At 42.5% G+C, this 72,089-nt stretch overlaps 1 long non-coding RNA gene across 3 annotated transcripts; it reads right to left on the bottom strand.

The window, feature by feature from the left end:
- On the bottom strand, window positions 36,561-70,946 carry LOC106509954. Of its 3 annotated transcripts, none has more exons than XR_001308004.2 (5): window positions 70,398-70,946; window positions 46,417-46,579; window positions 44,394-45,816; window positions 41,549-41,733; window positions 36,561-39,182 (listed from the first exon to the last, which is right to left on the bottom strand). It is a non-coding gene; the product is annotated as an uncharacterized LOC106509954 (long non-coding RNA). The 3 variants fall into 3 exon arrangements; XR_002343106.1 differs by having other exon boundaries at window positions 45,695-45,816; window positions 70,398-70,938; XR_002343105.1 differs by lacking the exon at window positions 70,398-70,946 and adding an exon at window positions 47,507-52,084.

Genomic DNA, 72,089 nt, shown 5'->3' with positions numbered 1-72,089 from the left:
ATCATGCTACCAGACCGCTCCCCCACCCCCCGCCTGCTGGAGCACTGAGTTGACTCCTTTCTGCCCAGATGCTCACCTCACTTCTTCCTCATATGAAAACACTCTAAGAAGAGAGGGTTGTGGGGGTCCCCAGTGAAAGAGAACTGGGTATGGCTTTCTTAACGTAAGGGAAGCCATTTTGGCCTAAGCCGTTTTTGTGATCTAAGCCTGGCCACAGTGCTTGTCCTTGAATAGATCTCAATAAGAATGCTCATAAGAGAACAAAAGGCAAACTTATCAGGCAAGAAAGGTAGCAATAGCAAAGATAACCAATCAGTTATGAAGACTCCCAGTTCCATTTCAATGGTAAAGACTAGTCTAAACACTGTCTTGAGCTGCTTTGCAGAATTTAAATCCCCAGGCTTTCAACCACCAGATCAGCTGGAATCTAAAGGATGATGTTGATTTTTTGTGATTGTCAAGACTTAATTAAATCTTGAGCTTTGCCTGCTACCCAAGCCCCTTCATGAATATGCATGTAGCCATAGCCTAAGACCTCCCCAACTTTGTTGTTGGGGAGACACTGCTCTGGGAAAGATCCCTTTGTTACCCTTACTTGCTGCAAGTAATAGTAAACCCTTCCTTCTCCCCATCTTTGGCTTGGTTGTGTCTTTTGGCTTGACACTAGCCAAGAGGTAAACCCAGTTTTCAGGTAACATGATGAGTCATGCCATGATCCCCATTACATTTGCATACTTATTCTCCATGGTGCACTGGAGAATAAGTATCTTCCTAAAGCCATCACCTATTTATGTCTCTGCTCTCTGCCACTTTCACACAATATATAGCTCTACAAAGAGCCCCTCTATCTGGCATAAGAAGCTGAAATACCTGAGCCTTCTCTTCTTCTCTCCCTGCCAGCAGTACCAAACAAACCTTGGATGTAGCAAGTGATTTCGCATCCAAGTACAATGGCTCACATGCCTTTCTTTCTCAGGCTTCCTCTCACCTTAACCTGGGCAACCTTTTACATCTCCACAACTAAGTTCAGGAGTGTCACCTCCTCTGGAAGCCTTCCCTCTGTATCCACTAAGGCTGGGTGAGGAGCTCAAGGGCTGAGCTGTTACACACAGTGATATAAAATTCTGTTTATGTATCCATGTTCCTCCTCCAGACTTGGAGCCCCTTGAGAATAGGGTCTGGGGCTTTGCTCTCTCTTATCTACAAGGATCTATGCAGTTCCTGATGTACAGCAGGATCTCAGTTTACTGCATGAGTGAATGTCTTTATGACTTAGCAGGAGAATGCCTGCCACAATGGTGGGGACACAGGCTATCCTGAATCCCTGCTTACTGACCTGGTCTTAGTTAGATTAAATGTGCTGCTTCTGGAATTCCTGGTAGACTTCCTGATGAAAATGACCTGGCCAGAAATGAAACATGTGAGTTCTGCCTGAGGAGTTACGAGGCAGCCTATGAAAAGTCCTCTTCTCTCTGTGAGTGCCACATCCAAAACTTTCTTGCTTCCATCCACAAACTTGAGCTCTCCTATGGCCAGGGGAACAAATGCCTCCAGGGTTGAGAAGAGTAGGGTGTGGGCAAACTTAGGCATAGATTATCACCCAAGTATGGCAGGTGAAGTTGCCACAAGTCAAGGTATTTTGCCAGGAAGTTTCTGTATATTTTCCTGGCTTTCCAGTAAAGTACAAACAAACGCCTGGGGCTTATCACTTCCAGACATCGCCCTTCCCTTCAATCATCCCTTAGAACCTCATCTTCTTGCTCCTCCACTCCCATCCTTCCCTGGTGTTCCCTTCCACCCCTACGGGGAGTTGCCTCTGTGCTGCTCCAATATTCACACCATGCAACCCATCTAACTGGATCTACCCAGCTCCCAGCCAGGCTCTGTAAAGCCTTTGCTGGACTAGAAAGCTCTTTCTCCCAGTTCATATTTGTAAGCTCTAGGCTGTTCTCTGGTGTTGCAGGATGGGGAAAATAACACCTCATTTATTTCCATTTCCATCCCAATCACTGTGGCAGCCATGCTCTGTGACAAGGCTCCGATTATGAGGCTGCTGGCTGGCACAGTCAGCAAATGACTAATTCTAACACAGTTTTCAGGGTTAGTTAAACTGCAGGGGAAGAAAAGGAAAGACGAAAATAGAAGTATCAGCAATTGCAAAGTTGAAACAAATATTATCTGGGACAATAGACTAAATCAGGAGATGTTAATTCAATGTATTCAATACATAGGCAGTTGGGGACATGTAAGAGTGGAGACAGAGTGTCTCCCCTCGCCCAGTGGACAGGGCGAGAGAGAACTCGGATCCACCCAACCCTGAGCTTTGGAGAAGTCACTCACTGTTTTAGGCTCACTTGTAAAAACATGGGGTTGGACTAGACGGCTGGTACCTACGGGTCTTCTTACCACAAGGAATCTCTCTTTTGTTGCTTTTGCCTCATGGATCCAATGTTTTAAAAGGATTCATCCCAAAATAAAAGATGGTAGTTTTCAGTTAGTACTTAATTCATTTCCCAATGTTTTGTTGATTGAAGATGGAAAATTACTAATCAAAATTATTAATCAACAGGGATCAGACTGTAATTCCAACTTGGAGCATGGTTTATTTAATACTTTAATCTGTTTATAAAGGGTTTTTTTTTTTTTTTTTTGCTTGTTTGTCTTTTTAGGACTGCACCTGTGGCATATGGCGGTTCCCAGGCTAGGGGTCCAATCAGAGCTGTAGCTGCCATCCTACACCACAGCCACAGCAATGCAGGATCTGAGCCATTTCTGTGACCTACACCACAACTCACCACAGTGCCGGATCCTTAACCCACTGAGCGAGGCCAGGGATCGAACCTGTGTCCTCTTAGATGCTAATCAGAGTTGTTTCTGCTGAGCCACAACAGGAACTCGCCATTTATAAAGTTTAACACAAATTACTATGGACTATCTTTTAGGCTTTTTAAAATATTGAGAACCGCTCATCCCCTCCCCTTTCCTGCTCATTGTTCCCTTTGCTGGTCCTTTGGTGAATGTCTGGATGAGGAGCATGTATTTGTTAAGAAATTCAAGTTGACTCTTCGGTTCTTGTGTGCAAATAACTTTCAACTCCATAGACCTGAATTTTTGCATTACTTTATTCTCACTGATTATGAGAGTTCTTCAAGGATAAGTAAAATTGGGTTATTTATGAAAATAAATCCTGCGCATTGCCGGAAATTACCGAGGGCTCGAATTCAGTACTTTCCTAAGTGTGTCTTGTCATGCAATACTTAGAAATGTTGCAGGGCTCCTCCTACTGTGAATGGCTCATGCAAACATCAATAGAGAATAATATTTCACATTTTAAAATTCATCTTAATTTAAAAATTAAAAACAATCTAAAGATTAAAGTTATTGTATCATTAAAAAAATCTTTTGAGATGGGTTACACTGTTTGACAGAGGAAATGAAACCTACTTAACTTTAGCAATGGCCGTTATAAAATCCACTCTCACTCGAGGTGTTGGAGAAGAAACCAAGCTCGGAAAGCTTGATTTGGTTCAGAACCAAGTTCTGAACTTGGCCATGTTTGAGTCTAGTATTCCTTTTATAGGCAATTATGAGTGCATTATTTCCTTTTTCTTCCAGACTTTGTTGGCAGTAGGATTCTGTCACTTAATATTTGAAAAACTTACTAATCCCCTTCTTGCAGAGTACCAGTGTAGGACAGACTGCTCATCTACATTTAAGGGTAGTAGATTGAATAAAATGGCATCTGAAATGTACTAACACAAAGTAGGTGCTCAGTAAATTAGGTGATGGACAAATTCTTCTGGAGAGATAATCAGCTCTCACTTTTTCACAAATGTTTTATTTGGTTTAAAAGAATGTCACCATGCATTACATTACATTTCTTGTTCTTGTGGTTTTGTTTTGTTTTGCTTTTTAAGGCCTCACTAGTGGCATGTGGAGGTTCCCAGGCTAGGGGCTGAATCAGAGCGATAGCTGCCCGCCTACACCACAGCCACAGCAGTGCAGGATCCAAGCTGTGTCTTTGACCTACACCACAGCTCACGGCAGTGCCGGATCCTTAACCCACTGAGTGAGGCCAGGGATCGAACCCGAAACCTCATGGTTCCCAGTCAGATTCGTTTCTGCTGAGCCAAGACGGGAACTCCCACCATGCATTGCATTTCTTAATAGCACTTCAGAATTTTCAAGATACTTACATGCTCTTATCATGCTTTGTCTAGAAGCATCTCTCCATCTCTCCCAGCTCTTTCCCAGATTATTGATCATGGAGTCACACTGAGATTTGAGAAGAAGGTGTGTATGTAGGGGAAAGATCATCCCAAAGCCAAAGAGAGGGATTATTTATCCAAAAAATATTCATTGCATCCCTTCTAAGACAGGTCTTAGTGAATAAGAAAGGCAGAGTCATTGGCTTCCTTGATGGTCAAGTACCCAGACCCAGGCAGTCAGGTTCATTCCACGCAGGGCTAGAGAGGCAACTCGCCCTTCATCTTCTTTGCTTACCTGCAAATGAACACATCAGAACCAGGTGGAATTAAGTGGGCATGGATTCGGGGAAAAAACAAACAAACAAACATTAAAACCCTCCACTTAATCTCTAGGACTTGGGTCATATACCTTCCTTATCCTTTATAAGCCTCTAATGGGACCTACCTGACAGGTTGGCTGGAAAAGATTCAGGAAGGTAACGCATATCGCATAACATACCTGGCATGCTGAAGCTGCTGGATGAGGATTAAGGATTAAAAAGTGAGGACAGAAGGGTCCCTCCGGATTTGCTCAATAACATCTGTATCATATTACACAAGTAGTAGTACAGCACTATATAGAAACGTATAAATTTCATTCATAAATTTCACATAAATCTCAACATCCTCTCCAAACCCCTACTTCCATCTGCCGACGTCCTCATTCTCCACTTGATTGATCACAAGCACGCATGACGTCGGAGGAGCTGTGATCAGGGTGGCGTGGCCACTTCTGGATTTATATTCTCTTTGAATATAGCATGGAACATTGCCGTGTTTACAAATGAAATTTGTCATAGCTGGAGAACCTCATTTGGGCATTATTTTTTTAAGCGTGTACATTGCTACCGATATTCCCGGTATAAGTAGCATGGCAGAGCAGAAAATGTGACACAGCTTTCACTATAAATGCTTAAAAGAGGCCCTCAGGAGTACAGACTTAATATGATGAATAGTATTTGAATTCCCACTCAGGTCCTTTGGAGAAGGAATGGAGATTGAGGGGAAAGGGGCTCAGGGTAGCGTGTGACGGGGTTGAAAGGGGAAGGATGGAGTTGGATACGGAGCGGGAGGTGAGTGAGAGGGAGAGAACCAAGGCTCACCCTGCTGTGCGAAGGGCATGGGGTGCAGAAAATAGGACAGAGGCTGGGTGTGGGGTGGGGGTGGGAAACCTGGTGTTAACTGCGGAGGTTTCAGGGACCATGAAGAATTTCCTGTGGAGTGCAGGGGGACACGGGGCTGGTGGCCTTGCACTTGACTGTGAATGGGAAGGCTGGGTGTTTGCTGGAATGGAGGGTTATGGGTTGCTGTTCATGGGGGTGTGAAGTGGTCATAGGGGAGAGGATGAGGGGTCACCCTGGAGGGTGAGGTGGTTGTTGGGGCAGGAGGATTGGGGTTGCTCGTGGCATGGGAACGGGGCTGTCCGCCTAAAAGATGGGTGTTCCTGTGGAGAGTGATTTTTGCCTTAAGACTAATGGAGTGTAGAGTGGTTTAGGGAAGATAGATTGGGGTTTATTGTAGGTTGGGAAGGGACTACGAGGGAGAGTGGGTGGGGTTTACTGGGGAGTTGAACTACTAATTGTAGAAAGGGAGGATTGGAAGTGAATTAAAATGTAAAAATGTCTGGGAAAACAATTGGCTTTTTTTCCCCCACACATTATTTTTAACATTTTTTTCAATTATTAATTTTTTTAATAGTTATTATTTTATGGCAGACCTTAGAGCTGGGGGGTGGATGGCGGACGGGGGCTCACTGGGGATGTGAAGTGGTTGTGTGCACGGAGGCTGAGGCGTGTGCGATGAAGGATGTAGGATGAAGTCAAGGCGCTTTCTGTGGATCCGAGGAACATGAACGTGCTGCGGGGGGAAAAGGACCAGGTTTTATTGCTTCATGTGACCTGATTGTGGGGCGGCAGGGTTGAGGGTTCCTGTAGCCTGGGGAGGTGTTGAGAGTGTGGGTGGGGTATGTTTCTCACGGAGAGGAAGGACTGAGGACGGAGGGCCGAGTTTGGTTTGCCCTATGGAGTGTGGAGTGAGCGTGGTGGGGGAGGCTGGGGGTCCATTCCGCACAGTGAAGGGGCAGAGAGCCAAGACTGGGGACTCCTGTACAATGTCAAAGGGCGGGGGGCAGGGGGTGAGCACGTGCCTCTGAAGGGTTTGTGGTGGAGAGGGTTGCTTTGCACTGTGGAGTGTGACGGGGTTGTTTTGGGTGAGCTCTGGGGTTTCCTAGGTGGGGGGTGAGTCAGGTGTTCATGGGGGGATTGGGGTTCACTGTGGAGTGCGAAGTGGCTGTGGGAAGAGACGATAGGCAGTTTGGGAATGTGAAGGTGCAAAGTGAGACGATCGGGGTTCACAGTTCATTGGGGGGCTGTCGGGGTCCTTCAGGACAGGGTCAGTCGTGCACTAGTTTTCTGGAGAGAGGATTGGGCTTCTTGTGGGAGGAGGTGTGTAGAAGTGTGGGGAAGGAGAAAGCCTTGGCACTTTCCATGGGGTGTGAGGTGGTAGCGGAAGTGGGGCGAGCTTGACTGGGGGCATGACGTTGGTATGGGGTGGGGTGTGGGAACGCTGGGGTGAGAAGGGCTTTGGGGGGGGGGATTCAGGCTCATTGGGGTGGAATGCAGCTGAAGGGGGGAGCGTGCCTGGTGTGCAGTGGGAAGCAGCTGCGGGAGCAGGAGGATTGGTAATTTCTGTGGAGCATTCGGTGGGTTGGTGGAGTGAGAATTGGGTTCTCTGGGGAATGTCAAGGGCTTGTGGGGGCAGGGTGGCCATCATGGAGGGGTGCAGTGGTTCTTGGAAGAAGGACTGGGGCTTTCTTGGAAGAGGAAGTGGTATGGGAAGGGATGATTGGGGATTCCTGGAAAGTGTGAAGTGGCTGTAGGGGCAAGACTTTTACTGTGGGGTGTGACGTGGTTGCAGCAGAGATTAGTGCTTCACTTGGACTGCAGTTTGGTCGTAGGAAGGAGGACCGGGGCTTCCGTTGGATGTGAAGTGGTTTGGGGAGGGCGAGCCTGTGGTTTTGTTGTGGAGTATGACATGCTTGTTGGGCTGAGAACTGGATTTGCTGTGGGTAGGGGCTACCGTAGGGAGGGATGGTTTTGGTTACGGTGGACGGTGCGTTGGTCGTGGCAGGGAGGCGTGCCATTTCCTAGGGAGCATGGAGCCGCTGGTGCTGGGCTGTGGAGTGACTGTGCTAGTGGGAGGAGTGTGACTTTGGAGTGTGACGCGGGCTTCTGAGTTCTCTCTGGATGGCTCTTTTGCTCCTTCTCTCTCCACAGACTGTCTCCCACATCTGACCAGACACGTCCCTCCTTGGGTGGCAACCTAGACTCAAGAGAGCTGTCCCCCCTGATCCCTATGTTCTGCCTCCTATTCAGCAGATACTTCTTTGAGCACCTATAATACCCAGTCCCAGGAACAGGAAAGACTCTAGGAAAGAGCTCTCGTCTGAAAGCAATAGAGAGGCTCATGCACAGAGGAAACATTATTGAGTCTCAAGTCAGCCCTAGACTCTCCAGAGAGTAGTAGATACCCCCTCTGGTTTTCCTCTCAAGTATCCATTCTTCCTGAAAAGCTGGCATCTGGCATTTGAGATGGCGTGGTCTTTTGGTGATGAGCACAGATCCAGAAGCAGCTTTTTCTGGAGGGATCCCAAACAGAGCATACGAGGTATCACAGACCCAGGGATCCTAACACTAGCGAGCCCTGGTACCTCTGGGACAAGGACATTCCAGGGAAGCGTGGAGTAATACGGTGAAGAACTGGCCTGGGAGCTGGACACGTGTTCAACCCTCAGGAACAGCCTCTTCACATCCTGGATCTGTCCTTGACAACATCGAATTCATTTTCCTTGTTGTTGCAGGACCAACATGCAGCACAGGCTCTGTTAATGAGAGGGGCCCTGGAGAACACATTTGGGGCAATGCGGTAAATTCATGGAGAAGAAGGCAGGATGTAAGGAGCCCATTCTGTGGGCACAGACTGATGCAGGTGCAGGCTGATTCTGGAGTCCTCAGCTGGGGTGCCAGCTCCTGACCATGAGAGGACGGGCTCTCTCTGGTATAGGACTCTGGAAATCTTTCCTGGAACCTCAGCCTGGAGTCTTTTACTTTAGCCTCTTCATCCATTGTGGAAGCTATCAACACAATAGATGAGACTTAATGGATCCCCTTCTTCTTAAAAGAGCTAGGTTTAAGTATGTAGTCTGTAGTAAAGAAACATGACTGCTACAATTACTGATTCGCTTTGGAACTTTGAGCAAGTCCACCTGCACAGATCATCTGGCCTTTACAGGGGTATAACAGCCTGATGGCTCAGGGCAGGGTCTCTGGAGTGAGGTTTGACTCCTGGCTCTGACACAAGTTATGTGGGCAAATTATTCCACCTCCTTGATTTTCTGTTTCTTCCTCCATGAATCGAGGACACTGGGGCTTCCCCATGGGGTAGCTGTGAGAATTAAACGTGTAAATTCCTATCCGGTACTTAGAAAAATACCTGTGACATATGAAGCACTGGGCAAAGATTAATTGTAATTTTCACCCTCTCTGAACCTCGGTTTTCTCTTTTATAAAATTGAAGTGATGTAATTCGACTCATAAAGTCATAGTGACAGGTTTCCAGTGATGCATTTGATGATTCTTTCCTTCCTTCTTGAGTGAGGAAGTGAAGAAATGGCTGTCAGTCAAAACCTGAGGACCACCTAAGGCAAATCTGACCTACTTATCAATTTTGAACTGTTTCCTCCCCTTTGGGCCATCTAGAATTAACACCACATCCTAATGAAATTCCCTTGAAGTACAGCATGTTAAGGATCCAGTGTTGTCACTGCAGCTGCTAAGGTCACTGCTGAGGCACAGGTTCAATCCCTGGCCGGAGAACTTCCATATGCCACAGGTGCAGCCAAAACATACAATAAAATAAAATAAAAAATAAAGCTATTCCCTAAGAACAACGCATGACCCAGGGGAAGACAGACACAGGAGAGAATTAAACAGCCATGTTGAGCTGACTAAGTTGTCTACTTTGAGTGAAGCTTTTAACATTTATTTTAAGCTTCCACCAAGCAAAGCAATTTCAATAAGATTTTTGTTATTGTTGCTATTTGCTTTATGGTTTTTTTTTTTTTTCTGTTTCACTTTGTTCTTATTTTCTGGCTTTTAAATGCCTTTCATGTGCCTTTTTTGGGCAATGGTAGTTTTCTCTCTCTCTCTCTCTCTCTCTCTCTCTCTCTCTCTCTCTCTCTCTCTCCACTTCATCCTGTGAATAACATCTAATAATTAGATCAAAGCTATTTTTTATTCTCACTGATAAGTTCTCTACTATGGAAGGCCAGGCTTTGGGAATGTAAGCTCCTTCCTCGGCAATTATCAGAACCACTCTGGAGAACACAGAATTTTGGAGAAAACAGTGAAGAGATTTTCAGGTCAGAGAAATAGTTGACACTTGGTCCATTGACATTTTTCTTTTCCTCATTTGAATTGTAGTCTCTATATCAGCTGGATTAACTTTCATTGCAGGCCACAATAAAACCCAACTCAGATTGGCTTGGGGACCAGGAAGAAGCTGGCATGAGTGTTGCATTCATTTATGGCCCGAAGCAGACTCACTGTCTTTAGTGCTGCTGTTTCTGAGGCAAAACAGAAGCTAGTGGTAACAGCTCTGTGTTCTCCTGGGTTTCTATCAGCAGAGAGGGTGATGCTTCTCTTACCCGCAAGATTCCCATACAAGTCTCGGGCCTGAAGTCCAGCGGATTGAATCCGATCATATGCCCATATGTGGGCCAGTCACTGGAGCCAGGACAATGCCATATGTTGATGATCAAGGCCTGAGTCATATATTCACCCAGAGCATATGGATGGAGATTGGAGAAGGGTGGTGTCCCAGGGGAAAATCAGCAAGTTGTTACCAAAATAAGGAAGGAGGGACCCTAGCCATCCCATCCTAGTTATCCACCAAGGTCATCTCTAGATTGTTTGGACCATCAGTTGAAGAAAAGGACAGGTCTTTGCCATTAAAATTCATGTGCATATTGATCTGAAGGAAGGGTGTGCCTGATGGTTCTCCAACCATCCTGGTCACTGGGTTTAGAATCCTCAGATTTCAGGAGTTCCCGTCGTGGCTCAGTGGTTAACGAATCCGACTAGGAACCATGAGGTTGCGGGTTCGGTCCCTGCCCTTGCTCAGTGGGTTAAGGATCCGGCGTTGCCGTGAGCTGTGGTGTAGGTTGCAGACGCGGCTCGGATCCCGCGTTGCTGTGGCTCTGGCATAGGCCGGTGGCCACAGCTCCGATTCGACCCCTAGCCTGGGAACCTCCATATGCCGCGGGAGCGGCCCAAGAAATAGCAACAACAACAACAGACAAAAAAAGACAAAAAAAAAAAAAAGAATCCTCAGATTTCAAAGTCACACTCTGGATCAATAATTTTCAAGCAGGAAAGACGCACCACACAAGGTGAGGGGGAGGGGAGGATAACTGAGTATTGTTGTGAAGGGGTGTGATGTGGTACAGAAACACACACCTAATGTTACAAGTTCATGTCCGTCAAATACAAATCAAAGCCTTTTTTTAAGAATAGAAACCACAAGAGGAAAAAGAAGATAGCATTGTCTCAGTCAATGGCAATGGCTGGGGCAACACTTGGATTCTATGTACCAGCAAGTTCATCATCCAAAAAGAGGAAGCATGCTTCTCTCCCCCCCTTCCCCATGAAGGGCATGTACTGGAATTCCAATGGCAAGAGATTATTATGGAAAAGAACTATCACGTTGTGTTGAAATATTCCATTTCAGATTTGCTAAAAGGTCACCTAATCAGGGATGTCTCCTCTGACCCCCAAACTTAAACTTATACCCTGCCATTTATTCTATATTTCCTGCACAGTCTTCACCACAGGCTGGAATTATTAATTTTTGATCCTGATTGTTTTCTCTCTTCCTGGCTAGACTAAATGCTCTCTGAGTACATAGATCATGTCTGTTTTGTTTTCACAGTATATCCAGTCCCTAATTGTTTGGGAAGGAGCATTATTTCAGTCAGGATAGAACAGGTTCCGCTGTGTAACAGATAAATCGCTGCATTGCAGGGGCTTAGAAAAAGAAAAGTTATTTCTCATTCACACAAAGGCGACTTCAGTTTGGGCATCTTTCCTTCATCTTACAGGCATGCTGTACAGAACCTACAGCCCCCAGGGTCACCAAGGCAGAGAATGAGAGGGACAAAGGAAGGTTTTAACTGATTCGATTCACAGGTTACGCATATTATATCCACTTATGTCCATTGGCCAAAGTCACATGGCCCCAGCTGTCAGCGGGGGACACTCGGAAATGTAGGTGATGACAGATGTGTGAAGAGGGTCTCCTGGCTCAACCCCGCAATTATTCCTAACTTTTCTGGTTTCCACGAGGAGGAATTTACACTAAATCCTAAGGGCTCTCTCCGCGCCCTCTCTCCTTGGGAGGAGGGGTAACTCAGGCCCTAGGTCCTTTGGGAGATGGAGCTGGATTTGTTGGCACCATCCCTCTCCTGCTGTCATTCTCTGGGGGTGTATCTGACAGCAGAGAGCATACCTTCCGCCCTGGTCCTCCGGGTTGCGACTTTGGCTGTAGATGATCCCCCAAAACATTCAGGAGTGGGATTCCCTGTGATGGGCCGGAGGGCATGAGAATGGATGTGTCAAGTGGTTTCATTCTGGGCTTTGGTTTTGGAACAGCCATTCCTGCTGCTCCCTTTAGACTTCTACCCTCAGTGGTGTTTCTCTACAGCCGTGGTGACGTTCTAGTCTCCATCTGCCTAATAACTGCAGTGTTTTCCTCTCCATTGCTCCTGAATTCAGGCAGGAAACAAGAGGGGTCCTGAAAGACCCTGCCACCTGATACCATTTTGTCCTAAGAGGTGCTTAGGAAGCACCCAATGAATGAATGAGCCTGGAGAACCCCTTGGACATCTAATTCAACTTGCTCCTTACAGGAGCCCAGAGAGGTGATCACTTCTCTTGACTGCTGCTCTCCAAGTTTCTACTCCATCTAACACGGCTAATACTGTACCCAGAGAGGATCTCAGGCAGCATCTGTTACCTGGCACAGTCCATGGTTTAGAGACCTTTCCCACAGGGAAAAGGAAGACTTAAAAAAAAAAAAGAATTAAACTCTTTGAGTCTGTTACATACTATTCTTTTATAGGAGGCAGAGGGGTAAATTCTTTTCTCCTTCCATTCCTATTACCCCAACTATTGAATACTCTGGGGCGGGTGAATCATTCCCAATCTGAGCTAATAATCCTTGAAGCAACCTTTTCTTTCTCGACCATAAAAAGGCAACAGCTTGTTAATCACACAACTATTTAACCCAGTCCCTCCCTAGTTCTACAGCGGAGCTCCAAGCCCGTAATTTATAATCTACCCACCCACACTTACTGAAATGAGATTCTTGTTCCCACAGAAAAGAACCCCGCAGTTGCACAAGTCCCAACTGTTTTCCAGAGAGTGATAAAAAGGAGAAGGGAAAGGCCTGGAGTTGTTTGATAGGCTTCTAAGGAAGTCAGCGAAAGATGAAAGAGCATACTCGCAGGTACACCGTGTGAAGCAGCATTCCTGCAGATGGCCATAGAGCTCCCACACTCCACCCGGGCGCGCTCCCTCCCGCTTTGATCTAGCAGCATCACGAAGGACTGATAGAGGGGCGCTCAGGGTCAATGCACCTGTCCCTGCCCCCAAAGCAATAGCAGGCAGGAAGGAAGACCATCCATGAAAAGAATGCCGTGGTAAGGGAGCGCTTAGGCCGGGGAAAAACTTGGCACAGCAGAAAGGGAGAAGGCTTCAGGATCATACACACAGGGTTTTGGTCTCAGACCTGCTGCTTACTTCCTGGGAAAGTCAAAACGTATAACGACTAAGGGAGTCTATGTGCCAAGAACTATTTTCAGCACTGCAGGCATGACCATCTGTGAGCCCTTAGCAGACCCTTCTCAGTAGCACCTGCTCCGAGCTAGGCAGTCTTCCCCTTTAAAATGAAGATAATAAATTCTATACCATACAGTTGTTGTAAAGGGAGAGGCTAATGTAGGGACCCTGTCTGGTCTGCCATCAGCATGCAGACAGCAGAGGTGGTGATTCTTCTGCACTCCTTGGGAAGGGCTGGTTCCAAGGTGTCTTGGAGGATGCGGGCCATTCATGTGAGGGCGCAACACCCAACTGCAATGCTGGAGAGAATCCCAGCTAAAGAAAGTGTGGGCTCAGAAACCAGGGTTTGTGTGTCGACTCCCTAACCATCCCAGAGACCAGGGGAGCCCCTGGATTAAAAGGCACTTTACAGGGGACACTGGGAGAGGATCAGAAGGGACTAGGTTTCTGGGTTGGGAACATGGGACTAGAAGTCAAAGATGGACTTGCTGTGAGGCCTCTGGAAGTTTGGAAGGAGAGAGGTGAGCTTTGACTTCCCACCATCCCTCGCTAGAGAGGCAGGAGTGGACAGAGCGAATCAGTCTGTCCTTGGGAGATGGGCTAGAGGCAGAGAGGCTGTTAATTCTCTGTGGCTCTTTCCCAGATCCCTTCCCACTGCCCCAGCACAGCCCAGGTCCCTTGGGCATAACTGCCCCATCCATGGCCCTCTCATATGGCCTGAAAATCCATTCTAGAAATGTCTGTCTCCTAAATTGGAAATTCCTCCTAAATAATAACTCCTCTGTGACTCTGTTGTACCTGTGTTGGCACTAAGTAAACCTTATGCACTATCTGACATAGAGAAATGTTTATGTATATACAAGCACCCTTTTTAAAAATTTACAATAATGCTGTAGAAACTATTTTGGACCTTTTTTTTTTTTCTCTTGAAGTTTAGAATTACATCCTATCTTTTTAATGGTTACAAATATTCCACCATATAGATATATTATAATTACCTTAAGCATTCTAATACTGATGGATGTTTAATTTTTCTTTCTCAAATAAATCCTCCATAGTCTTGGTCTGCATCACCGATAGTTCTAACAACAGAATCTCAGACGTGGTCATCATACTGTCATGCGCATAGGGAAGCAGTAAGTGGTAAACAACAAAAGCTCTGGCTCTAGACCACAGCGACTGGTTGTGTGACTTGAGTAAGGTATTTAACCCCTCTGAGCCTCAGTTTCCTTACTTGACACTGTAGCTGATAATAGCAATGAACAAATAGGATTGTTGCAAAGAATAAATGAATATATATATATATATATATATATATATATCTCATATAAACAAGGACCTGGCATCTAGTAAATGTTCTATGAATGTTTGCTCTTCTACTTATGTTATTTATAATCACATAGCTGTGTCCCACAAGGTTGGGAAACCCTTGAGGACAATGACCATGTCTCACCCAGCCATGTGTTCCAAACCTCCACAATCTGGCACTGAGAAGGTGCTCTGGACATATTTGCTAAATAAATAAGAATCTCAGATGTGGAAATCAACCATTGAGTTGGTTGTTGCTCAATATCCCCCAGTAAGAGATTCATTAGTTTGGATTAAATCTCTATCCCCAAATATATATTGAGCCTTTCCAGTCTTTTACCCCTTAGTTTGGAAGGAGTTTAGTAGATATTTTCTAGAGACAGAGATTAATAGGAGGAAGGAGAAAGGCACATGAGGAATCCAGGTGCTCTGGGGAGAAAGCAGAGCAGAGGTGAACAGGGAAGCAGAGAGCATAAGAATGGGAGTGGGCAACCTGAAGACCAGTGTCAGTGGCTCACCAAATTTTCCCAGGGTTGGCTCTGTACCTGTGAAATTATATTACAGCCGGACTCCTATTCACTTAATTGTGTCTGATCATGCCGTCTTCCATCAACAGGATAAACTTGGAATGAGGAAGTAAACAAAGAAAGACTCTAACAATTATTGAGTGCCTACTGTATAAAAAGACTTTTGAATAATGATCTTATTTAAATCTCACAGATACCCCCCACTCCTGAGGTGGGTATTGTCATCCCCTCCCTACAAATGAGATAACCAAGACACAGCCATATGTAGTCAAACAGCCAGGACACACAGAGCAATAATTTAAACTCTGACCTCTGTACTTCCCTGTTCTAACCCTTTCTTCCTGTTTAAGCAGAACCCAAACACTCACTCCCAAGGAACAAAGCATCGTCAGTTTAGCATTCTGGCTTCCTGCACCAGGCAGGAAAGGAGACAATATATTAACTTTAAATCCCATCCATTAAACTGCCAAGAAACAAGCACAGTCATTAGCCTTTGTTTCTGCTTGGGTACCATGGTTAGAGACGCAAAGGTGTTGAAACAGGTAAAAGTTAAGTCCGCCCAGTGGACAAGTGGAAACTTGCATCTTCAGGGAACAGATAATGTTGAAAGTTCTGTAGCTGGAGGGAATCCAGCACAGCTGAATGTCAGTGTTCAGAGTTTTACATAAATTTCCTTTCAATCATCAGCTTCCATCTTGGTTGTAAAAAGAGGGGAAAAGGAAAGAAATAGAATTTTGTTCTTCATTTTCATTTTTGACTCTATCAAACTGTGGTTCCAAGTTAAAAGGGGGGGAGGGGTGGATCGGGTCGTTGAAATGATTCGATGTATTCCCTCCATGAATTTGGTATTTTCGGAGTACCCGTCGTGGCTCAGTGGTTAACGAATCCGACTGGGAACCATGAGGTTGCAGGTTCGATCCCTGGCCTTGCTCGGTGGGTTAAGGATCCGGCGTTGATGTGACCTGTGGTGTAGGTTGCAGACAAGGCTCCGATCCCACGTTGCTATGGCTCTGGTGTAGGCTGGCAGCTGCAGGTCCAACTTGACCCCTAACCTGGGAACCTCCATATGCCACAGGAGCGGCCCAAGAAATGGCAAAAGGACAAAAAAAGAACTTGGTATTTTCTGGAAAAAAGCACAGATATATTTATACATTGGGAATATATGGACAGCTTAGGCATCTGAATCATTTATTTATTTTCTGTAGTACACCCAAGGATTTGATAACACAAATCTTCTGTTACCTTGTGTGTTATCGTCTCTTCGTGGGGAAATAAAATAGAGACTAGAATTTATTTTCCACCTGTATAGGTGGGAAACCTGAGGAACTAGGATGAAGGAACTCATTTAGGCGGTACAGAAAAATAAAAGGCATTTTTAAAAGAAAGAGAATCAACTTATCCTGGGCCCTATAATCATAAATGTCAAGGAGACCTTATCAGTTGCCCTATCACAGGGATCCTGTACGGCTTGGCCATCCAAACCCTGCTTCAGACGTGCTCAAAGAAGATACGATGTTTTCTCTCTGCGGGATGCCGTACTGCAAAGGAAATATCCTCCAGGAGCAATGCAGATCCTCAGCAGGCACTGAGCGGGCCCTGGCAAGGCTGGAATCTGTCTGCAAGGTGGTGTTAACCCCAGCGGTCATTGATCAGCGACACTGCTAAGCAGATGGTTTATCCAACTACTAAGGAATCTGTTTCTTCAGTAACGTTAGGTCCATGGCTGCTTCAAAAGCTGAGTCCACACTTCACTCTTGTTCTAGGTACAAACTCTTGATCATCAGTTTTAACCTTGCAGCATTTACATTTACAGCCTGAAGGTAGTGAATCTTTACTGAAAGCCACACATGTTAGTGAAGTCCCTCTAAAGCTTTTGCTCATTTGTCTTTCTAGTCACTCTGATGAGGATTACTATCCCCCCCATTTTCTAGATTAGAAAACTGAGGGTTAGAATTTTATCCCAGTGAGGGAAGCAGAAGCCCAAAGGAGCCATTAGCAGTAAGTACTATACTTAGGAATTAACTTTAGGAATCTTTAGAAAGAAACCATAATCTCTTTTGATGGAAGGTGGCCTGTTGAGAGAAGGTGACTTCTGAGATGGGGCTTGGGATGAATGAAAGGCTTTATCCCTTTTAATGTGATGAAAGACATGACAAAGGGGATACCATTTGGGTCTTGATAGAAGGCAGTAATTTGCATACCTCTTAAAGGAAGCTCACTGGACTCCCTGACCTGGCTCTCTGCACTACACTCTCCTACAGAGCGGGCATATACCTTATACCCAGTATATCGATATTGATTGCCTTCTCTGTGGTTCAGATGTCTGGCTTCACAGTGTTTGCCCCTGGAGATGGGTCTCCAAGCTCCCAAGTATGAAATTAGCTTTAAACCCTGCTTGATGTCATGGTGATATGCTTGGACTTGCCTGATCTCCCAGCAGGCAAGGAGGGAGCTTATTTCAAGAGCCAGGCTTGGATGGACAGCATGTTCAGGTCTTCCAGATCTTTTCATGGTAAGTAAAAGATTTTCTCCTCCTTCAGTGATACCTGTGATATATTTTGACGGAAGGAAATAACTGCTTCACTAACCAAATGGCAATTGGCTGTGAGTTTTAACCCTCTGGGAATCATTCTTCTTTTAAAAAGAAAATTCTCATTTAAATAATCACACATTTGCCTCTGGGTTAATGCAAATTGTAGGATGCAGCTACCAGGACTTTTGCCGGGAACATATGAGACATTATCATAATATTCAGTGCTTTCTGCTTTAAGCAATTAACCCATTCTGAGCTTTCATGAGATCAGCTGTGGATCTAGAACATTCCGGGCAGTTTGACACTGAGTTAAATGAGACAAAAGCAGATCTAGAGAAGTCTTACAAATGGTCTTCTCCAGAGATTTCAAACTTGTTTTTAATCATAGAAATCCTTTTTTCAGAGAACATCTTAAATGGGCCCTGAGGTAGGTATTATTATTCTCCCTTTGCCTCCTTGATTAAATACACCCAAATTTTCCTGGAGAAAATGCCCTTGCTTCAGGTATATTGTATGGAATTGACCCCAACTCACCTCTACTGCTTCTTGCATTAGCAGTTCTAGCCTGAGGCCAAAGCTGTCAGAGGAGGGATCTCTCTTAGAAATACAAAGAAATGAACCTCTAAGGTAAACATTGTTTAAACTGCTGGATCAAGCTGTACCTGAAGCTAATTAATCCTAGACGTCTTAGTTAAGTAAATAGAGGCATTATCCTTTATACCTAAGCCAGTTGGAGTAGAATTCTCTGTTACTTGCACATAAAATCATTATGAAAGAGTTCAAACTCCAGCAATATAAAAAAGATAAAGCCAGACTCCTCTGGTTGAACTGAGGTTAGGAAACTTGGAACCCCATTCATAACGTACTCCCTCAAGTTCTAAAAAGCTCTGTAGATAGATTCCTACCTAGTTCAAAATTCTTTTATTTTGCAGACAGACAAACCACAGTCCAAAGAAGAATATTAAAATGTTGACAACACTCTTGAAGGAAATAGAACCTGAGTACAGATTTTTCTGTTTTGTTTTGTGTTGTTTTGTTTTAAGCAAGTTTTAGAAAATTAGGGTCAGTAGTTACTATTTTAAAATTAGGAAAGATTTTAGTGCGGGAAATCACAATAATACAGGACACAAAATAACACTAAATAAGCTATCACTAATTATAGCACAAGAGGCCATGTCATATGTGTCTCACAATGTTCATAAACAGCATTGACAATTACTGTCCTAAGGATAGTTGATCATCCTTCAGAAAAACAGGTTTGTGTAGACCTGTTTGCTACCCTAATGGTGTATTTTATATACATGCCAGTGAAATTTCTGGCATGTTCTAGGAAAAATGCATTTTTCCTTCGGGAGCTGGCTTTATATGATACCATTCTTCTTACCTCTTACTGTTGAGCACAGCTTCACATCATGTCACCTCAACTTCCTCTTGAAGGACAGCACTTTGCAGAGGATATCTTTATGACAAACTAAAGGAAATTCAACATGCAAACCAAGATTTAGATCATTGTGCCTTGGTAGACTAGTGAAACATCATGACCTATAAAGGTCAGAAGATTCTCAAAGTTCCCAAGTCAGAGAGAAGAGAAAGTGTGATCCTGGCCATGAATATGTAACTAATATGAGAGTCATTGTTCTCTTAGTTTACATAAAATGATCTGCTTAGAGGGGCTAATTCCACAAACCACACTGCCTCTTTTCTCTTTCCAGTGAGAAAAAAAAAAAATAGTGGTTAGATAAACAGATACTAAACCAAAATTTGAAAGAATATTATTTCCTTCTGTCTCTTATCTGAAGATGAATCATTACATGACCCCTTTCTGAAGCTGAAGAAGCGTCTTTTAGAAATACATATGTTAAAGAGCTTGGAACTCAGCTCAGTAGAAGAAGCTTTTAATCCTTCTGTTTGACAGAATGGGAGTAGTACTCGTAATAGCTCGTACATTCCGGTTAAAAAGAGTTTATTTTTGGTGACTCATGTGAACCCTTTCATACTGTTTTTCATTTTTTGCTCGCTCATTTAATATTTTTGAGTAAAGGAGAGTTCCTAAAATCTTCAATTGCTGTTAGCAGCAAAATTTCTGAAGTGCTTGAGAAATACTTAACAGGCTGAGAGTTGCTATATGATAATATAATGATTTGTTCAAGAAACTGCAATGAAATTAACTTTCCCCCATATACAGAAAGAGGAATTTGCTGCTCAAACTTTATCTTGTTTGGGTTATTATCAGTGAAAGCATCAAAAACTAGTTTCCAGAATCAAGGAGTTATTAGAAACACCAGTTTAGGTGAGTTTCAGTAAAATTGGAGATTGTGTACTTTTTCTGAGACCAGAGGAAGATTTAATAGGCCACATCAATATGCTACAGGGATAATCGCCTGAATTCTAACCTGCTCCTGCCTCTTACTAAGAAGTGTGTGAACTTGGCAAATTACTCATCTTTCCTCAGATGACTTTCTTAGTTTTTGCATCTGTATGATGGAGATATGTTCAGTACTTTAATAGGGTTGTTGTAAAGATTATATGGATATATATTTTTAAGGCTCTTCGATGATTACTGCCCATATGGGAAGCACTTAGCATTAGTCTTTCAGCATAAATGCTGAGTGAAACTGACATAAGCAGCAGTCTGTACCACGAAGGGCTTTGCCTTGAGAAAAACTGATATAGAAAAATCTGGTCTCAGAGTTCCCATCATGGCTCAGTAGTTAACGAACCCGACTAGGACCCATGAAGGTGCAGGTTCAATCCCAGGCCTCGTTCAGTGGGTTAAGGATCTGGCTTGCCGTGAGCTGTGGTAGAGGTTGCAGATGCGGCTCAGATCTGGTGTTGCTGTTGCTGTGGCTGTGACATAGGCAGGCAGCTATAGCTCCGATTTGACCTCTAGCCTGGGAACCTCCATATGCTGCAGGTGCGGCCCTAAAAAGACAAAAGACAAAAAAAGAAAGAAAAAACAATTTGGTCTCACCATCCATATAAGTGTGAAGCTAGTCTTTCAAGTCAGCCTGCATATTCACTGGTTGTAGGAGACAGGATTCTAAGATTCTCCCAAGATTCCTGCCTCCTCATATGCATACCCTTTATAATCTCCTTCCCTTACAAGTGCCAGCAGAATCTTATATGTGATGGGGTATTCACTTTTGTGATCAGGTTTCTAATCAGTGAACTTTGAGTTAAACAAAAAGAAGGGTATCTGGGTGGGCCTGAACTAATCAGGTGAGCCCTTAGGAAGGAACTGGGTCTTTCCTAAGTTAGAGTTAAAGTGTGAGAAGACCCGTGGCAGGATCCACATAGCAAGGGACTGCAGTGGTCTCTGGGAACTGGGAATCATCTCTGGACCACAGCCAGAAACATTAACGGGAGCCTTGGTCCTATACCAACTGAATTCTGCCAACGGCCATGTGAGCTTGAATGGAACCTCTTTCTCTAGAGAAGATTACAGCCCCAGCTGCAGCCCAGATTCCATCCTTGTATATACTGAGCAGAGAACCCTGCTGAGCTCCACCTGAACACCTAACCTGCAGAACTGGTAGAATAAACTGATGTTGTTTTAAACTGCTATATTTACAGTACTTTGCTACACGGCAATAGAAAATGAATACCCTGCTAATGACCAAAAGTTGTACCTCATCTGCTGGGTTCATGAGAGCCTGTGAAGCTAGACAGTAAGAGTATGATGGAGTCATCATTTTGCTTCTCATCAGCCCCTGTAAGTGAAGCACAATTCAGTCATGTAGCACCAGAGAATGGCTCTGTTCCTTCTTGTGTACATGCTTCCTGTACATAGGTTGATGTCCCCCCAAAATGCTTTAATATCCTCACTACACTCCCCAGAAAACCCTTCCTCTAGAACATTATCCTTTAGGCTCCTGCTTAATAGAAATACAAAGAAACTTTCCCTAAGCACTCGATCTAACTTTGGCCATATCCTGTAGATATGCTGACATCACCATCGACTGCATTGGTTTATATGTCACCTTACATGGCAAAGAGACCTTGTAGATTTGATTTAGTTAAGGATTTTGAGATGAGGCGATTATCTTGAGTTAGTCACATGTGTTCACTGTAATCACAATAGACAACCCTTATAAGAGAGAGGCAGGAGAAATAGGATCAGACAAGGAGGTAGGGCAACAAAATCAGAGGTTGGAGAAGTACAATTACTGGCTTTGAAGATGGAAGATTCCTGGAACCAAGGAATGCAGGCAGCCACAAAAAGCTGAAAAGGACAAGGAAGCAGATTCTCCTGCAGAGCTTCCAGAAGGAATACAATGTTGCTAACACCTTGATTTTAGTCCAGTGAATCCCATTTTGGAAGTCTGACACCAAGAACTTTAAGACAATTAAACTCTGTTCTTTTAAGCAGCTAAGTTGGTGGTAATTTGTTATAACAGCAATGAGAAGTTAATCTAAAAAGGGAGAGAGACAGCGCTCTCTCAGATATATGTCTCCTCCTCATGAAGCTCACCTTGCACTGCTTTATCTAGTAGTCTGTGGTGTTAGGTCCCGCCAAGATTGGGAGCCATAATGTTTACTTCTGGTAAAGCTTTCCTCATCATCTTCCAGGTGTCCTCAACCTTGTGCCTGGATATGCAGATAGAAACAACATGGGCTTCACAATCAAAGAAACTTGGATTCAAATCCTTGTTCTGTTACTTATCAGTAGCATGCATCAAGACAAATATCCCCATTTATTTGACTTCTCTGATTCTGTTTCTTTTATTTCTTTTTCTTTTTTTGCTTCTTAGGGCTACAAGTGCAGCATATGGAAGTTCCCAGGCTAGGCGTCAAATCAGAGCTGCAGCTGCTGGCCTACGCCACAACCACAGCAATGCAGGATCCAAGCCAGGTCTGCTACCTACAGCACAGCTCAACCACAGCCATTGCAATGCTGGATCCTTAACCCACTGAGCAAGGCCAGGGACCAAACCTCATGGATCCTAGTTGGGTTCATTACTGCTGAACCTCAACCAGAGCTCCATCTGACTCTGTTTCTTCATCTCACTTTCAGCATTGCTGCAAAGGTTAGGAAATAAATCATAAATCATAGCCAAGGAAGCATTCCGAGGAGGTGGATGAAAGAACTCACACAAGAGTTTTTCTGCTCTGGATGTTCACAGCATTGTGTGGTGGCAGGAGCTGTGGACAGCAGAGTTCCTCCTTCCTGATATAGAAGGAGAAGATTCGATGCCATCAGCCCCAGTTTTGAGAGGAAGGAGCAGCAAGGATTGGATGGTGCAGAAAAGAGGAGGCCAGTAAGTGGCAAAAGGTAGCAAGTTCAGTAATGTGGACTTGCCTGAAATTTCCAAATCTTCAAGAAAGAGTTCTGAATTTATATATTCTTAGTATGGATATATATTTTACAGAAATGTGTAAAGGAAATTCCTAGAACCACTTTAACTCAGAGCAAAACGGAAACTAGTTTCAGGTGGAGAGTGACCATGGGAGGGTGAGGCCATGGGAATTAGTAAAAATCAGGGAAGGACATTAGACTTCGACAAACCATGAGACTGAGAATTGAGTCTGGCTTACCCAACTCTCTAAGGTACCAGGCCAGGGCCCTTCCAACAACTCGTTATAGGAATACCTGGCAAGTTGTAGCTATAAAACAAGGAGGGTTACAGTCGGGGGATGTTCTGTACACTTTCTCCTCCCATTTGAAACCTATCTTCCATGTTTGTTTAGATAGAGACGTAGGAAGTGGCTCCCCGTCTGAATTAATGGGAAAACAGTGGGTTTGGCAGGTGGTGTTAGCAATCAAGAGGTCCATTCCATCTCCAGGGTCCAGAATTTATCCCTTTTGTCCCCAATCACCTCTCTGCCCTCTGGTCTAATGCTGTCTGCTGGGTAAGACTTAACATAAGAGAGCAGGTGGCTTCAAAGGCCTCTCATTTGGGTAATGAGTTAGAACCTTTACCTAAAGCCAAGCCTAAGGAACACTCCAGCTGCTCTACACTGGAAGTTGACAGAAAGCAGCATATGCGTCTATCTGTGTGTTGGGGTTGGGGGGTGTTGAGAGGGAAGATGAAATGTCTTTGTAGTAATCAACACATTCATAGCTGTTCCCTTACTTTTTTTTTTTTTCCTTTTTGTAAACCACAACAATTTCTTGGGTCACTTGATTTCTTGATGGGGTAATGAAAAAAAAATCAAACTTACCTTTAGGCAATCAACTACCTCTTCAAGCAATTAGCTTTATGCGCAGTTTTCAAGGAACTTCTCACTTAAGGAACTCCTTCTTAACTGCTGTGGGAAAAGATTGGAAGGAGATAGCCAAAGGTCAACATCCAGGGCGAGGTACCTGGGCACTCTCCTCAGCTCAAGGAAAGGTTAATGAATTGCCTTATGGGGACAAAGAGAACTTTGACGACAGAGAGGCTGGCAGTTTTCCTAAGGCAGGAAATGTGGCCATTATCAACCCAGAGCTGGGTGTGCAAATACAATCTATATGTTTATATACCTTCTCTCAGCTTGTGGACATTGTTTAAATGGGAGGGGAAGAATGCGCAAGAAGGAAATCCTCTTCCTTTTGGCAAGCCGCAGAACGTCTCATGCCTGACCTGCATCTTTTGTCTCAGGGAGTACATGCCACCTCTTCTGCGTTAAGTGTCATAAAGAGAAGTTGAAAGACATCAGCGTAACCCATTCAACAGCCATGTATTGATCACTGATTCTGAGGCAGTCCTTATGCTAGGTGCCAGGCCTACCGTGATGAGCAAAACGTCAGTGTCCCTTCTTTTTCCCATAGAACTCCTGGTCTAGTCATTGTTGTCGTTCAACTTGTCATCATCATCATTGCTATCATTACTACCGTCTCTCTTCTTGTCTTGTAGTGCAATGTTTAAAATTTAAGGTGCTCAGGAAACACCTAGGGGTTAAAAAAAAATAAACATAAAAATAAAATCTTGGGAAAAAGTGAAAAATAGCCATGTGGGGATTTCATTAAAATGCAAATTTCCAGGTATATTTTCCAGACTATGAACTGGTAAATCTTGAGATGGCTCCCAGGACTCAACATTTTCGAAACAATCCAGAAGATGTTGATGTAGATATTTCATGGCTCTCATTTTACAAATATAGACTTAGGTTATAGTACTTCAAACATTTTGTCTCATTCATTGTGTTTCAAATATGACATCAGACCAAAAAGTAAATAGAATGACAGTTATTATCTGCAATTTCTGATGATGAAGACAAATGTGTAAGAATGATTGTTCAATCTAATTGAATACAGCTGGCATCCACTTTGTAGCTTCCTGCTAGGAGTTGAGTGAAGAATGAGATGCTCAATGAGTTAGCATTAGAAGGACAAAGAAAATTAGCCAAATGTGCCAGATGCTTTACATGCTGTCTTACCTGCAATTTACTTTAACATATATCAGTGTATACATGCATATCAATGTATTGTGTTACCTTTCTTCTGTACCCTGAGGGTGATGAATTCACTTATTCACTGATTTGTTCATTCATGCTACCTAATGTGTACTGAGCACTATTATGTGCCTTGTGTTCCTCTAGGTACTGTGAATACAGCAGTAAAGTTCACAAAAACATGTGCCTCCATGGAACTGACATTCTAGTTGGGGAAACAGACATTAGGAAAACACATTATGGTGTGGTTAATTCTTATTTGAAGGTAATCTCTCCAGGAACAGAATGTCTGGGGTTTGGGACCTATTTGACAATAAATACTTACACAAGTGACAGAATTCAGCCTGACACATGGTTTGATCAAAATATTCCTTCCAGAAGTAAGATTCTTGAAGAGCAGATCAACAACCCTCATTTACTTTTAATTGTAGTAAACAGTTGTATTTACCAAATGAATCTAATTGTAAACAGCTAAGTCGACATATCAATTTGTAAGGGATCATCTCATTTTCATCTTTATAGTAATGCCATGGTGTAGATGATGTTATACTCTCCAACGTATAAATTAGGCATTTGAGTTTTAGAGAGGTTAAATCGTTTCTTGATGCTTGGTTATTAGGTATTGAGTAGCAGAGCCAGGATTTTAACTGGTTTGTTTTCATAGACTGGACTTTATCCACTTTCCCATCCTAGTCTAAGAAGATCCCAGTGTCCCAAATTCCGTATAAACCCATCTCTCAGCAACTCCCAATGGCCTTGGGTTTCAAATGGCCATTCTCTTTCATACCAGTGATATTCATCTCATCTCTGTGCCTCCTCTCCAGTCATCTGCTTATGAAAAGTCAGTTTAAGATTCCCATACCAAAGAATTTTCCAGGACAAATTCTAATTGGTGATGGTCATGATCCTACATAGACTATTTTAAACCTTCTCTCTCCTGAGTCACTAACTGAAACTTTCCTTGTAATTAAGGGTTATGTTTCCACTTTTCTAATATCTCACTGCACCTAAAATGATACAATATATATAGAAGGCAGGTGACCTTTGTTGCTTCAATACATAAATTTTAACTGCACTACTTAGAAAATAGTGCCTGTCCCATAACAGATGCTCAATAAGTATTTGCTTTTGTGAATAGAATTTTCACAGTATTCTGAAGCATACGATGGATGTTTTTTCAACTTCGATGGTCAGAAGTAGAAAATCAATGAGAATTCAATTTTTCATGTAAAATATTTTCATTCTAAACAACAATTATTTACTTATTCATTTTAATATAAGACTTAGAAATCATGGAACAAGAGGTTCATTTTCAGTATATAATGTATGTATCTAGAAATCTGAGTCAGCAATGAGGTTATCAAAGACCAAACTGGGGAACTATTTGTGGAGGGAAGTCCTAGGAAGATGTGGTATATATACACAATGGAATACTACTCAGCCATAAAAAAGAATGACATAATGCCATTTGCAGCAACATGGATGGAACTAGAGAATCTCATCCTGAATGAAATGAGCCAGAAAGACAAAAACAAATAGCATATGATATCACTTATAACTGGAATCTAATATCTAGCACAAATGAACATCTCCTCAGAAAAGAAAATCATGGGCTTGGAGAAAAGACTTGTGGCTGCCTGATGGAAGGGGGAGGGGGTGGGAGGGATTGGGAGCTTGGGCTTATCAGACACAACTTAGAATAGATTTACAAGGAGATCCTACTGAATAGCATTGAGAACTATGTCTAGATACTCATGTTGCAGTAGAACAAAGGGTGAGGAAAAAAATGTGATTGTAATGTATACGTGTAAGGATAACTTGATCCCCTTGCTGTACAGTGGGAAAATAAAAATAAATAAATAAATAAAAAAATAAAGACTGGGCAGGATTGACATGGGATACAGACTGGGGGAAAGAGAATGTGTGCATGGGGCCAAGATTTTACATATCAGATTTTCTCTTGTATGTTACAAACAATTTGGAGGAAGACGTGGTGAATAAACTATATATAAGCTAAACAGGGTTATTTAAGCAACCCCCTGCTTACTTTGGAAATACAAATCATATGTCATATCTTGTCACTTCTCAGTGATTCCATGCACATGATGAATGTCATTTGATGGCATTGAAATGGACCGTTTGGCAAATATTGAAGAGTTACGTATAAACGTGTGAGAGACTCATAGCATTTGGATAAGTGGACCTTGTTTTCCAGGTCCAGTACTAAGATAAACAGTTCAACATGGGCTTTTATTAATGCATGAATTTCTTTACATTAATGTCTTAACAGTGCAATATGAATGATCACATGCAGGTATGTGTATTTGAAAAGAATAAAATTATCTGAAATTTTGACTGTTGCCGGTGTGGGAAATATGTTCATTCTGTGAATATGTACGTACCATATAGTTACAAAAACCAAGTGTCTAAGCTTGAGGTAGACTCATGAGGTTAAAAAACATACCAGTATAAACTTTAAAAAAAAGTAATTTTATGACACATACCTGCATCTGTACAACATACATGCATGCATGTTGAACTCCTAGAAAGAGAGATTTCATGATGAAAGCACTTCAGGCTAAATGTTTGATCCCTCTGAACTTGTAGTTTTCTGCTCTCTAAACATGGGGATAATCATCATTGTTTATCAAAAGGAGATGTCAGAATTAAGTGAGATGGTATATATGAAAATGCCTAGCTCACAGGGGCCACATAATTCACCTTCTACCTCTCTTTTTGCCTCTATTCCTATTATCATGAATCCAGCCTTATGCTATTCTTGTTGGAGAATTTTTAAGAAGTAGACAAAAACCATACCTGCTACCAAGGACAACTTTGTAGGGGAACCAAAATGCTCATAAACAGATTAGAGAACTTCAGAAGAGAGGATATAGCCAAACATTCACGCATGTGCTTCACAATTTTCTGTGTATAAAGTAGAAGGTGGGAACTTTGAAAAATACTGGTTAAGGTTTCCTATTCAACTATGACCAAAAAGAATTAGAGATAAGATCTCCAATGAGCCAGAAAAGTCAGAATCAGGTTGTGACTACACTGGAGAGATACCCTGAATGCAGGAAGTCCCCAGTGAACAATGATGGGCAACAAGGAGGCAGGAGGAAGGACAAGGGATATGCTGGAGCCAGGCTGCAATAGACGAGAGGAACTCGAAAAGTACACCAGCAGGAAAGGAACCTGCACCCAAGCCCCATGGCCCACTCAAGCCCTGAAGCTCACAGATGCTACCATGCACCTACTCAGCACACTCTGGTGTATAGCACATGGTAGGTGAGCAGCTCTGTGTCTACCTTGATGACATGGATAGGAATATCCTGATTTAATGGAACATGTACTGAACCGTCAACCAGAAGACCCAGAACTGAGTCCCTCTTCCACTTAACAGCCCTATGATATTGGGCAAATAAATTCCCTTAGTGCTATACTTGCCAAGTGGTGATGTTGGCACTCTTCCATAGGTTGTGGGAGATCCAGAATAAATAAACATGAAGCAGCATAGGTTAGTGGTGAAGAGCACAGACTGCCTGGATTCAAATCCCAGATGTACCACTTAACAGCAGCACATGATCTTAGTAAGTGTAGCTATTCCTCATAGTCCTCATCTAGAAAATAGGATAATAAGATGCCTTTTTCATAGAGTTGTTGTGAGGATTAACTGTAACCAGCAATACATGTGAAGTGATTACAGCAAAACTGGGCACACAGCAATAAATGTAAAGTGAACTATGATCCTTCATGAGAACGTGGTTTATGAGCAGATGATGTGGGGTCTCAAGGAACCTGCCTTCAGAATCAGACTTAGGCTCTGATTAAAATCCACCAACATGAGCTGGATGATTTGAAGGAAATTATTTAACTCCTCAATATCAAGTTTTTAATTTGCATGGTGGGCATGATAATTCACTGTTCAAGGTATTCCTGTAAAGATTTGAAATAGCCTACATCAAACAAATGGAATATGGTCTATTTTCAACAAATGGGAATTAATATGTGAACTTATATGGTAGACACATGGAAAAGGTATTGCTATTAGAATGGATGTTATTGTCAAGTTCTTTCCTAAGCAAGGTAGACTTCTTAGATGCTAAGACTGAGACACTCTTGAGTCAGTGTGAGCGAGGTGGGTCAGTGCAGCTGAGAAATTTGAGTACCTCATTTCAGGCAAGCGTGAATGCATCTTCCTTTACAGAAAACCTGATCAGAACAGACTGATTCACACAGTTCGTCCATGCCCAGTGGCTTCTGCTTATAGTGGCACTTTGCCCAGCCCTCTCTCCTTTCTGGTCTTATGTGTCGGTGAGACTCATGAGGAGAACATCAAAATGTCCTGGGAAGGAAATGCCATAGGTAGCCTGAGGACATGAGCCCTGTATCCTGCAGTCCCCAGACCTCAACAACACTGCCCCTGTCCTTCCCAGAAAGGCTGGAATGTGGACAAGGTCCAGCTGGACCCAACTGCCACAAAGCAGACCAAAGGCTTGCAAATGGTCCAGGAGGAAGCCTAGAAGAAGGATCATTGAGAATGTAGCTGGTATCGGACTCTCACAGTACTGTTTGGAGTCCTGGACTCCCCCAGCTCTAAGTGCCAAATGCCCAAAGGAGCTAGCCACACACTCGGAGCTCCTCGTTGGGAGTTCTGGTTCAGAGGATCCACAGACAAAAGAAAGGGCCCAGCAATGATTAAGTTCCTTGTACGTGGCAAGGACGTTATACCTTGACCCCATTTGCTCCCCACAACACTGATGTCAAGTTCTGGTCATTATCCCATTATACACACCCTGGTATTGTTATTGTTGTTGTCATCATTCGTACTACAAATGAAGAGAATGAGTCTCATGGCCTTGAAGGCACCTGCCTATGGTCATATAGTTGTTAGTGACAAAGCTGGAAGTCAAACTCAATCATCTGCCTCCAAAGCATATGTGCTGGCCTCAGAGCCTGAAGCTAGTATGGTTTTTAGACACCTTCCCTGCACAGGGGGCTATACAGGTGCACTGGCAGAGACGGAAAATTCCTACCTCTTAAAAATTCAGAGTCTAATACAATGTATTTCAAACAATGAGTCTTGGCTCATGAAACCACTTTGAGGTCATCACAAGTGCATTTTTAATGATATAGAATAAAACTTTAACAAATAATTCATCTTACATAATTCAACGGATTAATGACACTTATTTCATTCATATATATTGACATGTACAGGTGTATCCTGGATCATGATGTACAGAATGTATTTTATGAAGATAAAAGTCAGAAGTATTTGAAAGCCATTAGTCTAGCAGATAGGCAAGCATCAGACACAGAGATTTAAATGGTACGAGTACTAGCTTGCAGATTCTTCTCATTGGTCTCTTTGGATTGCATGGTGCCCTTAGTGGCATCTCCAGGGGGAGGGAGGGGTCGTCACGGCCCCACACCAAGGTAAAGGGCTCACTGGACAGGACCTCATAGATCAGAGCTCTGAAGTCCGTCTTGAACATCTCAGGACACTGAATCCATTACCGTAATATGAATTTTGAATCAAGCTGGAATAAATCCGTTTTTTTGATTCCTATATGGATATTTATTTCAATTTATTTATTTATATTGAAGTATAGTTGATTTACAATGTTGTGTTAGTTTCAGGTGTACAGCAAAGTGATTCAGTTATATATGTGCACATATATGTATACACACACACACACACACACACACACACACACGTGTATATACATCCTTCTCCAGATTCTTTTCCATTATAGTTTATTACAAGATATTGAATATAATTCCCTCTGCTGTACTGTAGGGCAGTAGGACTTTGTTGTTTATCTATTTATATATAGTAGTCTGTGTATGTTAACCCAAACTCCTAATCCATCCCTTCCCCCACTTTTCACTTTGGTAACTGTAAGTTTATTTTCTATGTCTGTGAGTCTTAAATAAAATTTTTTTTCAGCTTTGTTGAAGTACAGTTAATTTACAAGGCTGCAATAATTTCTGCTGCACAACAAAGTGACCCCATCGTACATATACACGTATCCATTCTCTCTGATTCTTGTCCCACATTGATTATCACAGAATACTGGGTAGGGTTTTCTGTGCTATACAGCGTGTCCCCTTTGGCCAATCATTCCATATACCTCAGTGTGCATATATCAATCCCAATTATTTTTATTCAAAATTCAATTAATATTTTTGAGCCCCTCTGGGTACCAGTCACTGTATCAGGCACTGAAAAGCGGAAGTTCAAAAGACAGATACACTGTGGCCTTGCCCTTGTAGTGCTCCCAGTTCCTTCCACAGATACTAAGTGAACCAGATCTGGCATTGCCATGAGCTGTGGTGTAGGTCACAGATGCGGCTCAGATCCCACATTGCTGTGGCTCTGGCATAGGCTGGCAGCTACAGCTCCAACTGGACCCCTAGCCTGGGAACCTCCATATGCCGTGGGTGTGGCCCTAAAAAAGCAAAAAGACAAAAAATAATAAAATAAAATCAGCCCTTCTTCCACAGTTGGTAGCCACCCCGAATAAAACCTACCACATGGGTCTCTTGTATATTCCATCACATCTATTCATTCAACAAATATTTATTAAGCATCCACTGTGGGTCAGTTTCAGAACTCACAGTCTCCTTGTTTTAAAGAAAATATAAAATGTCTATAGCGCATCCATCCAGAAGTCTATTTTACACCGAGTTTTCCCTGAAGAGATCCTTGAGGACGAAGCAGCGCTAATGCATGAAGCCATATCCTCAAATATAAAACTATACATGACTCACATTGGTATCAAGGCTTATAAGTTTGAAAGTGCTTTCATATGCATCATTTCATTTGTTATTCATCCTCTTGAATGTCTCAGGAGATAAGTAGAATTAAAACAACACTAATTTAAAATACTCTAATTAAAGAAACCTAAAACAGCAAGCATTAGCAATAGATACACTCTAATTGCTAGCCCGCTGAGGAAGAGAGTTTGGAAAAAAAAAAAAAAAAAAAAAAGGTCATATATCATGCTTTCCCTGATTAAGAAAGGCATGCTTAAAATGCTTAAGCCTTGCCACTAGCCCCTTGGGTGATGTCAGGTTAAGCCATTAAACTCCGTTTCAGGTTCTCTATCAACAGAGTGAATGTTCAGTCATACGCCAGTTCATCTGAGCAATTGTGGGAATCAATGATGTACTTGACAGAAATTGTTGATATGTTCACCTTTGCAGCCCCCATGCCTTGCACAATTCCTGGTATGTGGAGGGTACCCAACGTGAATGAAGGTTGGATAGATGGATGGTGGATGGACAAATAAATGACTAATTGAACTGGCTTCCTCTGCCATTGGCCTTTTAAGTGAATTTGTACAACCCTTCCATCACATGAGCCTACTTGTGAGCACCAGCCTGTGTAAGATATTTGCCCAGAACCTTTGCACTTGCTATGGCTGCTGCCTGGTATGTTTATCTACCAATTCTTTAAATTCCTTGTTTCTACTTGGCATTGGGATCCTAACTTAAAAGCAATATCCTCAGAGGGTCTTCCTTGGTTATCCATTAGTATTGCCTGCTCAGTCATGTTTAATCAATCACTCTGCTTTATTATCTGCAGAACTCTCAGCACTCTAAATAATCTTATAAATTTATACATATATATATGTAATACACACATATATATGTATATAAATATGTGTGTTATCTGTTGATATCAGCTTGAATATCAGCTCCATTGAGGCAGTACATTAGTGTCTTTTATTCATTATTTTTGGGGAGGCCACACCTGAGGCATGTAGAAGTTCCTGGGCCAGGGATGGAATCCTTGCCACAACCAGATTCTTTTTTTGTTTTTTGATTGTTATTTCCCCAATACAATTTTTTTTTGTACTGCACAGCATGGTGGCCCAGTTACACATACATATACACATTCTATTTTCTCACATTATCATGCTCCATCATAAGTGACCAGACATAGTTAGTTCCCAGTGCACAGCCAGATTCTTAACCTCCAGAGCCACCAGGGTTGAACCCTCAATCCATAATATGCTGCTGGTACTTAGTAGCACATAATGAATGATAATCGTGTGAATGAATGAATTAACCTATATCACCCTTCTAAGATCTGAGAGTCCTTTTTTAAAAATCCTCTGGCTTTTCGGCTTTATTGTCTTGGTCCCAACATTTTCTTTAGGTTTACCTCTGCATTTTAGAATGCATTTTAGAAAAGCCTTTGGATTTTCTCATCAGTATTCTCCAAAGTGAATCTATTGTTCTCTAATTACCAGAACTCTACAAATATGAGAACTTTCTCCTTCTTCCTTTGTCCCAGGAAATTCTCATTGGTCAGGCTTATTCCTAGATTTTCTGTTAAGAAAGGAGCTAAAAAATGGGTAGGTAGATGGATAGATGTATGGACAAATGGAGCAGACAGACAGATAAATGAATGATGAATTTGAATATGCCTTCAAGGCTTTATGGCCATTTTCACCAAAGGGTTCTTGTTTAAGTTCTTTTGTTTTCTCTGTGAAGATTTCTTTTATGAAAAGAGAATTGTCATTATCCCAGGAACCCAGTACTACTCTGTTTTTTCAAAGACTATACATAATTATGTCTTCAGTCACTATTCTAGTCTGTGGTACCTGTGCAAGCTGAGTTTCCCACCTTGAGTTTGGAAACAATTGACTGGTTAAAACAAAGAACACAAGTAACAAATGTTGATGAGGATGTGGAGAAAAGGGAACTCTTGTACATTGTTGGTGTGAATGTAAATTGGTGCAGCCACTGCGGAAAACAGTGTGGAGGTTTCTTAACAGACTAAAAATAGAACTATTATATGACCTAATCATTCCACTCCTGGGTATATATCTGAAAAAAAAAATGCTAGTTTGAAAAGATAATGCACCTCGATGTTTATAGAAACAAGAAGTTTATAATTTTCAAGATACAGAGATAACCCAAGTGTCTATCAACAGATGGATGGATAAAGAAGAGACAATGGAACACTAGTCAGCCATAAAAAAGAATGAAACTTTGCCATTTGAAAAAACATGGATGAACCTGGAGGGTACTATGCTAAGTGAAATAGACAAAGACAAATACTGTATGGTATCACTTGTAGGTGGCATCTAAAAAATACAACGACCTAATAAATATAACAAGAAAGAAGCAGACACACAGCTATAGAGAACAAAGTAGTGGTTACCAGTGAGGAGAGGGGGAGGGACCACACACGGGTAGGGAGAAAGAGGCCCACATACTCCAGTAACACCAGGTTCAGACCTGAGCAACATGTCCCTCAGACTTCTCCAGTTGCCTCCCCTTGGGTGAGCCCATTCCAGTGTCTCCCACCTCCAGTCCATTCCTTATCCCCCTCCTCAGCACCTCCCCTCACCAACACCCACATCTTTTCTGACCAGGACCCTCCTGTTTCCATATCTTTTCATCAGTTCTCCATTTCCTACTCTGTTGAGTACAAAGTGCTCATCTTTGCCTTCTAGGCTTCTATTCTGCCTTTCCAGTTTTAACTCCCATGCATCTTATACTCTATTCCAACGGTAGGACTCACTTCTCTGGGAGAAGAAATAGCCCCTCTTTTTTTTCTCATTTCCTGACTTTGCTCTTGACATTCCTTCTCTGATAGGTTGATGACAGCTACAAATCCTTTGCTACCTCTCCCATTAAGAGGGGAAGTCTGCTTTGAACATGAGATAGCCTTGATAACTGGACTGACCAATAGAATGCAGCAGAAGCACATTTCTGAGAAAGAAATTCCTGTAATTTCCAAGGCAAGATGTTAAGGAGCCTTGTAGCCTCAGCCTGCGATTCTAGAATGTATGCTATATGGATGCTTTTTCTTAGACTCCTCTCTCCCAAATCCTAGCTGCCATGTTGTCAGGAAGCCCAGGCCAGCCTCGTGGAATAGATACAAGTAGAAATAAATGCAGCTATTGTGGCTCTTTGTTCTAAGTCATCAGACCCATCCACAAATGGAGTAGCATTGAGCAACCTCTTTCTCAGTGGATGCTTCTTGGAGCAGAAGTGAGCAGACAAGCCCTCCTAAATTTCAGGTGCACAAAATAGACATCGTAAAAGGGCTACTTTTTAAGCCGTTAAGTTTTGGAGGTAATTTAAGCATAACTATAGGGCCAAGTTCCCCAGAGAAATCCCCTGACAAAAATCCCTCGTCCCTCATTAATCAGAGTTTTAAAAGTTTATGGACAAGAAGTTTTCACTGAAACTAAATGGTGCTAGAGAGATTTAAGGAATATTTCAAGCATGTGATGCCTTTATGTATCTTAGGGTAGATGAATGTGTAGAGCTGGTAAGGCATGGCAGTAGAATATTCTTCGGCATAATGGTAATAGGAGGAAAAAGGGTTGTGGGATTGAAAGTGTGCACGATTGTGCCCGGAACAGAGAAGCCTTCAAATGACTCCACATCTAACAGCTTGTTTCAGCAAATGTAGAGAGAATCATTATTGCTCATTCTTCATCATAAACATTTTAACTACATTGCAGAATAAAAATGATCTCTATCTCTCTCAGACACTCCTAAAAAAGCAAGATAGGTTCTTATCTATTTTTCTAAGCTTTTCTCTTTCTACCAAACTCTGTCTGCTGCTGCTTATAGTTTGCAACTGATTGTGGAGATTTACATTTGAAAATACACAACCGTTTTGTCATATCTGAAAGAGGCCCAAGGCTCTCTTATCGTTTCCCTTACTATTATCAATAATTAATCAAAAGAAGAAAAAAATGGAAGAGGAAGAGGATGGTTATTCAAAGTGGAAATGCTTACTGCTTGCTTGCAAATAATACTGTGTGATTCTCTGCAGTTTTTCAAACCCTTATTCAGAAAATTAACCTTGAAGCACTTTAACTTTTTCAGTCCCCATTATGATAAGTGACATACTGTGGAAATAAAATACAATACGTGCAAAGGTCTTTTTTAGCATAAAGACTGAGTACAAAACAAAACAAAAAAATATGCTTTGAATACTATCGTAGAAATGAGATACCAGAATCTGATACACACACACATTCCTCTCTATACATACACGGGCCCGTTCTGGCACACATACATACACATCCATCTCAGAAGTTGCCGTTGTTGAAATCCTCCCTTCTTCATCAATGTCAGCAGATCTCAAGGACCATGTTTATTCATTCACTCTTACATGTGTTCATTTAATGATGTCAGTTGTCTGCTGCCTGCCAAACCCTGTGCTAGGTGCTGAATTACAATGATGGGCAAGATAGACATTGACCCTGCTCTCCTCAATCTTCAGCTCTAATGGGTAGACAGGCGTTCAACAAATATTTAAGCACATTTTTGCTTATTAGAATTTTTGTCATTATTTGGGTGTGATTTAGCAAAGAAATTGTCAGCCAGTGGTGCAGGCTGTTGTAAGAACCCCAGAACCTTCCAGAGGATCATAGAAAGCTTCCTTGGGCAGAACTATAGGGTTCTTTTCTGTAATTGGCAAGTAATTGGCCTTCATAACAACCAACAATTTCCTTGTCCCTTTTCTTCCTTTTCCCTTTCTGCCTTCACTAGACAGGCCGCAAATGCCAGGCCATCCGTCCGGGCCTCTCCCCATGCAGTGAAGGGTGGCTATGTGACTCAGTTCTAGCCAAAGACACATGAAAGGGCCTTTGCTGGTCTTATGAGAGATGTTTTCTCTACCTTGTCACAGCTGATAGGCTCAACAAGGGACGTCTCACTCCACTCTGCCGCCCCTGTTAGCTGACTTTGACCTCAATTGGCCATAGGAGATCATTGTGTTGTAGCCATGAATGAAAAGGAAGGAGAATTACATCAGTGGTGGCCTAAAGCCCTGCTATTCTTGAGCCACTGAGCCAGCATTAGACATCTTGCCACGTGCAATAATTATGTCTTCATTATTCTAGCTTGACTCTTAACGTTACTTGGAGCTGAAACCATCCCCAGCTTCCAGCTTACCAGAAAATGTGACATTTAAGCTGATCCTCCTGAATTACTAAACTTTTGAACTAAACCCAGCATCTTATTTATATCTCTCCTACAGCATATATTTCCTTGTAGTTTGCATAACTGCCATTCGTACAATTCTCTAAGTTCCGCTAACAGACCGTTGTCCTCCAGGGCAGGAATCATGGCATATTATTTTTAATATCTCTGGGGCCTACTAGAGTGTCAGGCTACCATCAGTGTATAACTGCTCAGTAAATAACTACTGAATTAAATGAAGGTAGTGGTGATGGCACCATTATTCGTGGTCATGGTGAATGTGGCACTGGTGCAGCTAGAATGGTAGTTTTTGGTGGTTGAGTTCTGGAGGGTGATGGTCCTGATGGTGTGGATAGTTGTGGTGATGCCAGGGGTAGTGCCAGTGATGGTGGAGGTGGGAGGGTTCCGTAATGGTGGTTGTAGCAGCACAGCAATCATGATAATCCAGGTGACTGTTGAGCCTGGTTCAGCGGGAGGGATGCTAAAGTATCTAAGAGTGATATAATTTTGATAACAAGGGAAAACTTGATGACAACCCTGATTTTCAGTCTGTGCCACAATTGTCGGGAGGAAACAGTAGATGTTCCCTGACACACTTGGGGATCTATGGATAGAGAAGCAGAGGCTATTGGGAGAGATTTTGTCAAGGAACAGAAAGGATGGCCTCTGGGATGTCCTTCTAGCTGATTCCCCAAATGCGTCTTTGCCCGAGGACCGATGTTTTTGAAGGTATTGAGCAATGAATAGGAAAGAAGAGAGATAAACAGTCACACCCAAAGTGACTTCCCACTCCTCATTGTCTCCTGCAAAGAAAAGGAATTCAAGGAAGAGGGTTCCTTCCAAAGAAAACATTCTGTGCACCCAGGCAGCCTGCTTTGGCTCCCCCAGTAGCCAGCAAGCTGACTCACGGACATTCAGGCAGCTCCCTGGAGCCAGCGAATTATAAAACCAACATTCCAGGCAATCAAATGACTGGGGCTGGAGGGGGTGAGGAAGTGGAAGTGGCCCACATGGCTCACTTTCTAGAAAGCAGGTTCTGAGAATGTCTTTCTGTGTGCTAAGATTCAGATCTCACTCCTCCAACGGGATAAAGCCTGCCCATAGCATGCATAGGCTCAGGGAATTAAAATGCTTCAGGCTTAGTTGAAAGCTTATTATACTTAAGTCCACAAAAATTAGGTACTTCTCAAGCTTATTTACCATGCACCATATTTAAACCACCTCCCTCCTGCTTTTGTTCTGTAAATAACTGTTCCCAAACCAAACTGCCTATCAAACAACAAACCAATGATTCAGTTAATAATTATAAACTCAAACAGTTCGGCACACGCCCACACGCAAGGGAACTAGATATCACTTGCCTGAAATATTTGACAATGATACAAGAAAGCGAACGGGGCTACGTGAACACAACAGTCATGTTAGGAGCTGTTGGGGAAGAGGTAAGAGCAGGAGCATTGTATTCTTGAATGAAACTGTGCCTAAGCCGTTCCAGTTGCTTCTTTCCCACACAAGCTCAAGCCTACATCTCAGAGAAACATCAGATCCCTTCACTTCCTTGTGCTTTGCTCCAAGAATTAGTGAGTCATGTTTTAAGCACAAATTCTTAACATAGGTGCTACCAGGGAACAAAGGAAAACAAAACGCCTCATTCTTTTATTCATCTTTTGAAAGGAAACTCATGGTGGAAACATTTGTATAACATTCCATTTATATAACAGGAGAAAGATCAGCTGGAGGAAAGACCAGCGCAGCTGAGGAAGGGGAGCAAGTGTGTTTTCTTTTCACAGGGCTTCACCCCTCTTAAGCTAACAGCTCATAACACCCTATCGCAGCTTCTGGGCCAGCCGGGAAATGTGAACGTCCATCGCGAGACAGTGAGGTGGGGGAAGACAGCAGGAGAGCTGAAATCATTCAGCAGGGATTACGAATGTTTGCAAGCATGGGCTCCGGAGTCAGGCAGCCTGGGGTCAGATCCTGCTCCTTCCTGGCTGTGTGGCCTTGGGCGGGTTGCTGAACCTCTCTGTGCCCTAGTGTTATCATTGGCAAAATGAGGCTCATAAAATCTACCTCCTAAATAGCCTCTGTAAAAGCGTGTCCGATACCTCAATCCAGTTCAGTCAGGCCCCAGAAGTCCAGTTCTGGGTTGTCCTCTTGGACTGGTCATTGTATTCCTCTTAGTGTCAGGGCCTCACCTTTCCTTGGATGTCATATATTCACCACTGACGGAAACATTACAGAAGTGTTCTGAAAATGGGAGAAGTCATTGGACACCAGCCATAGGTCACACGCGAATCCTCAGTGTTAATCAAGCATGGCTTTCTCTGTGACCCTGCGAGGGAAAAGAAGAAGGATGTAGGTCATCTGAACTTCTTATAGCCCGTGTACCTTGGAAATGTTGAACAACCTTGATCACCATCTTCAAGTCAGTTTATTAACATCCTACTTGTCTTGATCCTTTTCATTGTGAATATTGTATTTAGACAGGGCTCTGGATGCAAACAGGCAAGACTTTAATTATAGATTTTCCACTCTGTGCCCCAGAGCAAATGAAGTGAACCCTTTTTTTCCCCTTCATCAAGTTCACCATGATTAATTTCCTGCCTTGGTCTTTTCCTAGAACCAGGATCTGCTTCTCTCTCTTTTCTACTGTACTGTTTTCTATGTCATGAATTTCACCTCTTGCATTTGTCTGTTCCCACATATTCCCTTATGGTTTACGTGTCTTTTTTTTCCTGGAATCTTAATTGAAAGTATTCATTCCTTTTCAATGAAATAACAAAAACGTGTTAGGCTATACATTCCCCTCTAATTATAGGTTGATATCCCATAGGTTTGATAACAAGTAATCATCTTTTCACGGGTTCCTAGATAAGATTTAATTTCTATTTTACTTCTTTGCTCCTTGGTTTATGTCAAAGAGTATCCTATACTTTTCCAGTGGTTGAGCTTTATAGAACTATTTGCTTTATTTTTCTGTTTGTTGGGCAAATTCTATGAATTTGGTCTTTGATTCCTAGGTTTCCTAAATTATGGAAAGAAAATTGCAACGTAAAAAAAGAAAATTATAATTTTAAAAATCCCTCTTTCTGGGAATTTTTAAAGTAGCATTTTTTATTGTGACCAAATATGTACTGGGGTTTTGCAGTTGACAATTGGGTGAAGAGAGTGGTTAGTATTATTTATTGGTAGGCTCCTTGCATATATTAAATCAAACCTAATTGAATCCTTCAGATTACCTTTGTCTTTCTAAAATTTTGTCAAAATTTTCTGCCACACATTCTGAAAGAGTCAACTTTATCAGGTTATATTTCTACTAGGTTTTTCTCTTTGAGGCAAAAAGACTTATGACACATCTTGGATTTTTTTATCTTACTTTTACATAACAAAGGCTCTGATTGAATGAACACTTTGGACTTTGAATTCATCTTTTTTTTTTTTTTGTCTTTTCTAGGGTTGCACCCACGGAATATGGAGGTTCCCAGGCTAGGGGTCTCATTGGAGCTGTAGCTGCCAGCCTATGCCAGAGCCACAGCAATGCAGGACCCGAGCTGCTTCTGCGAATGCAGGACCACAGCTCATGGCAATGCCAGATCCTTAACCCACTGAGCAAGGCCAGGGATTGAACCCGCAACCTCTTGGTTCCTAGTCAGATTTGTTAACCACTGAACCACGACAGGAACTCCTAAATTCATCTTTACCTGACTGACCTTCTCTCTAAACCTCAGTTTATGCCTCATAAAATATGGCTAATAGTGCTGTCGACTAAAAAAATATATATGCACAACCTAAAAGTTGAGGGCTAAGTTTTATTCAGGGAAAAATGAGGACTTCAGCTCAGTGGCAGCATTTCAAGTAATCCTGAGAAAGCTGCTCTGAGGAGGCAAAGGGGAAGCTAGATAGGAGTTTTGAAACCAAGGGCAGGTAGTAGGAACAAAAGAGCATTGCCAATAACAGAAAACTAGACATCTCAAGTCAAGGAATTTAGCACTTTTCCAAGTATGGAGAGATGCTGGGTCTGGGCTCTGAAATCACTCCTTCGATATGCACCTCAGCTCTCTGGGGCCTGGATCCCTAGTTTCTCCTGAATTTCTTCAGGCCTCACCTTGGGAGTAGCTGCAGTCTGCTGGCTGCTAGATAGGAGGTATTCTTTCCTTCCTGAGCTCTCTCAGGGCTCACCTGCTGACCCTTGGAGGTGGCTGCACTCTTTGATGACTGTGACATCTTTTGTTTACTGATATGGCAGGCAATATTTTATTTCTCAGTGCTGTTATTGCATCGTTGGTATAAAAATACATAATGAGAGAAACGTGGTGAAGTACCCAGCTTAGCAGCCGCCATACAGTATGCACATTAATTCATCCTAGCCCTCTTCCTTCTTGCCCTGTAAGTTATCTTTTTCATCCCAAGAATTACGTATTAGATAGGGAAAAAGTTCTCCTGATTTCTATTTAGGGACCCTTAGAGACCAGATCATGGGTATTCTTCGTTCCTATTAACTGCAGAGCTGTGCATTAGGAAGCAGAGTATAATTGCATCAGTCTAGACGGAAGTATGGAAAACTGGGGTTCTACACTGAATCAAAGGGTGTTTTGGGAAATAATTCGGTCCTTGTTTTCCACTATCTCGTTTCAATAGGTCAGGGATGCACTGGCCTATCTGGGGCAGTGATGCATCCTGGGATTTCCCCTTCATTACCAAAGAGATGATGTACGTGTGAAATTCCAGGCATCTTGCTCATCTTTTGTAATCCATTCTTCCTTTCTTCTCTCCTCTAGTTTCTTCAGATTCCACCTCCAAAGCCACCTCTGATGCTTTCTCAAGGTTCCTTCCTTAAACTTCTCAGCAGATATGACTGTTCCAAGAGAGGTGGAATCACTGTTCTGGAAAATGAAAGTACACAAGATGCTTATCAATATCAGACATTCTTTCGGGTGACTCACCCAACAAATGAACCTCTACCTTGTAAATTAAATGTCCTTACTCATTAAATATCTACCTAGCTCCTTGCTCTCTCTCCTCTCCTTCTCTCCTAAGTATCTGACAGAATGTTTTCTTTTCCCTGTGATTTTCAGTATTTTCGCAAAGTGAGGTCTTTAAAGAACGAGAAATGTTGCTGAGTGCAATAGATACAACATTTGTTAAACACTTCAGTTGACACCTGCATATATCATCACCGTGTAGTTGTCACAAAAGGCCTGAGAAAAGGTCCCATGGGCACTATTCTGAGGACAAGGCGGAGGCTCAGGAAAGTAACCCACCCAAAGTCTCACCTGGCAGGCGGAGGAGTCTAAACCCTTTGTTAGGCTCAAAGCCATGTTCTTTCCATTTGATCATGCCTCCCTTCCACAAAGCTCCCTTAGGCTTTGGGAAAGCACGAAGTGAATGTTCAGTGTCAGCCCAAGTTTCCTCTAGTTAGAGTTGGTCGGTGAACTGCTTTTCCAGAAATATAGCAGAGGAGGGAATCACATCAGTTCTCTGAACCCTTGAAGACAGCCACTGACAGTCTCAAATGCTCCTTCTGGTCCAAATAGACATTTTGTGCATTTTGTTTAGTGTCTTCAGAGGTAGGTGCTATGTTTCAGATTCCTGTTCTTTAGGCAGGAAGATGCTGTGGTCAGCAGTATCCAAAGATGATACCACCTATTCCTTCCCTCCCAGTATGCACTTGTCATTCTGTCCATCAAAACATGCCATCTGTGTTGTATCCACCTAAGCCCCCGGGGAGGCATATAGTGGATGTAATGCTGTACCACTTCTAAGCACGGAAGCTTCTGCTTCTCCTTTTGGGGGGGGTGCTGCTCCCACGGCATATGGAGGTTCCCAGGCTAGGGGTCTAATCGGAGCTATAGCCACCGGCCTACGCCAGAGCCACCGCAACGCGGCATCCGAGCCACGTCTGCAACTAACACCACAGCTCACAGCAACGCCGGATCCTTAACCCACTGAGAAAGGCCAGGGATCGAACCCGCAACCTCATTGTTCCTAGTCAGATTCGTTAACCACTGAGCCACGACGGGAACTCCCTGCTTTCCTTCTTGAAGCTAGTAACAGTGTAAGACCTGTCATTGTCCTGAAACCACCATGCTTTAAGAAAAACCATTCAGGCCATCATTAGTAAATCCACAAATAACAAGTGCTGGAGGAGCTGTGGAGAAAAGGGAACCCTCCTGCACTGTTGGTGGGAATGTAAACTGGTACAGCCACTATGGAGAACAGTTTGGAGATACCTTAGAAATCTATACATAGAACTTCCATATGACCCCGCAATCCCACTCTCGGGCATCTATCCGGACAAAACTCTACTTAAAAGAGACACATGCACCCGCATGTCCATTGCAGCCCTATTCACAATAGCCAGGACATGGAAACAACCCAAATGTCCATCGACAGATGATTGGATTCAGAAGATGTGGTATATATACACAATGGAATACTACTCAGCCATAAAAAAGAACGACATAATGCCATTTGCAGCAACATGGATGGAACTAGAGAATCTCATCCTGAGTGAAATGAGCCAGAAAGACAAAGACAAATACCATATGATATCACTTATAACTGGAGTCTAATATCCAGCACAAATGAACATCTCCTCAGAAAAGAAAATCATGGACTTGGAGAAGAGACTTGTGGTTGCCTGATGGGAGGGGGAGGGAGTGGGAGGGATCGGGAGCTTGGGCTTATCAGACACAACCTAGAATAGATTTACAAGGAGATCCCGCTGAATAGCATTGAGAACTATGTCTAGATACTCATGTTGCAACAGAAGAAATGGTGGGGGAAAAACTGTAATTGTAATGTATACATGTAAGGATAACCTGACCCCCTTGCTGTACAGTGGGAAAATAAAAATAAATAAATAAATAAAAAGAAAAACCATTCACGTGCAGAGGCTGCGTGGAAGAGAATAGACCCTCCAGACCTGAGGGAGGACCTCTCAGATCTCCCAGCCTGGTCCAGACATCAGCTGAGTACAGCCAAATGAGTGACCCAGCTGATACTCTGTGGAGCAGAAGAACCACTCAGCTGAGCCCAGGCGGTGTATAGAATCCTGAGAACTATTCAGTCATTTCTGCATAATTCATTAAGTCTTGGGGTTTTTTATTACACAGCCATGGATAACTGAATGGATATTTCAGTCAAGCATGGACAAAGGAGTAACTTCTAATATCCCGCAATTACTCACCAATAGACAGGAATTTACAACTCTGACTGGGCATCTGCATCACCTGGAAACCTTTCTAAACTAGAGATGCCCAAGGTCTAATGTAGATCTTCAGAAGGCAAAATTTAGGCTTGTGCATTCGTATGCTTTCCAATTCCCTGAATTTGTACAGCGAGCAGTCATTGTAGTAACTCACAAAATGAAAGGCTCATTTATGTTAGGAAGCTCCTCTTTTAAAATGCAAATTCCTGCTGGGAGTGAAAAATCAAGCAGATGGTCACAGGATTATATCCCTAATCAGATTGTTTTCCTAACTCCTGATTAGGATTAGCCAGGGTAACCTATAGAAGAGCTAAATATGGAGCATGCACACACCTGAGCTGGAAGCTGTTGATTCAGGTCCCCCAAAGATGCCATGAGATCAGTCTAGGGTCAGCTCAAGTCCAGTGGATACCTGGAAACCAGAAGACTATACAAAGAAGCCAGTGGAAAACTGACAATGCCAATTACACCCACACTGATGGAAAGTCACTAAAAATCACCCCAGGAGTTACCTTTGAAGCTCCTGATTTAGGAGCCTGAGAAATGACTATGGAGGTTGCTCCATGGGACCCACGGTACACACGGATCCAGATCTAATATCTGTATTCACATCTGATCTTCCAGGAGCCCCAAATATGAAGTTGTCCTATTCCCTTCATCCTAATTATCAAAGCAAAATGTGTCTAAATATTAGTCTAGCAGGACTCGGAGCTCAGTACTGAAAGCAGAGAATGAAGAGAGAAGGCTTGCATTGTAAGGTGGTAAATAGTAGGGGAAGTTCCTGTGTCTTTCTCTTGTCTTTTTCACTTCACGTTTCCCCCAAACTGGCCTTAGCATCTTCCCTGCAAAGCTTCACAGGTCGACTGCTTTTCCCTGAGGAGAGTGAGTCAGCGCCCTCCGAGAGCTTCTCGCTTTTACTCTTTTCTTCCCACTGATTCTGTACCCAGACACACCTGGGGGTTTCATGCCCCTGAAGAAAGGAAGTGAAAGGTACTGTATTTCCCATACAGCTTAACTTCTTCCTCTGTGTGAAGAGGAAAAGAAACCTACAATTCCTGAGACGTCTTGACTTCCGGAGCTGCTGTGTCAGTAGAAGGCGAGTTAGCCCGTGTTAAGCACTACCCGCATGCTATCGCAGTGCCAACATCGCCTATTGAATTCTCGTGCCCCGTGAGTCTTCCTAATTGAGATAAAGGTTATTATTCCACTTTATAGATCGGAACACTAAGATGAAGAATTTTGAGGTAACATGGTTAGGAAGGAATAGAGATGGGATTAGAGACCATGTTTGATGCTCAGAATCTTATTTTTTTAGCCCACAAAGAATTGTTTTTAATCCCTTGTTTAAGGCTGTGGAGTGAAATTTTTCAGGTCATTTCAGAATCATGCAGATATAGCCCAAGGACCTGTTACTCCCAAGTGTGATTCGTGGGCCAGCAGCATCTTCCCCCTCACCTGGGAGTACGTTCGATTCCAGTGTGGTCCACTGGCTGAGCTCATTGACATCACCAGGGAGCTTATTAACAATGCAGCATCGCAGCACCTCCTGCCCCATGGCTAGTGAAGTAGTATGTGCATTTTCACAAAATCCCCAGGTATTTTAGTATACACACTAAAGTTTGAAAAGCACTGACCTGAATTAAAGTCTTCTAATTATTTGAACCTGGTACTTCACTGAATGTCAGCCTCTCTCTAGACCCAGTGCTACACAAATACTTGAATTCCGAGATTCATCAAATCACACAACAGGAGCATCCTGAAACCCAAAGAGGCAAAAAAGCTGGTTTTAGGCATCCCATTCAATAGCAGCAGAGTCAAACCTAAAATACATCCTTAGCAAAAGCCTAATACCTGTCATTTAGTCAACCATCATGCGTTAAGTCTGTCTGTGCCAGTCGCCTTGCTCTGTGCCCGGGATTCAGAGAGGATAGGTATCAGTTGTATCCTCGAAAAACTCATGGTGCACCAGGTCACACACACACCCAGACAGTTATAATACGATGTGGCAGCACAGTGACATAGAGACCGCAGGTATTATGAAGTCCCCAAGGAGAGACACTTAGAGCCCTCAGGCTTCCTAGAGGAGGTGCTGCCTTCCAGAATCCCTGTGCTTGGTGATTAAATGACCTTACCAGCTCCCTCCTGTCACTTTTCTTCACCCCACCCTCATGCCATTTCTCCTTAGAAAAGTCCCTTCAGCCACTTGGATTCCGGTGTTTGCCTTCAAGGTTTTTCCTTTCTACACATTCCAATCCATAGGTTCTCCTTTCTCTCAACCTCCACAACTTTTTTTTTTAATTTCCTAGCAGTTCCCAAACCTGACCACATATTTTTTAAAAAGGAAATACATACATACCCACACAACCTTGTATATCCAAAGCACTTCATTATGGTTCCCAATCCCGATGACATGGAAGAAGATCCTTAATTATCAATGAGCTAATAACTTCATTAAGGAAGGATTTCATGTTCGGGGCTGATATTTTGCGGTGTAACTGTCATTCTTCACGGCACGTCATCTGAAAGGATGCAAAGACACAAGGAAAGGTGATAAGGAATCAGTGACACCAATACTTGAGTTCATAATGTGTAGGTACCAGAGGGGAAACGGAGACATGAAAACATATAATGGAACCCAAAGTGAAGCTTTTCACAAATGTTTATAGCATAAGCAAAAAAGGGGGGGCATTCTAAGAAATGGCCCCTAACAGCCCCTCCCCCGTCTGTGAAAATAATGCCAGAGCATCAGCATTTTTCACGGCCTCCCACATCATTCTGCCGCACAGCCAGGATCGAGATGAGCGCCTTCGTCTCATCACACACGCACTTGGTCTGCGTTAGAGAGATGTGGAGTTTACAGAATACCGCCCCACCCATCATCTCGCTGGGTCCCCACATCTGCCTGGTAAAGTAGCAAGTGAGAGATGGCTATCCCATTTTGCAGACAGGAAAACTGTGTCCCAGAGAGGTAAGGTACATGCCCAAGTTGCAGAGGCCTTGGACATGCATCTTTGGACTTGACCTGTGCTGCGCTGCTACATATACACGTGTAGTTAGGATGAAGGGAATGGCCCGGTCCCCACCCTGGGCGAACACATGTAAGATGCTCGCACGGGACGAGCGGGTTGATTCCAAGTACTCCCCAGAAGGAGAAATTATTTCAAGAGCTTAGGAAGGTCTCCACCTGAGAAAGAGGAACTAGGAATCTGAGTAAGTCAGAAGCCATATGACCAGACACACTCGAGCGATCACTGTGAGAAAACGGAAGGATGCAAATAGCCTGGGGTTTTGGAACTTTCCTCAAAATCAATCAGGAGTCACGTTCTGATCAGAAGGGGAGATAACAGGATCCCGAAGACAGAATGTTCTGGGGTTTTATTTCTTTCCGCCCAGCCACCACCTGCTATTTTGGCTCCTCAGTGCTCCTGTGAATGGTCCCTTCTTACCTGTCCTTGCTTCATTCAAAAGCAAACACGGAAGCATTTGTTAAGCTCCCCTCTCTCTATTTCTGAAAGCAGCCCAGGAAGTAGGGCTGACTAAAAGAGGCCTCAGCAAACATGAACTTGAGCAGGAAGGGGCTTGAAGTGGGGGCTGGGAAAAAAAATTTATTTAAAAAAGTGTAAATGTTTTTGCTAGATTTCCTCCCTGCTCATTTTGGAAATAGACCTGTCGACTCCAGCGCGTGTTCTATATCTCTTTCATTCCTCTCTTCTCAGGAAGAATTTTCATTTCTCAGAAAAGAACGAGATGGGGAATGAGAAGGGGGGGCTGGCTGCCCCCCTGCTGTGGGGGCTGAGCTCCCTATTGGTGCACAGGAGGGCCGACATCACACAATCAGCGGATCAGCATTTCTGGGGCAGCCAGAAGGTTATTCCTGAGGGGAGCATGTTTTAAAGCAGCAGAAAATAAATGCTGCTTCAAAAATAAGCCTCTCAGGCTGTGACTTTCCCGGGTCAAAGAAGCCTCGTTGTTATTTTTTCAGAGTAACACTGCTCTGCACACGGGCCACTGCGCTAACACACTGGCTTCAGAAGACGCTGGGTCCTCATTTTCATAAATAAATAAACTCTCATAGGTCTTTGGAATCTGATTATATTTGGAACAAAACTCCTAGATATAGGACCGTTATCTGAAACCATGTGACCACCCCTGCTCTTTTAACCTAATTTTGTCTATTAGGGAATGGCACGGTTCCAGGGCTGGGATTTGGGCTCTAAGCTGGGTCACAATAAATACCCTGGGTTCCTTTTTGTTGTTTGGGGAAGAAGTGGGGACAAATGACTTTCTCTTGATTAAACAAACCGATGCTTTAACTTTCACCCAGATAAACTCCCTCTTCTTTGGTGCTGCTCTTTTGTCTTGAGTAGGATAACGTCCTATTCCCAGAGGAAAGCCTAATTAATACACACGTCCATCTTCTGTGCTGCGAACTGGTGAAGAGTTGGTTTCTGTCTCAGAAAACGGATCCACCCCCAACGTGATTATTATAAGTTAAAGAATGAAGTCAACTCTGCTCATTGACAGATATTGATTTCCTAGCGTGACCACTTTAGTCAGATACCGTGGTCAACAGGACAGATGTCTTTCTTGCTCTTTTAAAACCATTAGCCTGACGGATAAGAAGACGTTAATGCTCAGACTGAATTGCATCCCTAAATTGCACTGAGATAAGTGCCTTGGAAAAGGACTATAAGGAACATAGACTGGGGACATGGGACATAAGTTGGGGGTTTACAGTATAGGTTGGAGGTTCAAGAAGGGCTTTTCTGAGGTCATGATATTGCAGATGAGGCTTAAGGGGTAAGAGTGGCTAGGGAAGCAAAGTCAGGAGGGCAGGTGTTCTAGGCAGGGGAAATGGCCTTGGAAGAAGACAGGCCCTTCCCAGAAACTAGAGGCAGCGGAAGCAAAGAGACCTCAGCGAAGAGGACTGAGTGGGGCATTGATGGGAACACGGAGGAGGCCACCAGAGTCCAAGCTTTCCTGAAAGAGCCACACCTGAGCCAGGTAAAGGAGCAGGATGAAATGTATTCCTGAAGGAGGAGAATCGGCCAGGTCAGAGAGGTGATAGGGACCCGGAGGATGAGATGAAAGGTAAGCTGTTTTATGTAATATTCTCATCGAAGTTTTACGAAGCTGGGCTAGTGAGGGCAGAGATGTGGGACCATTATAGGGAGTTGTGGAGCAGGTGCTCTGAAGGGCCAGTGGGGAGAGGGACAAGGACAAAGTGACCTTTCCCGATGATTTTGAGGGGACAGAACTGGAAACAAGGACTCGTGTTAATGGAAGAATCACATCCTGAACTTCTCTAGGCTCAAAAATATGACTTAAAAAGCCTTTTTCTCTTTGAGGTTTTTGAGTACACATTGTATCTGCATTGCCGTGGCTGTCTGGCTTCTTCACGGGCCCCACCCACCCTTCTGGCCACAGGGTGATGCTGTGGCAGTGCTCTTGGTTGTGAGGCTCTTCATTCCTTGTGGCTAAACTGCAGGGGAGCCCCAGGAAAGCTGGCTTCATAATTTGAGAGAAGCTACAGCATTGGAAAGCTTTCCTGGAAAGAACTGCCAATGATGAGGTCAGAGGAAGGAAAGCAAAGGGAAGAGGCATCTGTCTTTTCTTCCCCTCTTGTGCCCAGGTAGCTGAGCTGAAAACTTAGAGAAGATCTGGGAGTCCCGCTGCCTGGCCCTTCCACCTGCTGTAGTCGTGAAGGCAGCAATATGTCATCTTTCTTCTAAGTGGGTCTTCTGTTGCCAAGGTCACTGGGGATTTCCCAGGATTGCTGAAAGGATCTTTCTAAGGATAAGGTGCAATCATGCCACCCCCCACTCAGTATTCTTCAGCAGCTCCCTATCACCAGAAAAGAAAATACAGACCCCTGATGTAGACACTACTTCTTCCCCATTTTCATTTTCTGCTAAAAAAAAAAAAAATTTAAACTTACCTTTCCATCGATCTTACCTTGAAGCATTTTTTCTTTCGCCATTCCCATACCATGTCCTGAACCTTTCTGCCCCCAAACATGTCAGGCACTCTCACCCCAAATGCTGTTCCTCCTGCCTGGAGCAAAGAAAGCTCCATCCCTGCCTCACTCCTTTCCTCCATCAGTGTCACTCTTTGCCTCGAGAAATCCTGCTCAACCTTAGGCCACATGTCACCTTTCTCAAATTCCTCCAGTTACCCTTGGGGGCTTTTTGTCTCAGACTTTGGGTATACCCCCTTAGAGCAATGTCCCATTGTGATAGAATTGGGGGAAGATCCAGGAGATATGGGACATGAAGCTTTATGCAATTTTAGAGGCTCCTCTTTAAGGAGAAAAGAACAGAAATGGGACACAACTTACTTGGCTTAAGATATCTTCCTCTTGCAAGTTTTACAAGAACATATGGGTCATGTGAACCTGTTAGTAGGTGCCCCGGAAGGGGTCCACACGTGCGAGGGGTCCTGAATCCTAAGCTCCAGAAGCTGCGCTGTCGATCTGGCCTGCATGACAGTTGTGGTTGTCATGCCTGGTTCCTCAGAAACTATGACCTTAAATTCAGGGACCATGTCTTCTCCGTCTATGTTACGTAAGAGGCCAGTTTTATTCCAAGTCACATTTCATAACCTCATATGCCCTTTCTCTGGATTCTCTGCAAATTATACTTAGTTTGGGCTAAAGTTCTTTTTTTCTTTTTCCTCCTGGGAAAATCTACATAGGAAAGACATGATGGTTTTCAGAGATGAACACCTGACTGAGGTGAGGAGAACTGAGATGCCCATGGGAAGAAAAAGGGGAGCAGCACGTGGAAACCACCACTGCTCCCAAGAAAGCGACACACTAGGGCCCTTCCTTTCACAGTAAAGGCTCGAAAATACTGGCCACTCATGATGAGACTGGGGCAAACAGCAGCTCATGAAAGGACAGCTGTCTGGGTTGTGATACCAGCTTTCTATAACAGAGGTGGGCAAACTTTTTCTATAGGAGCAAGAGAGTAAACATTTTCTGCCTTGCAGGGCATGCGGTCTCCATTCACAACTCTCATTGTATGAAAACAGTTGTAGACAGTATGCAAATACATAGGCATGACTGTGTTCCAATAAATCCTTATTTACAAAGGCAGGTGGCAGTGGACTGGACTTGGCCTGTGGGCTCTCAACCCCCACTCTAGACCACAGACTAGAAGCTCAGGTAAAAGCCAGTGACGCATACTGATCCTAGGGTCATTCTCTTTTGGAGAAAAATGCCTTAAGTAAAACCACCTTGTGATCATTTCTTTCTATGCGAGTTGGTTTCTGGCAGTTCGGAAACACAATAAGCCAGTCAGTATCTATTTCTTAAGTGTCTGCTAAGTGGCAGGCCCTGTCCTGGGCCCTAGAGAATCAGTGAGAACAAGACTGACTGGGCATCTTTCTGTCCGTTCCATGAGCGGATGTGAGTTGATTGTCTGTCACCTGCCAAGGCTGTTTGTGAGGCCTCAGGATTCAGGACTGAACAAGACTGATGGTACATCTCTCCCTCTATTGGTCTATGCATCCACCCATCTACTCAGCCAGCATTGAATGAATTCCTACTATTACGTGTAGAAATGTGACAGTCGATGTGTGGGCTGGACTCTGCAGATTTATCATCCAGAACAAAGCCCTGGGTCCTGCTTCCAAGGGGCTTACCTTCTAGGGAGGAGATAAGCCATGTGCATTAACATCCAGGCTGTGCAATGAGAAGGTGCTGCAAGAAAAGGACAGATGGAGGGCTGGGGGTTCACAGCCCAGCAGGATTACTTCCAGCTGGAAGAGATCAGGAAGGCTGACAAGATGATATCTAGTTTCCTGTTAACCCTTTAAAGTGACACGTGAGCCTAGGCAAGATTACAAGCAGACTCTGAGAAGACAGTGTTCTTTTGTACATGTTACCAGCCCTCAGGGCCTCCTGGGACAAGCCTTGCACACACTTGGTGGATTCAGAATTCTAAGAATGGCCCTTCTCCTCTCCTATCAAAATGAGCTTACCTCTCAGTTTGCCTTTTTGCAAGCAGTTTCCTTTGGTGTTAGTCCTTGAGTTGTGCACTAAGGGGAGTTAATTATTCAGAAGAACAATAGTGGAGTTCCCTTCGTGGCTCAGAGATAGCAAACCTGATTAGTACCCTCGAGGATGTGGGTTGGATCCCTGGCCTCTCTCAGTGGGTTAAGGATCCAGCATTGCCATGAGCTGTGGCGTAGGCCACAGATGAGGCTGGTTTCTGCGTTGCTGTGGCTGTGGTGTAGGCTGGCAGCTGCAGCTCCAATTTGACCCCTTGCCTGAGAATTTCCATATGCCACGAGTGCAGCCCTAAAAAGCACACACACACACACACACACACACACACACACACACACACACACACAGCAAAACTAAAATAACAATAGCAATAATAATTCTTGCAGTAACCCTGCAGAGTATCGTTATATCTACTTTGCATATGGGGGAGCTGAGGCCACGAGGATTAAGTGGCTGACCCAGCAGCATCACAGAAGAGAAGGAAGCAGACCTAGAACATCCGTCTTTTGACTCTCAGTTTGATTGCCAGTCTTCAGGTCAATAGCCTGGTTCACTTCGATCCTTCTGTGGTCTTGCTCCATTCTTTCTCCACTGTGCTTCTCGAGGTGTCTCTTCCTACTTCACTCCCATCACCACCGCGCCAAGCCAAGCTCATAGATGTCATGTATAGGGTCAGAAAACATGTGTCCCCCGCCTGAAGGGAGTTCATCATCGTTGTCATCATCGTCATTATCATTGTCATTATCATTATTATTATTATTATTATTATTGGCTTTAAATTAGCCTTCCCTTCCTCTTTCTTTTCCCTGTCAAACCTATAAACAAGTCAAATCAATAAGCCACCTCTTCAGTGTAACTTAAGACACACATTCTCTGATTATTTACCTTGTTCTAAGCACTGTTCTGGGTCCTGAGGAAGAAAAATTACAATTTTTCTCATAGTTTACTTAAGTCACCAAAGTTTCAGGACAAAGAACAAATCTCAGTTGAATTGGCATTCAGGAATCTGTACACAAGAAACCTTCTGGAAGCAAAAAGAAAGAAAGAAAAATGGTTTTCTTAAAGAAAATAGTGACTGATTGTTGGAAAAAATGTTGTTCAGTATTTATCACTTCCAGACCTTGCCCCATCTGCCAGCCAACAACAGGAGAGGGAGGAGAGAGAAAGAACAACTCGTTCCCAATGCCAAGGTAAGACTAAATGTAAAAGCTGTAGAGAGACCCAGGATCTAAGTGGACAGGGGCTGGCCTGTCACTTGAGCCCAGGAGTTGAAGGCCCTTGATCACCCTCTGAATTCAGAGGCCACTCAACAAAGGTGCTTGATCATGATAATTAAACTGGCTTTTTAAAGAGTATTAATTCCAAGAAGGCCAGTTGACCTCTGGGAGAATTTCTGGTAGCAGTCACATCATGATTGATTGGAAATATCTACAAATACACCTGTCCTGAGTGGTGAAGGAGAAATGTGTGTTGCCACTTTTTCTCAATGAGCTGATGTGTCCTTGCACCACCAGTTAGGGGAGAGTAGCGTTGAGGAAACACGAGTAGCTGGGGGATCTAGGAAGCGCCATCCATGAATCTCCGTGGTTCTAGGATATTGGGGATATGTAAAGAGCATAGATAGAAGCCCTGCAAAAGAGGAAAGGAAATGCAATAATGATTTTAGGTCGTTGAACTAATATAGGGGAGAAAGAAAGTTAAGAAAAATAGAAAGCAGTGTTACCAAGTTTGAACTTTATCTTCCTGAGAACAGCGCTTCTCTGGGCAGAGTTCAGATACTGGAGTCATACATCATAATGACACCCTTGGTGTGACCCCAGGGAAAATATCTGTGCCTCACTGAGGTCTCCGCAGTCTCTTTTGACATTCAGAGAGCAAACAAGAGGAAGGGAAGTACCCTTTTTCCTATTACGCTGTCAGACTAAAAACCCACTTTAGAGGCTACAGTCTATGACAGATACGCTCATGCAAATTCTGTGCTCACTTTCGTGCTCCATTTCTTTACCAGCTATATAGCTAAGCAAAATGGAACAAGAAATAGTGTCTTGGGAGAAATAAAATTACTGGATTAGATACAGGCCACCTTTATACAGAGAAAAAAAAAGTTAAACTATGGTACTGCTGAAGAGAGTCTATTTGGGTTATTGCAGAGCTTTATATGAGACTTGGATACCTGATTAAGATGATGCCCGAGTATTATCATCTTGGTCATAAATAGTCCCAGTATTAGAGGGGATAATACAGTATAGTGCAGAGGCTGCAAACTCCAGCCATGGGCCATCAACCTGTTTTTGTTTTGTTTTATGGCTCTTGTTCTAAGATGTTTTTACATTTTTTTTTTAATTTTGCCTGTTGGCCCACAGAAATATTTACCAGCTGGCCCTTTAAAAGTTTGCTGACCCTAGTGGATAAGAATGTATAAGCTCTTGGGTCAAAAAGGTCTAGATTTGAATTCTGCCCAGACACATTATTCACTTATTTGGCAAATACTTACCAAGCCTGTTTTCCTTCTCACTTGCCTTCTCAGATGCTACCCTCTCTTGTTTTTCCTTCTTCCTCACTTGCTGATTCTCTCCAATCTTCTTTGCCAGTTTCTCCTAATCTTCCTGACCATTTATCAGCTGACCCAGAGCTCAACCTTGGACCCCTTCTCGTTCTCATCTGTACTCACCTTGAGGTTGGGGTTCATTCTTTCCCATCGCATTGACCTACGTGGTAATGACTTCCAAATTGATACTCCTAGTTAAGACCTCTCCTTCGAACTCCACAGTCACAGTCATAGAGCCTTCTGTGCCATCTCCACTGGAGGTTTAGCAGATAGCTCAAACTCACCACGTACAAAACTGAGCTCTGGATCTTCATCCCCAGACCTGCTCTCTAGAGTATCATCTTAGTGAATGAGAACACCATTCTCCCAGTTATGTCAGATGAGGCAAGTCACTTCTAGTTTCTCAACTACAGTTTCTTCATTCATAAAATGGGCACTGCCCTCATCTCAAAGTCAGTGCAAAGATCAAATGAGATAACATGAGGCAAATGCTTTTCATAGCACTTGGTGCAGTTAGCGCTGGATAGAAGTAACTAAAGTATAACCTCCTGATTCTGCCACCCTAATATCTCTTAGAGCCACATTTTCTTTTCTTCTTTTCATATCCAATCATCTTATCTCAGGGCCATAAGAAAAGTCTTTTTAATGGTAGCTTTGATTTAGTAGTAATATCATTGTCCCCATTTAAAAATGAGGAAAACGAAGATCAGCCAAGGGTGACCCAGTGCTAAAGTTGGGATTTAAACCCAACTGAAAAGGCAGTGTTCTGCATTCTTTGGTATTCTCTATGCTCATCCTCTGGAAGGAAGCCTTCAACCACCTTACTCCCAGGTGAAAAGCAAAAACTAAGAGGCTTAGTATGATAACCAAGGGGGGCAAATGGAGCTTGAAAAACAACAGGACTTCCCAAACTGGGCTGAGAGATCAGAGTCTTGTGGATTTTTAGGCACATTCCTGATCCTAGCCCTGGAGTAACTATATCAAAGTGTAGAGTTTTATACACATACACACACACACACACACACACACACACACACACACACACACACACACATGCAAACTTCAAAATATCATCCTCTCCTTTTCATTTTGTTCAGGTACAAATTATGCTAATTCTGTAACTCATACCATCTGCTTAAAAGGTCCTACCCAGCTTTCTACACTACAAAAGTGTTTTATTTGTGTGTGTGTGTGCATGTGTGTGTGTGTAATAGGGGGCCGGAGAAAATATATACATATATGTGTCCAAAGGCAGTTTTGAGCAGTCAGATTTGGTACCCCTGCTATAGACTGTAAAAGGTAGGTTTCACAATAATAAGACAACAAATATGATACCATCACTTAAAACTCTTAAAAGGGGAGTTCCTGTTGTGACTCAGTGGTTAACGAATCTGACTAGGAACATGAGGTTGCGAGTTCTATCCCTGGCCTTGCTCAGTTGGTTAAGGATCCAACGTTGCTGTGAGCTGTGGTGTCGGTCGCATACGCAGCTTGGATCTGGCATTGCTGTGGCTATGGTGTAGGCCAGGGGCTACAGCTGTGATTAGACCCCTAGCCTGGGAACCTCCATATGTCACAGGAGCAGCCCTAGAAAAGGCAAAAAGACAAAAAATAAATAAAATAAAACTCTTAAAAGGATAAGCCAAAAATCAGACACCCCAATATATAAATGGGCAGAGTGCATGAAGGGAGAATTAACAAAAGAGGAAGCAAAATGGCTAATAGAAACACTTTAATTGTCCAATCTACTCATATTAATGCAAACTTCAAAAAATTAATGCCATGCCATTTTTATACCTCTTGAACTTGCCAGGTTTTTTTTGTTTAATTCAAATACATAATGCCTGTGAAGATGTGATGAGATGGGCACTTTCATAAACTAATAGGAAAGTGAATATTGGTATTGCCACTTTGATAGCAATTTAGTAATGTGTACCACAGCCTTGGAAAATGTCAGTAATCTTTAATTCAGAAATTTCCTTCATTTAAATGTATCTCCAATAAAATAATTCAAAAGGAATGAAAACAAAAAAATCTCTGCATGTCAAAGATATTTATTTATTTATTTATTTTGGTCTTTTTGCTATTTCTTTGGGCCGCTCCCGCGGCATATGGAGGTTCCCAGGCTAGGGGTCGAATTGGCGCTGTAGCCACCAGCCTATGCCAGAGCCACAGCAACGCAGGATCCGAGCCGCGTCTGCAACCTACACAGCTCACAGCAATGTCGGATCCTTAACCCACTGAGCAAGGCCAGGGATTGAACTCGCAACCTCATGTTCCTAGTCAGATTCGTTAACCACTGAGCCACAACGAGAACTCCTGTAAAAGATATTTATAACAATCTCATTTACAAGAGCAAAATAAATTAGAATAAGGCAAATGTTCAATAATAGGAAAAATTATTCAACGTCATTATATTATTAGGCAGTTACTGAATCTTTCAGACACTATGATATTTCATTTTACACAAGTATTTACCAGGAAAAAGGAAGGCCGAATGTCCTTACACCAAATTCTTAGCAGCAGAGTCTGTGAGAAAGCCATAATATCATCCTCTCCTTTTCATTTTGTTGAGGTCCAAATTATGCTAATTTTGTAACTCATACCATTCTGCTTAGAAGGCCCTACCCAGCTTTCTACACTAGGAAAGTGTTTTTATTTGAAGAACTAATGTAGGTGTCACCTCCTCTAGGAAGGCTCCTTTGTCTCTTACCTGGATTGGGCCACATTCACCCCCCTTTTTTGCTAGCACAGATCACCTTGACCTGAGCACTTCCTTGCTATTGAAAGATTACCTGTTTGCATTCATCACTCCTAGTAGACCATGAGGTGATTGAGGGTAAGATGGGGGAGTCCCAGATGCCCAGAGTGCTTGCTGAATTCAACTCCATGGATGACAGAGAGAAAGCCCAAAGTAGAAGTCCCTTTGAGTGTCTGTGACTGCCTCCAGAAGAATGCTCTGAAAGACTTTTGGCTTCTACTGTTTAGGACATAAACCGTGAGAAAGGACGACCATGTCACAAGTACAGCAAATACAACACGGACAGTTTGCAAATTCACAGTGTCTCTTAAACCAGAGTATTGAGGTCAGAGAACAACCAACTAACCCCAAATCAAAAGGCAGATGCCTTCAAGACGAGCCAGGATGTGAGCACTACACTAGGAGCTGTAACAGCTATTAATAAGAATTCAGCTAAAGCTTTAACAAATTGCTAAAGGCCAAGTATGGGCTAGTGTGAGATTACAGAACCCCTGGCACCATGGTAATTCCTACCCACTCACTGGCTTTCCTCAACAGACCTCATCAGGTGTTCACTAGACTGACGGGAGGCATGGTGAGAATCCCAGGAAAGTCTGCTTCATGGCACAGGCCTCAGGGAGCTCAGCCAGCAGTCACCAGTCACCGTGGGAAAGGTGCAAGGTCCTCCTGGATCCATCTACCCTACCGCTTGTACAGAACAAAAACGTTAAGCTTGCAGGAAAGAGCAACAAAGAGCAGTTGGCCTTGGATGGTGGTGAAGACTCACTGCAGCTGGGGAAAGGAAATGGAGAAAGACCCTGTATCCCTGGGAGATGAGCAGGAAGACAGCCAAGGCCCCAACCAAGAAGCCTCATAGAGTTTAAGGAAGGATGGGGTCGGGGAAGAGTCTTGTGTACTAAGAATCAAGAACACAGTACCTACCCGAGTCTCCGTTAGAACAACAGAGAACACCTTCAGCCTCTGCACCAACTGGCGGCAGTTTACTGCAGAGAGGACAAGAGCATGGGAAGAGAGCATCTCCTGGAAGCAGAGAAAAGAGAAGACTTAAAGTTGAAAGTGGAGGAGATCTTAAGGAAAGCCATCTTACAAGCCAGCCTCTGTCCTAAACACAAGGCAACACTAGAACTTGAGCCTGTGATGCAGGGGGAATAAGTATAGCAACAGTAAGTGCTAAAACCAGCTCAGTTCCCAGCTTGATTGACTCAAAACAACACCCCTGCTCTCCAAAAGGCCTGGCACAAGAAAAGGCATACTCATTTCCAGGCATGAAGATTGTATACCTGTCTCTCCTGTTATAGCAAACACTATGAAGCATACAAAGAAATGAGCTAAAACAGCTTTTGGTCAAAAATCAAACAATCAATGGAGCCAGACTCTGAAATGAAACTAATGTTGAAAATGTCAATTGGAGAATTTAAAAACAAGTGATTAAGATGTTAAAGATTCTAGTGGAAAAGATACATAAGATGCATGATCAGATGAATAATTTTAGCAGGGGGGTGGAAATTTTAAGAAAGAATCAAATGGAAATTCTAGAAATGAAACTATTACAGTGGAGATGAAGGATGCCTTTGATGATATCATCAGTAGACTTGATGCAGCTGAAGATTAGAAAACTTGAAGGGAGATGAAGAGAAATTACACCATATGAAACACAAGGAGAAAAAAATAGGAAAATTAGTAGGTCATCCAAGAGCTGTAGCACCAGTTTAAGAGCCCAACATATAGATTCCAGATTAAAAAGAGAGAATAGAGCAGAAGGAATATTTGAAGTGATAGTGGGTGAAAAGTTTCCAAAATTAGTGAAAGATTCAAAACTACAAATCCAGGAAACTCAGTGAACACGAAACAGGATACATAGAAAATACACACACACATACACACATCTATTCATATGATATTCCAACTGTGAAGATCAAAGACAGAAAATCTTGAAGGCAGCCAAAGGGGGCAAAAATACATTATATAAGTAAGAGCAAATACATTTTGTTAGAAGATATGCAAATCAGAAGATAATGGAGTAATATCTTTGAATGCTGAAAAAAATTGCCCACCAAGAGTATATCCCCACAGTGAAAGTATTTTCAAAAATTAAAATGTAATAAAGACCTTTTCAGTAGAATAAAAACTGAAATTATTCATTGCCAGCAGGTCTGTACTATAAGAAATGCTGAAGGAAATTAATTTTCCAGGCAGAAGAAATACATCAGATAGAAATTTGGGTCTACATAAAGAAAGGAAAATGGCTGGAATTGGTATAAAGGAAGATAAATATAAAATACTTTTTCTTATTTTTAATTGTTCAGAAAGATAATTTTACAGTATATAACAAAAATGATGATGCGTTGTGTATATAAATAAGATTATAAAAGTAAAATCGTGATAACAGTAGCATAAAGGATGGGTGGGAGGAACTGAGAGCGTAGTGTTCTTTAAAGTATTTAAACTATGCTAGAAGCGGTTAACAAACCTGTCTAGTATCCATGAAGATGCGAGTTCGATCCCTGGCCTCGGTCAGTGGGTTAAGGACCCAGCACTGCCATGAGCTGTGGTGTGGGTCGCAGATGTGGCTCAGATCTGGCATGGCTGTGGCTGTGGCTGTGCCTGTGGCTGGCAGCTACAGCTCCATTTTGACCCTTAGCCTGGGAACCTCCATATGCTATGGGTGTGGCCCTAAAAAAAGACCAAAAAAAAAAAAAAAAAAGATAAAGAAGAGTTAAACAACACTATCAGCCAGCTTTATCCAAATGCCATTTATAGAACATTCCACTCAACAAAAGCAGAATACACATTCCTTTCAAGTGTACACGGAAAATTCAAGATAGACCACATTTAGGCCATGAAAAGGTTGCTATTTGCTTTGGAATTATTGGTCTTACATAGAGATATAGTTTGGCTTACAAGGCAAAGACTGTTTCAATATATAGATATATCAGAAATTGGAATAAGCAGCCATACTCTGTAATAAATTCTGTACCAGTGGAAGTATTGAAGGATGGTTTGATGTTATAAACAGGAGAAAGGCTTTTGAGCTTCTAAAGCTAGAGAACCATTATTCAGATTAAACCATGGTGAGAAGCATAAAATGTAGAGCAGACGGAAGGGGAACTGGACAGGCAAGAACACAGTAACCTCGGGCTCTAGAGGAAGCCTGTGGTGTCATAGATCTCTGTGCTACACTGGACATGGTTTTAAACTACCAAATAAGGGGTAGGATGGGCTGTGACCACTAAAATACTTTCCAACTCGTTGTCAACAACCATTGCTCTCCACTCATCATCCCTCACTCTTTTTTTTTTTTTTTTCTCTTTTTAGGGCCATACCAGTGGCATATGAAGGTTCCCAGGCTAGGCGTCTAATTGGAGCTCTAGCCACAGGCCTATACCACAGCCACAGCAATGTCAGATCCGAGCTGCATCTGTGACCTACACCACAGCTCATGGCAATGCCCACTGAGTGAGGCCAGGGATCGAATCTTTGTCCTCATGGATGCTAGTCAGATTTCTTTCCACTGAGCCATGATGGGAACTCAACCTCACTCTTAAAATGTTTATATTCCTTGTATTATAAGCCATTCACTCTGGATAACAGGGTAGGCTCTGGAGTAAGTCTGCCTGTGTCCAAATTCTCCTCAATGATTTATTAAATTGTATAATTTTAGGAAAATTCATAAAACCTTTGTTAATTCGATCTGGAAAATGGGCATGCTGCTAAGAGTATCTACCACAAAGTCCCCCACCAACACACACACACAGTGGGCAGAAATAAGTTAATACATGTGAAATACTTAGAACAGTATTGGACACACAATAAACGTTTAATAAATAGCAGCCATTATTTTTGCCAGGCGTCGGCAGCTTTTGAAGGTGCAAACAGCCAGGACTTGGAGCCAGATAGACATCATTTCAAGTTCAGCTCTTTCAATTAGTAGCTCTGTGATTATACATAACTTAGTGCAAGCTCTTTACTTCGTTTTCTTCATTTTTTATACTACAATCATTGATTGAACTCCTACATGTGCTGTGCATTCTTCCTGGTTCTTTTTGTGCAAAACTGGGACAGAGAACTAAAAGAATAAGGTAAATATCTTGGTAGTAAACTTGAAGAAATTCACATGACCTAAGTTGTCTCTAGATCCCAGAACTAAAACTGTACTTTCACAATATTTTCTATGTTCTTAGATGACAACCTGGGGCATAATTAGTACCGATAACTACTCACTGATAAAAATGTAGAGGTCATCCAAAGTGTAATAACAGAGCACAAGGGGCTCCTGATGTCCTTTGAGGGACCCAAAGAGTTGTGGGCACATCTATTCATCGTAAATCAGATATAAGACTCTTTCATACCTATTGTGGTTTTCACATCCCAAAACCTAGCACCGTATCTGCATTTCTCCATTTATTACCATCCATTCACTTGGGGATATACTTGCTAGCAGGAAAGTTGAAAGAGGCTTAAAAAAATTTATGAGAGAAAGCTTTTAAATTGAAAAAAAATTCTTTCCAACTTATTTAGTCTCTTACCTGTGAGAAAAAAACATAATGATTAAATATAGCCAAAGACCACCCAAAGTGATTTTTCAAATAAGGTCATTCTATAATGATGAAGTTTGAGAATCATTGTTGGCTGGATTCAAACCAAGCAGTTTGGAGAGTTTGGTTGGAAACAGTGGAAGTGTTTCATTTGTGAAATCACGTACTTGAAACTCCCAAAAGATCATATTTGTTGTAGCTCTCCCCCTTTTAAAAAAATAGCTGTTAATTATCCTCTAGCCTTCTCCTCTCTCCAGTCAATCTATTTGGTCTGTCCCCACCACCTGACCCTTTCTAATTATCCATGTTCCTCAACAACAGACTTAAAATGCAAACCTTCCTCCTCATATCCCTTATTATTCAACCTTTATGAAAATATGCACCTTGAGGTAGTTGGGATCTCACATTGCATCTCTTATCTTAATTGGCTTATGTGTGCAGGTTCCTGAGATTTTAATAGATAATAATCTTTAATAGGCATACTGAATGATTCAGAAGTCCCTAGAAGTGCAAATTGCTCACTGTCATATGTGGGTAGTTTTGATTTTTTTGCATTTATTTGTTTATTTTTTATTGTTATTGCCCCAAAACAATTTTTTTTCCACTGTACAGCATGGGGACGCAGTTACACATACATGTATACATTCTTTTTTCTCCCATTGTCATGCTCTGTTGTAAGTATCTAGGCATAGTTCTCAGCGCTACACAGCGGGATCTCATTGTTAATCCATTCCAAAAGTAATAGTTTGCATCCGTTAATCCCAAGCTCCCCATTCATCTTATTCCCTTCCCCCACCCCTTGCAACCACAAGTCTATTCTCCAAGTCCATGATTTTCTTTTCTGTGGAAAGACTCTTTTGTGCTGTATATTAGATACTAGATATGAGTGATATCATATGGTATTTGTCTTTCTCTTTCTGACTTCCTTCACTCAGTATGAGAGTCTCTAGTTCCATCCATATTGCTGCAAATGGCATTATTTCATTCTTTTTATGGCTGAGTAGTATTCCATTGTGCATATATACCACATCTTCCTAATCCAGTAGTCTGTCAATGGACATTTGGGTTATCTCCACGTCTTGGCTATCACATAGAACTGCAATGAACATGCAGGTGCATGTGCCTTTATTAAGGAAAGTTTGTCAGGATATACGCCCAAGAGTGGGATTGCTGGGTCATATGGTAGTTCTTTGTATAGATTTCTAAGGTACCTCCATACTGTTTTCCATAGTGGTTGTACCAGTTTACATTCCCACCAACCGTGCAGGAGTGTTCCCTTTTCTCCCCACCCCCTCCAGCACTTGTTATTTGTGGACTTATGAGTGATGGCCATTCTGACTGGTGTGAGGTGGTATCTCATGGTAGTTTTGATTTGCATTTCTCTAATAATCAGGGGTGTTGAGCATTTTTTCATGTGTTTGTTGGCCATCTGCACATCTTCCTTGGAAAAATGTCTATGCAGGTCTTTTGCCCATTTTTCGATTGGGTTGTTGGTTTTTTTGCTGTTGAGTTGTATAAGTTGTTTGTATATTTTAGAGATTAAGGCCTTGTCCATTGCATCATTTGAAACTATTTTCTCCCATTCTGTAAGTTGTCTTTTTGTTTTCTTTTTGGTTTCCTTTGCTGTGCAAAAACTTGTCAGTTTGATTAGGTCCATTGGTTTATTTTTGCTTTTATTTCTGTTGCTTTGGGAGACTGACCTGAGAAAACATTTGTAAGGTTGATGTCAGAGAGTGTTTTGCCTATGTTCTCTTCCAGGAGTTTGATGGTGTCTTGTTTTATATTAAGGTCTTTCAGCAATTTTGAGTTTATTTTTGTGCATGATTTGAGGGTGTGTTCTAGTTTCATTGATTTACATGCAGCCGTCCAGGTTTCCCAGCAATTCATGCTGAATAGACTGTCTTTTTCCCATTTTATGTTCTTGCCTCCTTTGTCAAAGTGGGTAGTTTTAAACATGGTTTTGTTTCTACTTGTCCTACCCTGTCCTGGCAGGTGAACTTCTCACATACCTCACTACTTGGCTCAAGCATCAGTTCTCTGCAAAGACTTCACTCTTTCACATTGTCAGTGACATCTCTGGACCGCTTTGTCTCTGCCTTGTGGTAGGCAGAATAATGGTCCCCCACAAATGGCTGTATTCTAATCCCAAGCACCTGTGAGTATGTTATCTTATGCCGCAAAAGGGAGTTTTCAGATACAATTAAATTATGGATCTTGAGATGGGGAGGTTAGCCTGGATTATCCAGGTGGGCTGAGAGTAATCACAAGAGCCTTATTAAGGAAAGAGGGAGGCAAAAGAGAGCAAGAAAGAGTCAGAGGTGATGGAAGCAGAGTTGCAGTGATGCATTTGAAGATGGAGAAAGGGACCATGCCAAGAGCCAATGAGAGGAGGCAGTTTCTAGAAGCTAGAAAATGCAAGGAGACAGGCTTTCCCCTAGACCATCCAGAAAAAAACACAGCATTGTCAACACCTTGATTCTTATCATAGTAAGACTCATTTCAGACTTCTGATCTCCAGAACTTAGATAATAAATTTGTGTTGCAGGCATAGAGAATAGACTTGTTGCTGAGGAGCAAGAGAGAGGGAGAGGAATGGACTGGGAGTTTGGGGTTAGTAGATGTGAACTATTACACTGAGAATGGATAGACAATGTAGTATGTAGCACAGGGAACTGTATACAATCTCCTGTGATAAACCATAATGGCAAGGAATACTTTAAAAAGAATGTATATATGTGTATAACGAAGTCACTTTGCCATACAGCAGAAATTAGCAGAGCATTGCAAATCAACCATAGTTTAATATAAGTAAATAAATTTGTGTTGTTTTCAGCAGCATTAGAAAACTAAGACAACCTCCAAAAGAACGATTGTCTTAGGGAATAAAGGCTTCAGTATGTGGGTTTTTCTTCTTGCTTCACTGTCAGTTTGCCTATAACTATTAGTACTGAATAAAATAAGGGCTTAGTGAGCTAAATGGTGATTTACAAATGAATAAATTGATGACTCATTCAACAATTATTGGAAGCACTCAAACAAGGGGAGCATGATCCAGTAGACAGAGCCACAGACTCAGAAGTCAGAACTACAATTTTTGCTCCTCCACCTGCTTGAAAATGAATCATTTTACTCTCTCACTCTCAACTTCTTTACCTACAAAAAGAAACCAAGATATTCTTTGGTCCGCAGGAACCTCCCAATCATAAGACTGTGTGACCATATGCCAGGAAATTTTTGGAAGACATGCCTGAACTGGGCCGGGGGTTGGACTGAGGACCTTAGAGGTCTCCTCCAGCTCGAAGATTCTGTGACACAGACACAGCAGGGCACACTTTTGTGTAGAAAGTAATTCTAAGAAAAAGGATTTTTCAGAGCCTCCGGGTGGGGGAGGGGAGGTCCCCTGAGAGCAAATAAAGGCACCAGTAGCTTTGGGTCAAGCCCTACTTCTGATTCAGGCCAAAGGCAACAGAATGCCACAAAGAACATCAAAGGACAGAATCTGGCCCTGGAACAAGAAGGCGGATGGAGGGGAAGTCGTGATCTGCAGTAAAACAAATAAATAACCTTTAAAATCACATCTGCAGATGGTCTCACGTTCTTAACTGCTTTCCAATAAGCTTCCCTGGTAGCTTGCCACAAAGCCTGTCCAAGAGGATTTACAACAGATGGAGGCCGGGAATTGCAACCCAGCCTTGATGCTGCTGCTCACCATTTGGGTGACCTTGGGCACGTGATTGCCCCTCTCTGGCCTGCAAGTTTCTCATTTCAAAGCGAGGGGACTGAATCGGATGACTTCTGACCTGCCCTCTAGCCTCCCAATCCTACCACCTCAGCCCAAGCACTGATCGTGGATCTGCAGACGCACCGTAGGTTAGTCTTATATTAAATAAGCAGACACATACAGGACTCTGCAGAGGAACCCAAATTTAAATTTAAATCCTAGCCTTGGGAGAAGGAAAGGAAGGGAAGGAAAAAGGGGGAAAATTGGGAGAGTTACAGGAATGATTATTTTTCCTTCTTACACCATACCCTCGTTGTCTCTTCCGTCAATACAAGAGCTCGACATCACCCACGACCAATGTCCTTTTACGTGACCCTGCTCTAGCTAGAGATGTACAGGTCAGGCTCAGAGCTGGTGCTGTCTTCCTGTGCTTAGGCAGATCTGCAGACTCAGGCCTCCCAGGCATGAAACCCAAATCCCAAGATAATGCTTAGGACATTTAATCCTCCTTTGTCCTCAGCTTTCCAGTGTAGGAATCCAGCAAGATGGAGCTCTCTCCCAGATTTCCCATTTTAGGATGGGTCTTGAAATAGTTTATGATGTAACTGTTTCCACCGCATTTATTTCAAACCTCCTCCTATCGAAGCCAAAGTTGTGAGAACAAGAACTCTTCGTTTTTGTTTTGTTTTGTTTTGTTTGAGAAAGGCCCAAATGAATATAAAAAAGGGAGGGGAGGATTTATATTTACCAGATGTAAAAAGTGATTCTGAGTTTCAATTTCAATAAGTTTATCCTTTTACCAAAGCCAATCCTCTACCTGCTCCCTAGCCACCATATCAATACATAGCTGACTGCACCTATGGGATCATTTTGAGTTCCTGGACCCTAGGCTATATTTATCAGAGAAGAATGGAAGAGAACTGAAAAATCAAAGTGTGTTTAAAGAGCTAATTATAAATAATTCCATGTATTTGTGAAATGTTTCAAAAGCGGAGTTTCCAAAATACAGTAATACCTTATGGTAGTTTACAGTGTACAAAACACTTTAATGTAGGACATGTGAGATACATTGACTGTTTTTAGCCCTGGCTCATGGCCATCCCTGCTCTTAGAGTCCAGGGATGTACAGGGGACGGGACATATGAAACTTAAAATTATGAAGACGTATATTCTATTACCACCTCTCCTCAATAATCTGACCACTTCCAAATGGGTACCCTGGCTTACCCTGCTGCAGCATCACCATGGCCACTTAGCTCTCTCAAGTCCTATTCAACATCCCTTGCCACTTTCATCAGCATCCCTTCCCTTAATTCTCTCAACACACCCCCTTGTTTCCAAACCAGCCTATTTCTCCTCTGGTTCCTCCACACATGAGATGAGTAGATACAGATATAGGTAGATAGATGGATAGATAGATAGATGGATAGATAGACTGTTGAGATGAGGAAGCTGTGATTCAGAGAGGTTGGATGAATTACCCAAGGTCAGTAACAGGTGGCTGGTAGATCCAAGACTAAAATGAGAACAAGCCCCTGGCTTCCAGTCCCCTGATCTTTGCACGTGCTGACAGTGACCCTTTTTCCTTCCATGTACTTAAATAATGAACCCTCATCATTCAAAATGTAAATGCAAGATAGAGACCCAGGAGTGAAATGAAGAGAAATGTTTAAAAATTCATCTCAGGTAGTTTGAATGTATGTCAAATTAAGAAAAAAGTATGATCTGTAGCCAAGGGAAAGACAACAAATCACTGAAATGTAAATAAGGCCCCCTTATAGAGTGTGGCAGAAGTATGAAACACAAACATAACTCAAGGAAAATATTCTAAGCATGACTCTTTCATTTTCAAATATCAGAGGTCTGAAAAGGGAGGTTGTTAAGAGCTGGAAAACACAGATTCTCAATGGAGTCAGTTTGTGGGGACATCGTGGTCACCACAGTTAGCCCCAGTAAATATTCAGACAGCACGGTGATAGGAGAGAGGCATGAGGTGAGTCAGGCATCGACTGGGCTGTAAGAACTACCCAAGCAGTAGATTTGGAACTGGGGGAGGGTGGTCATGAACTGAAACACCTTAGGCAAAGGGTTAAACCTGAACTTCATGGAAAGTCTTAGGGCATCATGATAAAGAATATCATGAAATCAGAACTGGCCCAGTTTAAATGTCAGCCCTCTCACCTACTTGATGGATAACATAGCAATATGTCTAACATCTCGTGTCTCATTTCTTGACCTTTCAGAAGGTAGCAATAACAGTACCTGTCTCCTACAGCTGGTGTGAGGATTGAGTGAGATAATTCTTCTAAGAAGATTAGCACAGAAAAGTCCAGTTAGCTCCAATAAAAGAATAAAAAAATCACCCCTGAAAGATGAGGAATTAGAATGACATGGGGTTTAACAACATTCAGGACTGGAAGGCAATGGAATAACATCTTCAAACACCAGAGCAAATGTGATTTCCAACCTAGAATCCCATAACCCCTAAACTATCAGTCAAGTGTGTAAGGAGATAAAGTTATTTTTAGACATTCAAGTTCCCAAAATATTGCCTACCGGACAGCCTGACTCAGAAAGCTGTTGGAAGCCATACTCCATCAAAGTGGGAACGTCAGCCAGGGAAAAAGATCGAGGAAACAGGAGAAAAAAACCTAGCGGAGGAGGGAGAGATAATTCCAAGATGATGATAAAGACAAGCTCCAAGGTCACTGTGATGCAGCCAGCAGTGAAGGCAACATGATGAGATCGGAGTAGGAGAAAGAAGGCTGCAGGAGGACATCTCCAAGGGAAAAAAAGAATTAACTCACAGATTAGTTAATGCACCTGACAATAGTAAGCAGAGTTTTGCCACCTGGAAGAGAATTTGTGGATGAATTTGTGACAGTTACATGGAACAAATGAAAATGTAGGGCAGTTTTTATCTCCGGAAACACACACCAAAATGAAAAAAAGAAAAAAATCTCATAATGGCACAGCGTGGCTCATCCCTGAAGAACATATCATATATACATATTTAAACACTGAATATTGGTATAGCAGAACCAGGAGAAGAGTTTAGAATTGTGTTATATAAGAAAGCTAATTCCTTATCCTCCAAATTGAAAGACAAAGACAAAATCAAAATTAAGAAATGATAATATAAACCCGTTATTAGGAAATCAGCAAATAAATAGAACTGGTCAGGTGATTTTAAATTAGTGGCCCATGAGTTTAAACAAGCCTATAATGTTATATGAATTTTTAAACTATCTACATGCATTGTTTGAATTTTTAAAAGACGATGAAATACAGGGCACTTAATAGGGTTTCTGGCATACAGAAAATACTCACTAAATATTAACTCATTATTATTCTTGTTAATATATTTCAGGAGATAATTCCAGAATTAGTTGTGTATTTTCAGGAAAATTAGTAATCCACAACCTAGGATATACCAGGTTTTAGTCAACTGAGGACAGAAGCTGTGTTTCTCTTCTCTTATGATATACCATTTTCCTACCCCACTCCCCTGTAGCAGAGAGGCAAAGAAATAGATATTCAAAATATAGTTATTGAATGAATGGATGAATGGAAAATACAATATTCAATTGCTAATGTGGGGTGAACTCAATCTTTGTTGCACAGAAAACAAAGTTGAATATACTTAAAGGTGGTTTCAGTGTAAATTCTGAATAGAGCTTAACTCACTTGCTTAGGGATGTAGCAAAAGTGTTCATGACAATTTTAATTCTCATATTAAATATTTACTTTTAACATGAGATTTTAAATTCTTATATTATGTTCCAGCAACATTATCTTCAACACCTCTCCAACTCCCAGACTCTTGAATTTCCAAGAAGCTATCTTATAGAAACCTGGAATGGGGCAATGTCAAGAGGAGGGGGCAGGGAAAAAACAAAAAATATATATATAAGCTATCCAAAGCGTTCTAAAGAGGAAAACCTAAATACAAATTTCAACTCTCAAGAACAAGATCAACAGGGCCTGCCAAAGTCTTCCAGGAATATCCTCCAAGGGACAAGGACATTGGGACATTCTCAATCCGACACGTGCAGTTCTCTGTGTCACGGGCTGACAGATAAGATGTCCTGCATTTCATGTTGCCTGCAGAAGTCATGCAGAGACCAAGTGGGAGACCACGAGAACTAGCTTTCTAAAGCATGCATCTTGGAGAAATGAGGTCTCAATTCATGCATCAGATACTTTCTGTCTTCCCCTTTAGATTCATTCTGCACCTGGGAAGACTGACGGCTCACTGCAATTGCCAACCCTTAGGATAAAGAGCTCTTTCACGTCTGTTTCTCCAAAGCTTTGCATTGAGTCGCTTTACAAAACTCTCCCCCACTACCCAGGCATGTGGTCTCTGTCTCCTACGTGACTAATACACATTTGATATGTGTAATGGTTACCTATTTAACAAAGCCCGCCGGGATGCATCAGATTGGGGATAGTGAATACAGCTTCTCATGAATCCCATTCCTCTAGAGACTGGCTTAAATTAGGGTTCCTAGTATTCCACCAGTGCACAGGGAAGTCCTGCCAGGTACCAAAAAGCCCCCCAGTGAGAGTCTCTTACACTGCTAATTACTCTGAAAGTCTAGGTACACAAATACTGTCTGGCAAAGGAACCCACATTTAGCAGTTTCAGACATCTATTTATCAGCTCACAGTTTATGTAGGTCAGAAGTCTGTGTTCAGCCTAGCTGAGTTCTATGTTTACTCACGAGGGCAAAATCATAGTGTGGCCACGCTCAGGCTCACCTTGTCTGGAGCTGGGGTTCTCTTCCAAGCTCATTTGAGATTTGGCAGAGTTCAGGTCTTCGCTGCTGTAGTACTGAAGTCCCCTTCTTGTTGCCGGCTGTCATCTGAGGCTCACTCTCAGCAACTAGAAGACAATCACATTCTTTGCCACGTGTACCATCCATCTTAAAAGACAACCCCTCCATGCTGTTAATAGCTCTCCTGCTTTGAATCTCTGACTTTGTGTCTAAATTCTAGATTCAGATTTAAAGGGCTTCTGTAATTGGGTCAGGCCCACCCGAATAATCTCCCTTTTGATTAATTCAGAAGATAAGGATCTTGATTACACAAGTGTAAAATTCATTTTGCTATTCATCATTATGGTCACAAGGTCAGCTCACACTCCACAGGGATTGGCAAAGGCCAAGGGTCACTAGGGGTCATCTTAGAATTCGCCTGCCACACCCTGCCCTTAGCAATCTGTGTCACTTGGGCATGTCCTCTCTGGTCGTGCCTGTACTTCACAGCACTTAACCACATTTCTGTGAGGCCCAGCATGAAATGGCCTCTACTTTATACCTTCAAAACCATCTCATGCCATCCTCTCTCCATTTAAGCCATGTTTTTCATTTTTTTATTTTTTTAATTTTTTAAAAAAAATTTTTAAATGTTTTCAAATTTTATTAAGGTACAGTTGATTTTCAGTGTTTTGTCAAGTTCTGTTGTACAGCAAAGTGACCCAGTTTTACACATTTCCCTGTGCCGTATAGTAGGATCCCATTGCTTCTCATTTCTTTAAAGCATGAAGTTCTTCGTGGCCTCTGCCACCTGCATGTACTCTTTCCTCTGCTTGGACAATTCTTTCCCCGTACTTCATTTGAGTCACCTTTCAGAGCTCAGCTTATGTGTCACTTCCTCGGGAAGTCCTTTGTTAGCCACCTAGTCCCAAGGAGCTTCCCTTAATTACTGCTTCCATGATACCTTTTGCTTTCATTCATAACATGTACCACTATTTTTGATTCTATATTCTTTGAATTATTACACTCATCCATTTATTCCATAAAAATTTATTGAGCAAATATCCTGCGCCAAGTATAATTTTAAAAGCTAGGGTCATTGGGTGGGAACTGTCTTCTCAGCTGTGGAAAGAGATGGATTATAAACAAATATACAATTAAATAAATTAGATCATTTTTAGGCACTGAGATATGTTAGGAAGAGGATACAACAGGGTAACTAGAAAGGGGCCACTGCTTTAGTTCAGGGAAGAAGCAAGCCAGACAAAGGTCATAAAGCCATCTCTGGAAGACGACATCATGAGCAAAGGCCCAGAGGTGGGAGTGAATTGGGAATGTTCAAGGAGCAGACAAAGGGATAGTGTATCCAAAGCCTAGGAAATGAGTGAGGACAGAAGAGAGAATGAGGCCGGTAAGTAGGCAGAGTCTGTGTCAAGAAAGATCAAGCAGTCTATAATAATAAGTCTAGATTTTTACCCTGAAAGCAATGAGCTGGCTCTAAAGCATGGGTGTGGCTTATGCTTTAAGAATATTTTTCTAGCTGCAAGATAAAAACTGGACTGATACGACGGAACTCAGGGGTCCCAGATACAAAGTTGTTTCAGGAACCTGGGAAGGTCCAAGACTGTGTCTTGGACTCCAGGTACTGTGGTGGAGAAGGTGAAAAATGGTTGGAGTTAGGATATTTTGGAGGTGG

The sequence above is a fragment of the Sus scrofa genome, chromosome 4 (assembly GCF_000003025.6).
Source record: "Sus scrofa isolate TJ Tabasco breed Duroc chromosome 4, Sscrofa11.1, whole genome shotgun sequence".
NCBI lineage: Eukaryota > Metazoa > Chordata > Mammalia > Artiodactyla > Suidae > Sus > Sus scrofa.
The sequence above is the reverse complement of the archived record's forward strand: the minus strand, read 5'-3'. Positions and strand labels throughout refer to the sequence as shown.